Source organism: Lygodium microphyllum, chromosome 3 (genome assembly GCF_053477565.2).
Source record: "Lygodium microphyllum isolate KBCC chromosome 3, Lygodium_microphyllum_v1.1.10, whole genome shotgun sequence".
Lineage (NCBI taxonomy): Eukaryota > Viridiplantae > Streptophyta > Polypodiopsida > Schizaeales > Lygodiaceae > Lygodium > Lygodium microphyllum.
Genome location: NC_141137.1, coordinates 65214346 through 65286434, shown reverse-complemented (window position 1 = coordinate 65286434; position 72089 = coordinate 65214346). Strand labels below are relative to the sequence as shown.

At 40.7% G+C, this 72089-nt stretch overlaps 1 protein-coding gene and 1 long non-coding RNA gene across 2 annotated transcripts; one reads left to right on the top strand and one right to left on the bottom strand.

The window, feature by feature from the left end:
• The first annotated feature begins 26092 nt into the window (after positions 1-26092).
• LOC148038435 (protein LURP-one-related 10-like) lies at positions 26093-44848 on the top strand. Its single transcript, XM_087671998.1, has 3 exons — positions 26093-26671; positions 44032-44241; positions 44562-44848. The coding sequence occupies exons 1-3, from the start codon at positions 26438-26440 to the stop codon at positions 44679-44681; spliced, it is 564 nt and encodes a 187-aa protein (XP_087528124.1). The 5' UTR covers positions 26093-26437; the 3' UTR covers positions 44682-44848.
• On the bottom strand, positions 28405-32284 carry LOC148038436 (uncharacterized). The gene is made up of 3 exons (XR_015689564.1): positions 29526-32284; positions 29310-29389; positions 28405-29170 (listed from the first exon to the last, which is right to left on the bottom strand). It is a non-coding gene; the product is annotated as an uncharacterized LOC148038436 (long non-coding RNA).
• Positions 44849-72089: the final 27241 nt, after the last annotated feature.

Here is a 72089-nt window from a genome sequence, read left to right as displayed (position 1 = left end):
ACTCACCCCACCCTCTATCTCACGCTCTATTGATAAGATACAGAGGGCAGCCCATACTCACATTCCCATCCTGTTAGGATGAAAGCTCGCATCACTCAAGGGGTGGGTGATGAAGATCATGGCAGCTATTGTTGTCATCAGGATCTTGAGGAGGCGGCATACCCAGGGAGGCAGCCAACAAATCTCATACTTCAATGACTTGTAAGAACAGCCATCTGTTAAGAAGGGCAGACGGACTGATATTGCAGAGACAACACACCAAGGGAGGTGGCTTCGAATTTCTTTCGGCAAAGGTTCTGCTGGTGATGAGTCAGCTATCCTAAACTGCAGGGTGTTACCACCTTTTCCACAGTCAGCTTGCTGCCCAAGGGTGTTTCCACCTTTTCTTGGAACGAGGTCTGTTATGTTAGGGAATTTCTTCCTTTTCTCCCATAACAGTGTTCTTTGTTTTTTTCTTTTCTTTTTTTTTCCTTTTTTAAAAATTTTCCCTTTTTTTTGCATTAAGAAAGAAAATGGTAGAAATACCATGTGTCAGGACCAACCTCGCCACCATTGTTGGATTAGACGAGAAGAGAAGAAGAGTCAGGTTGAGAGGTAGCTGTGAGGGGTTAGCAGAATGAGAAAGCCTCATATCATAAGGGCTATCAGAAGCACGATGAGAAGGACAGTGCGCCACCCAAAAGGGAAAGGGTAGGTCGACTGTGATTGTTAAGATCCCCAGGGAGGGAAGTACTTTTTCAGACGATATCCATTGATTAGGAAAGGATCATTAGAGGCATCTACACCTGAACAGAGCCGTTAGGATTAACAATAAGTACCTTATACAGGCCCATCCACCATTGTTGAAGCTTGCCAGGAAACTTGCCAAATCTTGAATCATAGGCCAGAACAAGATCTCCTTCTTTGAACTCCTTGTGCTTGATAAAACTGTCATGATAGGCCTTGTGTCACGCTTGAGTGGTTTCCATGCACTGTAGAGCCATCCGTCGTATCTCATCCAAACATTCCAAGTACAGGAGATGGCATTGTAGTGACTCATCTCCTAAGTGTTCTTTAACTGCCACTCGCAAAGAGGGAAATTCCTGTTCAATAGGAAAGACGGCTTCTATACCATAAACTAGCTAGAAAGGGGTCTGTCCTGTAGCTGTCTTATGAGAGGTTCTGTATGCCCAGTTAGCCTCTATAAGTCGATCATCCCAGTCACAACAATGTGCGGCAATCGTTCTTGTCATAATTGAGCAAAGGATGCGATTGGTGACTTCAACTTGGCCGTTGGCTCTAGGGTAATAGGGAGTGGACTTGCGATGGCGAATCTTATACATATCTGTTAGCTCCTCCATGATTTTGTTAAGGAAATCAATATCTCTATCACTTACCAGCTCAAGAGGAATGCCAAAACGAGTGATAATATTCTCATACATGAACAGGGCTACGCTGTTACCATTATCCCATTTCAGGGCTTTAGCTTCACACCACTTTGTGACATAATTTGTACATACTAAGATGTATTTCTGCTTCCATCTGGTAGGTGGATCAATGGGACCCACGAAATCAATCCCCCACTTCTCAAACGGCTTTAGGGGAAGAATGGGTTGCAGTGGCATGGCACTTGTTTTGGTGGGCTTTCCCATTTGCTGACAAGCATCACATCTTTTGCAGTAGTCGTATGCATCCTTGTGGAGGGTCGGCCACTAGTATCCTGCTAACAGAGCCTTCCTAGCTGTCGCTTCCCCTATGAAGTGTCCACCACATGGTTCGTCATGGCATGCTTTCAATACTATGCCGATTTCATCCCTTGCAACACATCTTCGTAGCACTTCATCTTTGCCTCTCTTGTATAGTGTACCGCCTAGCAAAGTGTAGGAGGCTGATTCTAATAGAAGCTTCTTCTTCTCATGGATTGAGATTCTAGGAGGATACTGTTGAGTTGTTAGGAGATTGACTATGTCTGCATACTAGGGAGTAACTGTTTCAACTAGAAACAAGGAAGCATCAAGAAGGTTTGGGTCATTTTTTTCCTCTTCTTCTTCTTCTGTTTGAGGGATCCGTGATAGATGATCAACTAGGACATGGGAACAGCCAAGCTTAGTGACCACTTCAAAATCATTAGTCATTAGTCCAAAGGAAATCAACATCTTTCCTCAGGATCTTATGTAGAGGGGATGCCTTGGTTGCAAAATGTACAATAAATCTTCTGTAGTAGCCTACATGGCCAAGAAATCCTCTCAATTGCTTGAGGTTTGTTGGTACTGTCAAGGCGGTAATCTTTTCAATCTTCGCCAGGTCTGTTGCAATCCCTTGTGCCGAGACAATATGACCCAAAAGAACTCCCAAGGAGACACCAAAGACACATTTGTTGGGGTTGAGAGAAATCCCATACTCTCGACATCTGTCAAAACATTGCTCTAGGTGTCCCCAGTGCTCATGGATCAAACTATAGACACAAAAGTCATCAAGATACACCTCAATGAAATCATGCAAATGATTCTGGAAGGCAGCCATCATTACTCATTGGAAGGTGGCAGGAGCATTACAGAGCCCAAATGGCATCACTCTATAGGTATAGGTCCCCCATTCGATGGTGAAGGTTGTTTTGGATTGGTCCTCTTCTACAATTTGGACTTGGTTATATCCGTTGAATCCGTCCAAGAGGGAATACAGCTCATGGCCTACCACTGTGTCTAACAATTGGTCTGTAAAAGGGATAGGGAAATGATCCTTCTTCGTCTTCGAATTGAGATTTTAAAAATCCACACATATTCGAAGTTTCCCGTTCTTCTTGGGTACTACCACAATGGGCGAAACCCATTCACTGTTAGCCACAGGATAAATAAACTATGCTTCAAGAAGTTTCAATAATTCACCCTTCACCAGAGTAGAGTAATTAGGATTCATGCGCCTTTGTCTTTGCCTTATAGGTTTGGCATCAGGCTCTAAGTCAATGTGATGTTGGCCTACTGTGGGATCAATCCCCTTTAGGTCTTTGTATGACTAAGCAAACACATCTAAGTTCTCTTTGAGTAGGTCTTACAGGACCACTAATTCTTCTTTAGGAAGATTGAGACCCACTTTCAAGTGACGTTCAGTATCGTCAATATCCAGGAATGTTACTTACCTTTCACCTTCCATTTCATATATAGATGTCCCATGTATTGCTTCTAGATAGAGGTCCGACTCTTTCAAGAGAGTAGTATCCTCATTTGATGTTCCACTATAACCAATGTCCTCCTTCTGAATAGATGACTCATTTGTCTGTTGAGGTTGCTAGAAGGGTATCAGAACTTTGTTTGCTTCTGTATGAGTGGTGACCTCTTCAGGACTCAGGGATTCATCTTCAGAGGATGCATCCAATAATGTCACATAGCATTTTGGACCTTCTAGAAGCCGAGACTTTGATAGCTCTGGCTTCGTTGGCAGGGGGCATCATCATCATCTTTTCTTTGGGCTGAACGGTCAGGGCGATAGGAGCCACTAGTGAACTTAATGTTTATGCTTTTAATCCATTGCTTATACAGATTCTGCATACTTTGTGGTCCATTGGCCAACCCAAATGGAACCATGGTCATTTCATTCAGCACCCTGAGATCTTCGGCCTTTGAGGTCTTTGTAGGGACATCAGCAAGATTATCCACTATCAGAGGAAATTCTTCATCTACACGTTCATAACCTGCTTCATTTTCTTTCTCATCATTTTCATCCTCTTCCTCTAGAGGCTCTGTCTCTGCTTCTATAGAGGCTCTGTAAGAGAAGAACATATCTTCTGTCTCTGCATTTGCTTCTATTTCAGTCAAAGCTTCTGACTCTGCTTGTGCCTCTATCTCTGGCTCTGGCTCTGTGTTTGTTATTGTCTCTAGCTCTGTGTCTGTTATTGTCTTTGTATCCCCTCTGTCTTTGTTCTGCCTCTGCTCTGTCTCTGTATATGTTACTGTTTTGTATCTATTCTGCCTTTGCTCTGTCTCTATATATGTTACTGCTCTTTATCTATTCTGCCTTTGCTCCGTCTCTGCGATTGTCATATAACAGGGAGAACAGTACATCCATGCTTCTATTCCACTGTCAGAGGTGATTTCAGAAGTTAATTCTAGTTGAGGCAAGAGGTATTCTCCCATGGACAAGGATTTTACTTCCCTTGGCAGTTGGCTCACAGTGCCCACTATTAGGGACCGCGCCTCTGTTTTCTTGGGAAAGATATGCTTAACAACCTCTTTGTCTCCTGTTGTACCATTTGTTACCTCATTGGAGGAGTCAGTTATGACTTTGATGGATGTGGATCCATTATCTTTTTGCGATCCATACAGCTTTAACACCACTTTGTTGGGTCCTCTACCTAGGGTTAGGGTTCCTTTGAACCAGTCCATCATGTCTCTTGTTTCAAAAAGCCAAGGTCTTCCCAACAGTAGAGGATATGAGGTCCCATAAGAATTTAGTTTGACCACCAGGTATGTCAGCAAATACTCTCTTCCTACAAGGGTTGTTTTTATATATGGGAGGATGCCCAACGGTTTAATTATGCTTTGGTCTGCCAATTTGATAAGCCAATGTGTAGGTTGAATTCCTTGCAACCCTAAGTCCTTCATTGTCACATCCATCATTATGTTTATTGATGAGCCTCCATCAATCAATGCATCTGAAATAAAGCATCCTTCTATCCATACACTAATCTCTGGGGTTCCAGGATCTAGGAAGGCGTTAGCCACATCTACTTCCTTTACAGGCTCCAAGGCCTTATTGGTCTTAGTCGTTGTTGAAGGAGCGATCCTTAGTCCACGTCTTCTTGTCAAGATGCTTTTGAATTTTTTTCGGCAGTTGGGAGACAACATCAATAACTGTCGGAATGTTAAGTTTGGTTTAAAAGTATCTAGGTCTTTGACCAAGTCATAATCTTTGATAGGATCCACAGGCTTCTCCAACTGGCTAGGGAATGGGACTACATCCATTTTCATCTTTCATTTTTCTTCCAATAATTGTAACATCGGCACTTCTTCTGTTTCTGGAAGTGCTTCTGTATCATCTATCTCCTGGACCTCTGGTCCTATCTCTGGGACTATCTCTGTAACTCTCTGTGGCACTACAGTGCTCTGTACTACACTGTTTTGTCATGTACTGCTCTGTCCCTCTGTTGGCAGGTTGAACTTCACAGTCTTGGCTGGAGAGTTATTTTCATTCTGAACAATTAGTTCCTTCTTCTTGGTGCACGTGATAGCAACAACTTCCAACTCTACTAAATTGGAGGCATGCTCTTGTACCTTTTATTGGCTATTAGTGCCATTGGCCTTTACAGGGGTTGGACTTGGACAGTCCTTTGCAGTGTGGCCTTCTCCTTTGCACTAGCTGCATAAGGGCTTGTAATCCACATATCTTCTAAGGTTTGGACAATTCGGGGAGATATGTCCCTTTTCTCCACACCTATAACATTCCACCTCTGATCTCTGACCACCGCCAGACTGTTGTCCTGTTGAGTATTGAAATGACCTATTTTTTGGCTGATTTTTGATGTTTTTGAGAGCTGAATGGTTGATTTTATGAGATGATTGATTGGTTTGGAAGTGGTTTGAGAGTCTTTTGGATAGGTTGGAATGGTTTTATTAAGCTCATGATGTTTATTAGTAGAGATGTGAAGTTCTGATGATGTATTGATATGTTCTATTTGGTCCTGATAGCTTCTGTTGAGCTTCTGTTTTGTTCTGTTTTCTCTCTGAAAGGAGGGATGGGGTATTGATTGATAGGGTTTGATATTTTTTGAAAGCTTATTGAGTGATTTTGGATGGTTTGGAATGGTTTTGGTATGAGTTATGTGGTTCTGATGCTTTCTGTTGACCTTCTGTAACTCTCTGATGAGCTTCTGATGAGCCTCTATAGACCTTCTGTATGCTTCTATATGTGTTCTGTTGGATGAGAGTGTAGCTTGGGAAAGTTTTCTAACCTTGGAAAGATGTGAATACAAGTGCAAAAGAGCTAAAAGAAGTGAAAGAAGTAGCTACTGAAGACTCAAGTAAAGACTGGAGTGAAGTGACAGTGGTGAGCTATGAAAAGACATTGTAGTGGCTCTGGTGCCTCTTCATATCAGACACACCTCTTGGGAGGTGCATCCACGACCTAAGAAGGATTATTGAGAGTTATTATTGAGTGATTGTAGAGAGGATATGATGTACTATTGATGGAGAGAGAGAGTGTGAGTGAGTGAGAGATAGCCAATTCTATCAAAACAGAGTGATTGTATATGAGAGATTGAGAGAGAAGACATTGAAGACATTGAAGATGAATACTATGTGATGTATTTCCATTCAAAGATGGTGTATTCCTTTGATTTATTTGTTATATTGATGGATTTTGTGAAGATGTTGAAGAATATGGTTGATTCTATCAAATCCGTGGGAGATCTACACGATGCTGCATTAAGATTTGTTGTGCCTGGTGTTCTTTTCTTCATTGTGATCATATAAAACCTAATAAAAAAGCTTGTTGATGTTACAAGATAGATTTTCTTGCAAGAGAATTCCCTTTTCATTGGTGTTCCTCTTGGGGCTCCATGTTTTTGGTGCGCAGCCGGGGAAACTTGCCATCAACAAGCACCAGAAGAGGCTGAAAATGAAGGAAATGGCATTGCCAAGAAGAGAATAATTCAATGGATGCTTGTAAAGTTCCTTCTTCCACTGAAGAGTTGGAATTTCTCATAATCAAAGACACTTTCCACAAGAAGTTCATCCCAGAATGGCGGAAACACATCACCATCATGATGCATGCTCTATGTGGTGGACAGTTTTCTCTTCCTGTTGAAGCAGCAGAAACTTGCATCTTGGTGGCAAACTGTTTGGGAACAAACTGAAGAGCAGAAACAGAGAGAATGACCATACATGGAAGATTTGGCATTCATTGAGAAGTTTTTAGACATCATCAAGTGGGAGATTGTGAAGAAGCTTCAGGAGTCTTGGTCTGTAGAGGTTCACAAAGACAAGAAGGAAAAGAGTTGGAATTTGTTCGTAGATGCTCAACAGCAAGATACATGGGATGCTTGGTGCACTGATAATCTTCTGTTTGTTCAATTGGCAACCCACTGGAAGTTGGTAGACAGAGTGTTCTTAACAACATACACTGTTGAAACCATCAGAAGCTGGCATTACTATGATAATGGCACCACTACAATGCTTAGACGTATGCATTTTGACACCTTCAGAACCGAATACCTTCCTCTGTGTAGTGGCATGAAAGAAGAATTCAGAGACGTTGAAAAGGAAGAAGTAGAAGAAATGTTGGCAAGAGAGTCCTCCAGAGACTGAAGCCTTTGGTTAACCCTCTGTGGAGCACTAACAACATAGTGGAGCCAACCCCCTGATGAATGACGCAATAAAGAGGCAAGCGTTAGAACGAGTCCAGAGGTACTTGAGAAGAGAGAAAGCAAAAATTAGAGCCGAGAACGAGCTCACAGTAGAAGCCGCCTTTGACACCCTTACGGAACTCTTTACAGAAGTCCCAATGGCACATCAAGCCCTTCCTCCTCCTGCTGGAGGTCCACTTCCAAGCCAGATCCGTCCTGGAAATATTGATGATAGGCCAACGAATGTAGTCCCATTGCCAGTTTTTAAGGGAGAGTACAATGAAGACCCCGATCTTCATGTAGCAGAGTTTATGGTAGCATGTGTGGCTAACAATGCCAGAACCCCTGAGCATTGGTTAGCAATATTCCTCGCCACTTTCAAGGGCGTGGCGTTTCAGTGGTATGAGAGACAAGCAGCAGGAACTTTTGGCACATGGGACGACCTGAAGTTGACCTTCCTCACTAAATTCAGGCGTGAAGGTTTTGAAGAGCAGATGCGAGAGGAATTTATGAACCTAAGTCAGTCCTCTAGAGAAAGAGTAGAAGCTTATGTCTCACGAATGGAATCCATCTTGAAGAGATGGACTAACCATAATCTAGATGATGGCATTCAGAAGGGAGTGTTTCTCAGAGGATTATAACCAGAAGTCCATAAGTTTGTGGAGCTGCAAAGACTAGCCACCCTGCAAGCTGCAATAAAAGGTGCAAGACTATACGATGAAGTGGAAGCTAGAATGGCGATGAATCCAGGAAGAGGAGTCCTACCTCCTCTGATGCTAGGAATGATGTACCCACCAAATGCAGTCCCAGGGACAGTCCCTTACCCCTACCAACAGATGCCCCCAGTATCACAGTACAGTGCACCAAATCCACAGTGGCCACAATCAACGCCTCAAATGATGGTTCAACCACAACAACAATGGTCCCAACCAATTTCCCCAATGCCAAATCAGCAGCAACAGTGGAACCCTACCAACTGGAGCCAACAGCCAACAGTTCAAATAGGAGCTCTGAATCAAAATTAGAACAGAGACCCCTCTGCACCAACCCAACCTGTTTATGCAGTGATTACAGAGACTCCTCAAAACCCTACTACCAGTACCTCAGGAGGAGAAAGCTTGAAGGATTATTTATCCAACTTAGTTGCAAATATAAAAAAGGAGTTGATGGATGTGATTATAGAGCATCTACAGACACTGAAAGTGAATACCGCTAGCATATCCAATGTGGCAGGAGCAGGAAGAGATGTGATGCGGTCAAATACTTGGTGTGGTAAGTGTCATCAAGCAGGCCATTTAGCCACTGAATGTACACGAAAACCAACCATTCCTGGAGCTTTCTGTTTGGTCCTAATTTCGGTCCAAAGAGGTTTTCCTCTCAAAGTTACAGAGGAAGACAGTCTGGCGGACATCAGAAGTGAAGTGTTACAAATGCGGAGAAAAAGGACACATTTCACCAAATTGTCCAAATCCCAGAAGGTCAGTGGATTACAAGCCCTTATGCAGTCGATGCAAAGGAGAAGGCCACACTGCAAAAGACTGTCCAAGCCCAGCCCCAGTGAAAAATAATGCTACTGATAATCCGGTAAAGGCCCAAGAGCCTACCTCCAATTTAGTGGAATTGGAAGTTGCTGCCATCACGCGTGCAAATAAGAAGGAACCACCTATCCAGAAAGAAAATAATTCTCCTGCGAGAACAGTAAAGTTCAATCTTCCACCAGAAGAACAGAACATAACAGAGCCTGACAGTGCCGTACAGAGCACCACAGTGCCACAGAGAGTCACAGAGACAATTCTAGAGACAGGACTAGAGGTCCAGGAGATAGAAAAGGAGGAGGTGCCACAAGTGGCAGAAGAAGTTTCCATCATGCCCCTGTTGGAAGAAAAAAGGAAAATGAAAATGGGTGTTGCCCCATTCCCTAACCGGTTAGAGAAGCCAGTGGATTCTATTAAGGAATACGATCTGGTCAGAGATCTAGATACCTTTAAACCAAACCTCACATTCTGACAATTATTGATGTTGTCTCCTAGTTGCTGAAAAAGGTTCAAAAGTATACTAACAAGAAGACGTGGTTTAAGGATTGCTCCCTCAACAGCAACAAAGTCCAACAAAGCTCCAGAGCCTGTAAAAGAAGTGGATGTAGCTAACGCCTTCCTAGATCCGGGTACCCTAGAGATTGGCATGTGGATAGAAGGCTGCTTCATTGCAAATGCACTGATTGATGGTGGTTCATCAGTGAACATTATGACGGATATGACAATGAAGGATCTAGGCCTACAAGGTATGCAACCCACCCAATGGCTCATCAGACTAGCGGATCAGAGCAGAATCAAGCCTTTGGGCATTCTCCCATATGTGAAGACTACAGTGGTTGGAAAAGATTATTGGCTAACCTATCTGGTAGTGAAGCCAAACTCTTATGGTACATCCTACCCTCTATTACTGGGCAGACCATGACTTTTTGAAGCCAGAGCAAGGACGGATTGGTTCAAAGGAACCTTGACCTTGGGTAGAGGACCCAATAAAGTGGTGCTAAAGCTATATGGTGCTCAAAAAGGACATGGATCCACCTCCTTGGATTCCCCTAATGAGGCTACAGATGGAATATCAGCAGACGAAGATGCTGTCAAATAGATCCTTCCAAAGGAAATAGTGGCACGTTCCTTAACAGTGGGTACGGTAAGCTGACTCCCAAACGATGCAAAGCCCTTATCAATGGGTGAATACTTCCTACCTGAACCAGGAACGATTTTCGAAATCACTTCTGACAGTGAGATAGAAGCATGGATGTACTGCTCTCCTTGTTACATGACCATAGCAGAGCCAGAGACAGAGGGAGAAGATGAAACAGAGAACCTATTCTTCTCTTAAAAAGCTCCTACAGAGACAGAGACAGAGACTGAGACTGACACAGAGCCAGAGACAGAGATAGAGACAGAGACAGAAGAGGATGGAGATGATATTGAAGAAGATGGTTATGAAAGCAAGATGGAAGAGTCTATCCCACCCGAAGAGGTTATATATGAAGAAGTTCCAGAAGCATCAGAAGCAGACGAGCTCATGCTGTGGGACAGAATGGCAATGGTACCATTTGGTCTGGTAAATGGATCTTCTCATATGTAAAATCTTTATAAGAAATGGATTAAGAAGAACAAGCCATCTTTCAACAGTGGCTCTTGCCGTCCTCACCCATCCTTGCCAAAGAAAGATGATGATGATGCACCGTGCCAACAAGCACCAGTCTCACGATTCCAACAGGCATTAGAGGGTCCCTGTTATGTGATGTTCTTGGACGTGTCATTAGAAGATGAGTCTTGAAGCCAAGAGGTAATTAATCATGAAACCAAATCCGAAACTACTCTAATCCCATCTCAACATCTCAAGGAGCAACCTAAGTCTCCACCAAAAGAAGAAGTTGGGTCTAGTGGGACATCAAATGAGGACACCACTCCCTTGAAGGAGTTGGATCTCTATCCAGAAGCAGTCCGTGGGACCTTCATCCGTGAAGTAGAAGGTGAAAGGCAATTAACTTTTGTGGATGCAGATGGCAGTGAACGCCACTTGAAGGTGGGTAGCAGCCTACCGGAAGAGGAGTTGTCAACCTTGTACAACTTGTTGAAAGAGAATTTGGACGTGTTTGCGTGGTCCTACAAAGACCTAAAGGGGATTGATCCCACAATATGTCAGCATCATATTGATTTGGAGCCTGATGCCAAGCCAGTACGGCAACGACAGAGGCGAATGAACCCGAATTATTCCACATTGGTGAAAGCAGAGCTGTTGAAGCTTCTGGGAGCCGAGTTCATCTATCCAGTGGCAAATAGTGAATGGGTTTCACCCATCGTGGTGGTACCCAAGAAGAATGGTAAGCTTCGTATATGTGTGGATTTTTGCAAGTTCAATTCCAAGACGAAGAAGGATCATTTTCCTATCACTTTCACAGACCAACTGTTGGACACAGTGGCAAGACATGAGCTTTATTCCCTTCTGGATGGATTTAGTGGGTATAACCAAGTGCAAATAGCAGAAGAAGACCAATCCAAAACAACCTTCACCACAGAATGGGGGACCTACAATTACCGAGTGATACCGTTTGGGATCTGCAATGCCCCTGCTACTTTCCAGTGAGTCATGATGGCCGTATTCCAAAATCATATGCACGACTTTATTGAGGTATATTTGGATGACTTCTGTGTCTATAGTTTGATCCGGGAACACTGGGGACACCTGGGACAATACTTTGATCGATACCGGGAGTATGGGATTTCCCTCAACCCCGAAAAATGCATCTTTGGGGTCTCTTCTAGAGTTTTGTTGGGCCAAATTGTCTCTGCACAAGGGATATCAAGAGACCCTGCAAAGATAAAAAAGATTGTAGCTTTGACAGCACCCATCAACCTCAAACAGTTGAGGGGATTCCTAGGCCATGTGGGTTACTACAGAAGGTTCATAGCCCATTTTGCAACAAAGGAAACCTCCTTGCAGAAGCTTCTGAGGAAAAATGTAGAGTTTACTTGGATGGAAGAATGTGACAAAGCCTTCAACACTCTGAAGCAGTGTCTGATTGAGGCACCCATTCTGCAACCTCCTGATTGGACGAAGGAGTTCCATGTACACATACACTGATGTATCTATTGAAGGCTTAGGCGCAGTTCTCTGCGAGAAGGGTTCCTCAAAGCTGGATCAACCCATCTATTACGCAAGCTGAAAAGTCACTGATAGAGAACGGAACTACACAGTGACAGAGCTTGAGTGCTTGGCAATGGTGTTTGCCCTAGAAAAGTTTCGCCACTACCTACTGTATACCCACTTTAAATTTTATGTGGATCACGAGGTCCTGTCCTTCCTGATGAACAAAGAAGACGTGAAAGAAAGAATAATGAGATGGGTCATTTTATTCCAGGAGTTCGACTTTGAGGTAATTACCAAACCTAGTCGTTTCCATGTTCTGGCTGATCATCTGTCGCGTATCCCACAAATTGCAGATGAGGAACAGGATGATCCAGACCTCCCTGATGCTTCCCTATTCCTGGTAGAAACTGTAACCTCCTGGTATGCAGACATTGCCAATCTGCTGGCAACCCAACAGTACCCTCCTGGTATTTCTAGTCGGGAAAGGAAGAAGCTTATGTTAGAATCAACCCCCTATACCCTGTTAGGTGGTGCACTATACAAGAAAGGCAAAGATAAAGTGCTCCGAAGATGTGTTGCAGGAGATGAGATTGGGATTATTGTGAAGGCTTGCTATGACGAGCCATGTGGAGGCCACTTTGCAGGAGAAGCCACAGCCAAGAAGGCTCTACTAGCAGGATACTGGTGGCCGACCATTCACAAGGATGCCTATGATTACTGTAAAAGATGTGATGCTTGTCAGCGGATAGGGAAACCGGCCAAAACAAGTGTCATGCCACTGCAACATATCCTTCCTTTGAAGCCTTTCGAGAAGTGGGGCATTGACTTCGTAGGCCCAATCGATCCTCCTACCAGAAGGAAGCAGAACATATACATCCTCGTATGTACAGATTATGTCACAAAGTGGTGTGAAGCTAAAGCCCTAAAGCGGGACGATGGTAACGCGGCCTTGTTCATGTACGAGAATATCATCACCCATTGGGGTAATCCCTTAGAGCTAGTAAGTGACAGAGGCACTCATTTCATTAATAAAGTCATGGAAGAGTTCACAGAGTTGTATAAGATCCGCCATCGCAAGTCCACTCCTTATTACCCCAGAGCCAACGGCCAAGTCGAAGTCACCAATCACATCCTCTGCTTGATCTTGACAAGAACAATTGCCTCACATCGTCGTGACTGGGATGATCAACTTACAGAGGCCCTCTGGGCGTACAGAACCTCCCATAAAGCAACAACAGGACAGATACCCTTCCAGCTGGTGTATGGTACAGAAGCTGTTTTCCCTGTTGAACTGGAATTACCCTCTTTGAGAGTGGCTATCAAAGAGCGTTTGGGGGACGATGATTCACTGCAACGCCGTCTCTTCCACCTGGAATGTTTGGACGAAACTCATAGGATGGCTCTATAGTGCATGGAAGCCACACAAGCTTGACGCAAGGCTTACCATGACAGCTTCATCAAGCACAAGGAGTTCAAGGAAGGTGATTTGGTCCTAGCCTATGATTCACGATTTGGCAAGTTTCCTAGCAAGCTTCAACAACGGTGGATGGGCCCATATAAGGTACTTGCCGCCGTCAACCCTAATGGCTTTGTCCAAGTGCAGACCATTGATACCTTTGATGATCCCTTCCTGATCAATGGATATCGCCTGAAGAAGTACTTCCCTCCTTGGGGATCTTGACAATCATGGTCACCTGATCCTTTCCCTCGTTGGCATGGCACTATCACTCTTATGATGCTACTTCTGATAGCAGTTCTTCAGCCACTCCTGATGAGATGGACGCAACCTTCTGTCTCCTCAACCCCATCTTCCAACCCTGATCTCTTATCCTCTATTTTTCACCAGCGACAGTGGCGAGGTGGGTTCTGACAAATGGTATTTCCACCATTCCCTTGTTTAATTCAAAACGAAAGAAGAAAAAAAAAAGAAAAATATATATACATATCGGTCATGGGAGAAAAGGACTTCGGTCCCTGTCATGCCAACCTATTCTTCAAGAAAAGGTGGAGACACCCTCGGGAATAGGAGAAAAAAAGAGAAAAAAAACAACAAAAAAAAACCAAGAAAAACAAATCTGTTATGGGAGAAAAGGAAGAAATTCCTTGTCATAGCAGGCCTCGCTCCAAGAAAAGGTGGCAAACACCCTTGGGCGGGAAGCTGGCTATGGAAAAGGTGCCAATACCCAGCAGTCCAGAAAGTGGATTCATCAATTGATATCCCCAGGATCCAGTTCCGAAGCTGCCTCCCTTGGTACGCAGTGTCCTGGGTCTCTCTGCAGAGCGTCTAACTGTCCTCTAGCAAACGACATGTCCTATGTAACACAACGTTCGATCTTATGGCTACCTCCCTGGGTACGCCTCTTCAACAACCAACTGACGACGCGATCTTCATCGACAACTCCTTGAGTGATGTGAGCTTTCATCCTAACCGGATGGGGAAGTGAGTATGGTTGCCCTCTGTAACTATCAACAGAGTGTGAGACAAGAGGGTGGGGCGAGTGACCAGTCTTTCCTTTTAAATTAAATGAGAGGAGAGAAGTGTGAATGAAGTGTTGCACACACGGGATGGGCCTCTCAATGCACAAAGCACGATCTGTTTATGTGCACTGCACCATAAGGCTCCCTGGCCTTCCTTCTTGAATCATATGCCGACACATGGCGGGATGCAGAGTTGCACCATCAAATGCGCACAAGGCATAGAACCTTTGCATAAGTGACCGTGAGGATAACATCAATGGGTTCCAGGACATGGCTGCCCTCCTGTATCTATCAACAGAGCGTGAGACAGAGGGTGGACCGAGTGTGACTGGTGTTTCCTCAATCACTTATTGAGAGGCGAGATTTGAGGGACGTTACGACACTTGGAGTCAGGTATATTCATGTTTCCCTCTGCACCCACGGGGTGGGTCTCTATCATCAACACAAGGCACGTCACCCTGTTCTGTACACTACACTGTAAGACTCCCTTGCCTTCCTCCTTGCACTTATGCCAGACGGGTTGGACGCACTAATGCACTATCAACTGTGCACCCTGGCATACTCCCTCTGTACCATCCCCCCTATCGATTTCTAAACCAGGTATGAGATATGGGTTTCAATCATTATTCCTCGAGTGATATTAGTCATGGGGTGAGTGACTGTAATTTCATTCCATATGAGTGATTGTGAGTTGAGTGTAATATCCCTCGTCATCGACGAATTTCCTGCAATTCCTTCAACCAGCTACCTCCCTGGGTGCTGTCGTGTGGTCCCTGCCACGAAGGACGTGTGCTGGAGTGAACCTTGGTACCTCCTGCAGCTGACAACGACAGTGGAAGTGCCATCGACAATCAACCTTGATCCTCAACAATATGGGCCAAGTTTTTTTAACCCTATACCTTCTGTTTCTCAGTGATGGTCATGTTTTAAGTTTGGGGACGTTAGTGGATGGTCTATTGTGTGGTATTAGGTCCTTGTTGCTCGGTTAACCCTACCCGTTAAGGTCTTAAGTGTGGGGACACGTCCCTGTGCATCTACATTGCATACCCCTCTGGATATGCCTCAACCTGCTCATGCCTCTATGCCATGACTTGCTTTTACCCTGATGAGGTCCCTTCCCGCCCACCCGTCCATTTTCCACTCACCCTCGGGGCTGTTCTCTTGCAGTTTTCCTTCCTCCCCTGATTTTGTTGTCCTGCCATGTGCACGTACCTTACATTCACCAAAGTCCACATCCAACCTTATAGCCCTGTTTATCCCTTTGAACTGACCATTTTTCCTTTTTACCTACCACTGTTCTGGTGCACGGTTTTCGAGTTATTAAATTTTCAAGCATTTTGCACACATTAGCCAGTTTTCCATGTGAACGTGCTTTTCTTGCTTCGAAACCGTGATCTGACGTCATAGACCTGCCACCCACTTTCTCCCTGACATTTTTTCTTTTTCCTCCGTGTCCTTTCGATGCACGGTTTGTCCAATATTAATTTTTGCGGTTTCTCGAGACTTTTTTGTGCGTCTTTTTGACATTTTTCCATGTGAACATGCCCTGTTTGCATTGGAATTCAAGTTTGATTTGACAGCCATGTCCCTGCGCCTTTCCCCACCTTTTTCCTTTTTCCTTCACTCTCTTTTGACTTCTGGATTTTTAATTATTAATTTTTAAATGTGTTTTTTAGTGTATTTTTGGTGTTTTTCGCATGTGAACCCTTCCTACCTCAGTCGGAACTGTGTTTTACCATGCCAGCCTTGTGCCACCCCTTCCTGCGGACATTTTTCCTTTTTACTACCTATCATTCTAGCAAGCGGTTCGTCCAATATTAATTTTTGATTCTATTTTCGGGTCTGTTTTTTGGGTTTTTCCCACGTGAACATGTGCTATCTCAGTCGGAACCATGTTTTGATGTTATAGGATTATTGGGCACGTCTTTCTGCACATTTTTCCTTTTTCCTATACTTCGTTCCGATGCACGGATCTTCCGATATTAATTTTTATTTGTATTTTTGGACCCGTTTTTTACGTTTTTTGCATGCGAGTGCCCTATTTTCCCCCAAAAACCCCATTGCGTTTTTTCCTTGTCTTCCCCCTGCCATCCTGCCCATTTTTTATTTTTATGACATTTTTTTAAATGACCGGATTGGGAGATATTCATTTTTCTTTCTTTTTTCGTGTTTTCGCGCGACTCGTCCCGCGTGTGAACGCACCCGTTTTCAATTTCACGCGTCTCCACGCGCCCCGGTCGCGTCCCCATGCCCGTACCAACATCCCGCCGCTTTTTTGATACCGTCACGGTAAAATTTTTTACCCTGCCCCGCGCACGCGCGCGGGACGAGGGCGTGCCTTTCTTCTATGGTAGGCACCCCTTTTCCATGGGCACCCCGCCCATTCCCTCCCATGGGCACCCCATGGTCCTCCTACCCTTACCCATCCCCCATGGGCACCCCGCCCATTCCCTCCCATGGGCACCCCATGGTCCCCCTACCCCTACCTACCCCCCATGGGCACCCCGCCCATTCACACCCCTGGGCACCCCCTATGGGCACCCCGCCCATTCCCTCCCATGGGCACCCTTCCCTATCCCCCCACCCCCACCTTTCTCTCTCCCCGACCCCTTCCCCCCCCAACCACCTCCCTCCCTCTTCCATCTCCCTATGTTTCCGCTCCCTCTCTCCATCTCCCTCCCCCTGCATGCCATCTCCCTCTCCTTCACGCTCCTCCATCTCCATCTCCACCTCTCCCTTCCCTCCTCCTCCTCTCCTTTCCCTCCTTCTCCTCTTCAACTCCCTCGTCTCCTACCAGCGCCCCCGCCTTGGACAGACGCCGTGCCCCTCTCCCCGTGGCCTCTGACGACGCCCCGTCACCCCTCCTCATCGCGCCCCATGGGCGCTGACGCCGCCCCTCTGGCCTTGTCCGCTGCGACACCCCCTCCTCGTCCGCCTCCCTGCCCGCCGTCTGCACCTCTATCCGCCGCCATCCGCGCCGAGTGCCTCAGGCCCCCTACCCCGCCGCCGACGTCATGCTCTGTGCCCCCGCCAACCCTGTTCGCCGCCCCGTGGCCCTCTGACAGCCGCCATCCGCCTTCGTTGGGCCTCCTGCCCACCCCTGCCCCACCACATGCCCACCACTCCAACCCCCCTGCAAGCCCCCCTTCCCCCCCACAATCACACTATCCCCACCCACCCCCGTCTAAGCCCCCCTTCCCCCCCACAGTCACACTACCCCCCACCCTACCCCCCTGCAAGCCCCCCTTCCCCCCCACAGTCACACAACCCACACCCCACCCCCCTCCAAGCCCTTGTTCTCCCCCCAGACACCCGCGACAACCGCAAACACCCCTTTTTAAGCCCTGTTCCTCCCCGCAGAAACCCAACCGCAGAAAACCCCCCATAAGCCCCCAGTCCCACCCGCGGAAACCACCGGCCGACACCCAGCAGCACCCAACTAAACCACGCAGAAACCTGCAGCCACCATTCTTAGTCCACTATCACCTGCACAGGTGTGTGTATGCGCGTGGCTGTTCGTGTGATTGTTCATGTTCGTGTGCGGGAGACCGCTAGCGGCTGTTCATGCGCGGGGATGCGCGTTAGCTGGTCCGTGCGGTGGTGTGCAGTCGGTTGTTCACACGCAGCTGACACGCAGTCCATTCCTGGGTATATTTCCGGATTTTTAATTCCAAAATCCAAACACCTTAAAAATACATTGTAAAATTACCAAAAAAATCATTAAAAAACACTTAAAATTCACCAAAAAAATTACAAAAAAATCTTGAAAATTTTTCAATCTTTCTACAGTAGATTGCAATATTTTTTTGAACTGAAAATTTTAGGAAAACAAATTTCAAAAATATTTTAAAAATGAAAATTCTTTTAAAAATACCCAAAATATGAAAACAATTCATTAAAAATGGTAAAATTTCCAATTTAATTGCAAAAAACATTCCTAAAAATTCCATTAACTTTTTTTAACTTATTTTTGAAATATTTTCTAAGCTGAAAATGATGTGTCATTTTATTCCATGATTATTTTATGGTAAAAATACTTCATTCAATGTCTAAATTCATAAAAAAATTCTCTTTAATTCAAAACACAAACTGAAAATTCTAGAAAAATCCAAATACCGTGGTTCTTTTTGGATTGCTAACCTCCATTTGGGATTGAGAAGTGTGCATTCATTGCATACACATACATCCACTTCCAGGTATTTTTTCCTTATATATATATATATATATATATATTTCCGCTACCCCAAAATTCACTTTTAATTTTTAACATGAACCCTAAACACCACCATGGCACACGCGCTCACACCAAACACAATTTTTTCTAATTAAAATCAACCCGTCGTTCACTTAGCACGTGCTAAGTGCGCCTAAGAGGCACTTTAATATTTATAATAAAAATGAACCAGCCGTCACAAGAGCACGTGCTGGCAAAAAAGCGCTCCACATCACCTTACTTTTTAATCAATGAATTTGCATTTAGAGACCCATTCTGGATATCGAAGTCCGGGATTCGGATTAATGCACCGCTTTAACCTAATAATTTGCAATTAAAATTTTAAGAAGGAACCACCGTTTTCTTGTTAAGGTTTATCGCTTAATTAAAAATTCACCAATTTCTTAATAATTTACTAAAATAAACCTTTCATTAAATTAATTTTCCCTCACTGCACTTATTTCCCCTTTTTAATGAACTCGTTTTGTGGGATGGGTACACGAAGTCTTCGGAGTTGTCTCCATGGTCAAACCTGCTTATCAACGTTGTGGTCTTGATATGTGTGGGTTGTTGTTATATTTTGGTTCAGTTTCTTTGATACGGTTAAGGGTGCAATGTGTAGTTTTTTTCTTTTTTGCCTGATACGGGGATTTGGGTGTTTGCATGTTGCATAGCATGAAGCTTTCGGTCGCATCTGTGTAGAGGTCATGTCGAATTTTTTCTAGGTTGTGGTTTGCTTGGGGATAGTTGGTCGAGTCATGTTTTACCATCTTGGTTGATATCTTATCCTTGGTTTTTGTCTGTTGCTTTGTAGGCATTCTCTTGGTTTGTCTGTGTTTGTGGTGTGTGTGTGTAACCATCTGAATGGCGCCCTCTCGTACTCCTCCCCCGATTCAGTATATTCCTTTGGCTGTCCATGATTATTCTTTGTTACTAGATTCGAGCGTTGTTGCTAAAGCGGGCTTATCTAAGTTCGTGAGCCTGTCTTTCCCACTGGTTCCAGATGATCCTTCCATTTGTGACGAGTTTTTAACCTCTTACAGCAAGAGGTCTGGTCCAGTCCATGGCACTACTGTTCTTCTGACACCGAAAAGTCTAGGCAAGGCTCTTGGTCTGCCATATCGTGGGGAGTCTGTCCCTGCTGCCAGAAAGTTGTTTACCAATGACGATATTTTGAAGTTGTTGTAGAAGCAGACTCAAGATGTTCTTGATCCGAAGAAGGTCATTACCACATCAGGAGTGGGCGTTTCCATGATTTCCAATCCCTTATGGAAACAGATATGCCAATTCCTTCAGGACAGGTTCATGCCTGCAAAATCCCCATCTCATTATCTTTCCAAGGAGTTGTTTACAGCTTCACGAATGATTTTGAAAGGCATCACCATTGATTGGAGTACCTACCTCCTCTCCAAGATGGATTACCATTTTATCCGAGCTACTCGAGGAAATGTGACTAATGTTACATTTGGGTCCTTCCTCTATGTCTTCTTGCTACATGCTGCCCCTGCAAAGGAAGTTCCTTTACCTCAAGTTGATCCTCCAGAAGTTCCTCCTCTGCCTCATAACGAAGATGATGAAGTGATAATTGAGGATGATAATTCTCCTCCTCCCCTTATCATTCAGAGAAAACGCCTCAAGAGGGTGGCTGACTATTCCTCCAGTTCCAGTGACAATTACTGCCCAGTCTTGCAGTAGCTTGCCTGCTTTCCTTTAGACGCCAAATCTTTTTAGAGCCCATAGAGATGGGATGCTCGACCTTACTATTCCTTCTGTTCACCGCCTGGTAACAGGAGATGCTATTCCGTTCCTGTGCAAGGATATCCAGAGTTCTATTGAACTTTCAATGACTGCCTGTATCCAGTAATTATATTCTTCATTTTATGATGAAGTTTAGTAGTCTAAGGAGGAATTGAATAAGACCAATACTGAGTTAGTCTCTGCTCAGGAGAAATTCTCTTACCTTTGTATGCAAATGGAGCAGCAGACTAAGTTAGTGGATACTCAGAAAGCTGAAATTTCTAAGTTGAAAGCTGAGTTGGAAGAAGCTAGGTCTCAAGTGGTTGCTGTAACAGAGGAGAGGGATAAGTTACAGAAGGAGAGTCAAGAGATGACAGAGGTGATAGCTGCCCAAGCAGAGAAGTTTAAATCCACCACAGCTATCTTAGACCAGAGCAATGCTCAAATCCAGCAACTCAAAGATCAGTTGGCTCAGTCTCGGTCTAATACATAGAGTCATGTGCAACCAGTTTCTCTTTTCTCCCCTGCAGACTTGGCAGCCCTTCAAAGACAGGCTACCTTATATCCCTTATTTCAGGCCAAGGTGGAAAGATTGCAATCTCGCATGGATTTGTTATGGTCTTCTTTTGAGCAGTATCAAGAATATGTTCCACCAAATCATTCCTTTTTTGTCCATTATCAACAACAGAAGTTGGTCTTCTATATAAATCTTTCCACGATGGATTTACCTATTCTAGAGGATAGATAGAGTGGGGCCTGGTCATCAGATTTGTTGATAGAAGTCGTGAGGATGGTTTTTGAAGACTCTGTCACTCCAGATACGATGCTTTTGTCCTATATGTATTTGAGGGGTGATTTATTGATTCCAGATGATGAAGATCTGGCTTGGTATGTCGCAGATGTGGTATTGCAAGCTTCTTTGTATGTCCAACATTTGGAGTTGAGGATTGATGAGATGTTCCAGGGATATTCTTCAAAGGTGGCTGAGTGTCCTGAGTTTTCATGGCACACTATGGTTGATTTTGTCATTTTGAATCACCGTCAGGTCAAAGCTTCAGCTCATGCCCAGAACACTAACCAACTGAGGGTGGATCTTTTAGCCTGTCTTTCCAATCAACCCCCATTTGATACTTCTTTATTTGAAGCCTATCATCATAGATCAGCTTTAGGTCCATCCTTACCATGCCTAACTCATTATCAACAAATGGCTCATAGGTATGATGCTTATATTTCCCTTTTTCAATCTAACCCAAAAGTCATTTTATCCCTTCTTTTCCAACCTCAAGGATCTCCTCAAATTCCTATTTTTACGCATTGTTCTTTTATTGAAGATTGAGTTTTTCTACCTCCTGATCCTTGTCCTTCCCCATCCCCTGATATTCTCTCAACTTTTCCTGCTTATCTTTTAACACCTTTCTTAATAGAATCTCCTCAATTTTTAGAAAATCCATCTTTAATCCATTCTTCATTTTATGATTTTGCCTATCCATCACTTCATCCTCTTTCATTAGTCCCCCTTCCGTCTCCTAACACTTCTATTCCTAATCCTCCTCAGTTGGTTAGTGGGTATCCAGGTTTTGATCAGAAGATTCTTCGAAGAAGAGGCTGGAGTTCAAATGATTCCCTTACTGGACCTCAAATCAATTGGCCATTGATCCCAGGAGAATGGATAAGTGCTAGTCAGGCTTATCAGAATTATCTGCATTTTGCTCAGCAGTATTCTCAGTCTGCAGATCCTTCTGTGCACTTAACTGCTCATTTTACTTGGTACCTGGCGTATATGCATAAACATTCTCATAATGATTCAAAGCCTATTCCAAAGTTGTGCATGAATGTCAATGTGAGCATTGATTCCCAGCAACTGGATGTATTGTACTTTCATGCCCTCTGTTTGCCTAGCAGATACCTTGTCCTGTTGGAAAGGATGTGCTGCCTTCAATTTTTTCAGAATCCTCCCATGACATTTGTAGATGAATCTTTGTCCATGGATCGTTTTCGAAATCACCAATCTTTCAAGAGGGATCATCTTCATTGATACCTTTGCCATGTATGGTGGATGATTTTTAATGATAAATCTCTCTTTTTGGAGGAGTCATTCAGATGGTTGTGTTGTGTGTAGTGTTTGTGTTGTGGGATAATTTATGTAATAAGATCGTGGTGGTTGCCTATTCGATTTGCTTTCGTGCGAGCTACATTTTTGGAGAATTGTGGTGATGGTGTTGCTGGTTGGATAGTTGAAGATGATGCAACAGAAGAAGAAGAAACCTCTTATATCCTTTACAAGTTTGTTGTGATTTCCAGTTTGATAAGAAGTGTTAATGTATAAAGGGTTTTCCTTTCGTTGTATTCTTTATATCAGATACAGGTTATAAGTTGGGGTCGTGGTTGGATGGATTGTATTTGAAGATTTATTGAAGATCAAAGTTGAGCTTTTGAATGAACTTGTATTCCCTTTTTCCTGGGTCGCGATAATGCTTCCTTATTAAGTGTGGGGATATGTTGAGTGTTGAAATGACCTATTTTTTGGCTGATTTTTGTTGTTTTTGAGAGCTGAATGGTTGATTTTATGAGATGATTGATTGGTTTGGACGTGGTTTGAGAGTGTTTTGGATAGGTTGGAATGGTTTTATTAAGCTCACGATGTTTATTAGTAGAGATGTGAAGTTCTGATGATATTCTGATATGTTCTGTTTGGTCCTGATAGCTTCTGTTGAGCTTCTGTTTTGTTTTGTTTTCTCTCTGAAAGGAGGGATGGGGTATTGATTGATAGGGTTTGAGATTGTTTGAAAGCTTATTGAGTGATTTTTGATACTTTGGAATGGTTTTGGTATGAGTTATGTGGTTCTGATGCTTTCTGTTGACCTTTTATAACTCTCCGATAAGCTTCTGATGAGCCTTTGTAGACCTTCTGTATGCTTCTGTATGTGTTCTGTTGGATGAGAGTGTAGCTTGGGAAAGTTTTCTAACCTTGGAAAGAGGTGAATACAAGTGCAAAAGAGCTAAAAGAAGTGAAAGAAGTAGCTGCTGAAGACTCAAGTAAAGACTGGAGTGAAGTGACAGTGGTGAGCTATGAAAAGACACTGTAGTGGCTCTGGTGCCTCTTTATATCAGACACACCTCTTGGGAGGTGCATCCACGACCTAAGAAGGATTATTGAGAGTTATTATTGAGTGATTGTAGAGAGGATATGATGTTCTATTGATGGAGAGAGAGAGAGAGAGTGTGAGAGATAGCTAATTCTATCAAAACAGAGTGATTGTATATGAGAGATTGAGAGAGAAGACTATGAAGACATTGAAGATGAATACTATATGATGTATTTCCATTCAAAGATGGTGTATTCCTTTGCTTTCTTAGTTATATTGATGGATTTTGTGAAGATGTTGAAGAATATGGTTGATCCTATCAAATCCGTGGGAGATCTACATGATGCTGCATGAAGATTTGTTGTGCTTGGTGTTCTTTTCTTCATTGTGATCATATAAAACCTAATAAAAAATCTTGTTAATGTTACATGATAGATTTTCTTGCAAGAGAATTCCCTTTTCCTTGGTGTTCCTCTTGGGGCTCCACGTCCTTTGTAACTTTGAGAGGGAAACCTCCTTGTATCGAAATTAGGACCAAATTCCCTAGGCTTTGGTCCAATATCCTGTGTTGTCATTTTGGATTCCAACAAGTTGAATCTCACATTTTCATCCTTTTGTCTTCGTTCATGCATCTCTTTCAGAGAGAAATATCCTCTGTATGCTTCTTCCGCAAACAGTAAGAATAAAAGGCTCCAGGAATGGTTGGTTTTTGGGTACATTCAGTGGTGGCTAAATGTCCCGCTTGATGACACTTTTTGCACCATGTATTAGAGCACATCACATCTCTTCCGGCTCCCGTAGGAGTGGATATATTGGTGGTATTTACCTTCAACGTCTATAGCTACTCTATAATCACATCCAAAAGCTCTTTCTTGATACTTGCAATTGAGTTGGATAAGTAGTCCTTCAGATTTTCACCTCCTGAAGCGCTTGTAGTAGGGTTTTGGGAAGCTTCTGTAATTACTGCATACACTGGTTGGGTTGATCCGGAAGGTCCTGTATTCTGGCTTTGATTTAGAGCTCCTACTGAGACTTGGGGTTGTTGATTCCAGTTGGTAGGATTCCACTATTGTTGAGTCGCCATTGGAGAAACTATTTGAGGCCACTGTTGTTGTGGTTGAGCCATCATTACACCTAGCTACATGTTTTTTAATTTTAGGTATATTGCCTAGTTTATAATGCCAATTTGACAAATACATTGTATGATGTTCACACTTATATATAGACACACATACATGCACACATCAATGATTCTTATATATATTAGTTTGTTAATCATAACTATAAGAACAATCAATCTTATCTATAAAGTCAAAGTCAATCAGATTGCATCCTACCATAACTATCCATTGTTTTCTTAATTTTTTGTCTCAATCATGGCATGGAGTGCATGAGAGAGAGAGAGAGAGAGAGAGAGAGAGAGAGAGAGAGAGAGAGAGAGTCTATGTGTGTGAAGCTCTGTGTATATGTAGATTATGAGTTAGGATGCAACATTCGAACCAATAAAATGGCTTGAATCATCTACTATGTTTTTGGCTTTTTGTGACATTCATGGATTTATGCTAGCATCAAATTTTTGCATTTGTTTTAAACGAATTGATTTTTTAAATGTTAATACTCTTATTGATTTTGATTTTAAAGTTAGTCAACATGATGCATTCACCCAACCACTTCTTTAACTACCAAGTCTTTAAATATTTAGTTTGATTATCTCAAAGAGCTAGTTGCATACGCAATAACGAACTTGATCATTCTTGAATATGCAAGTGGGGTGTTAAAGTCAATAATCTCATTCGAGGGTATAGATATCTACAATTAGAGTTGTCATTGATGGAAGAGAAATGGAAGTAATATAAATGCTAAGCTACTAACACACCAAAAAGTCTTTGATGGAAGAGAAATAGGAGCATTACAAATGCTAAGCTACTAACACACCAAAAAGCCTTAAGCTTTGACCAACATTCACAAAAAATTGACCTTTAGTGTGTAATTGACTTGAAGAAAGACTCGCAAGATCTTAAAGTTATTTTAAAACCTAAAGTTATTTTAGTTATAATATAATGAAAAGACTTGCAAGATCTTTTTGAAGCTTTTAAGGGTGAGAAGGCCTTTGGATGGGCTCCAAAAGATGGTTTGTGTGAATACTAGTTTTGACAGACCAACGGGCTCTAAAGGGGGCCTCTTAAAGGGTTTTCAAAGAATGGTTTACACGAACACTAGTTTTGATAGATGCTGGTTACATACCAAATGACAATGCCCAGTTTGTAAGCTTTAACCAATCAAAACACTTATTTAGGGTTGGGCGTCCACATTCCTTTACACACTGGAGAGGACATGACCTGTTGTTTACCTACTAAACAAGTGAACTCCCCTCCCACTTTTGGACAGGGAGTCTCCCCTACTCACTTTGTAAAGTGGCAAAGAAAGGTGCACTTTTTGCATTTGCAATCAATCACAAAGTTTATAAGTTTATTATTTATTATTTTTTTACAAACTGTGTCCATTTAGTGTGTAAAGGTATGATGCCCATATCCCTACCCAGTTTCAAAAAGTGCATGCCCACACTCTTAGCGGAGGTTAGCTGTCCGTCACTTGGTGTGTAACCAGCTGGAGACTCGAATGCTTTATGCAAACACCGGTTTTGATAGAGAAACCTGACCCGGGCGGACCGAGTATGTCATGGTGTCGTGTGTTGACCAAAGAGCTCTGAAGGGAAGAATCAACATCAGGGCACTGGTAGGACGACGGGTCGAAGAGTGTCGTCCTCTCTCAATCTTGGGAATGCACACAGCGAATCTCTTCATAATCAGGACACGGGCTCTTGTGCAAATTGTGTTTATAGGGAGAGGCGTCTGAGACGGCGTGTTGAGTGCTCTCGCGACTCTGGCTTCCAAGCGAGGCGCAAAGGCAAAGGAGGAATTAGAAGAAGAAGAAGAAGAAGGTGGAGGGGAAGCCGGGGATTCATAAGAAGGGAGGATGGCAAGGCATGGTGCGGCGGTAGTCGGGCCTGAGTTCTGCAGCGGGGCGGAGGAGGTGCTGGAGGTTTTTAACGTGCTGGGGTCCTGGGGGAGTCCCGACATGTCGGTCCGCAGCGCCTCTACCAAGGATCTCCTCTTCACCAGCGAGACGCGCGTCGCCTTCCTGTCCCGCGGCCCCCGCCTCCTCCGAGACCACCAGGGCGCCGTGCTCCTCTCCGCCAAGCCCATTCAGGTATCTCAATTAACGGCCCTCTTATACCTACACCTCTTATGATTTTGCTTTGTTGTCTTTCCTCTCGAGGAGATCAGCCACAAGGAACTTTAAACACGTTTCCATATAGTAAAAAAAGAGAGAACTTTAAACACGTTTCCATATAGTAAAAAAAGAGAGATCTTTCCTCTCGAGGAGATCAAAGTATCTAGAAAAAGTCTCAACTAGTAAAAGTGGAACACTTTACAAGTTAGTGATCTAGTAAAATATTTCTATGTAGAAAATTTTTAAAATTCCTAGTTGATGATCTAGTGAAATACTTCTAGATAAGAAAACTAGTTCAAACCATAGATATAGTAAAATTTTCCTATACAAGAAAACTAGTTGGAACTATTAATACAACAAAATATTCTTATATAGTACTAATAGTTTCAACAAAATTATAATACATCTAATAAATGTGTCCCTTCCAGAAGTCGGGAGTTGGTGCACGTATTAGCTCTAGAATTACTACGGTTATCCGAGTAGCAAGGTACCATCAAAGAAACTATAACTGATTTAATGAGCCATTCGCAGTTTCACAGTACAAGAGAGTTTATACTTACATATGCATGGCTTAATCTTTGAGACAAGCATATGACTACTGGCAGGATCAACCAGGTAGCTATCTTTCGTCACACGAGCAGCACCGCTGCTGCGCGTTCTGACTCCACATCAAGTGTGGCTGCGGGACAAAAAGGCACGACCTCATCACCAATGTGTTGTTCTTAATGTAAAGAGAAAGAGGGGAGGAGCACGAAGGCTCGAGAGTTTACGGGGAGAAAAAGAAAACGACAAATGGGGATGGGACGAGGGCATGCTTTCGTTTCCCACCGTGGACAAAGCTGCACACGAGCACGTGCATCGGCCATCATCACCACCATGCACGAGGCGTGCTCCACATTGTCTTGTCGGCCACATTCCGAGCTCGTGTCGAGTCGAAAGACAATGGAGACGCTCATGCATTCCACCGTTTCGCATCAACAAGAGCCCATCATGAGGTGCACTCAACCCCACCGGGAACAAGCCCCACCGACGAGCACCTCGATCACATCGTTCCATCGGTTTCGATCCATCCGTATCGATACAAGCCGCACAATATTCACGACGAGAATCGCCGTTAGCATTGAGAACCATGGAGCTCGAACACGATCTTGCCACAAACGAGACACGTGTTCCAAGGCACCGCACTTCGCTCCTCACCGCCTAGTGGTCACATGTTGACCGCCACGACACGATGTCCTCGCAAGGATCACCACAAGTCGCTTGAGCCTAACCGTTCGGCGGGGGGTACATGGCATATCACTTTTAAAGTGTCATATGCAACCATCATTGGTCTAAAGATGAAAAAGTAATAGTTAAAATCCTCTTAGAGGGAATAGAGTTGTTATACACTAAATAAGGCCACATGCAACACTCATAGCAACACAATTTTCCATCGTTTAATACATAAGAAACTCTTGCTCATTTGGCTTGATGGCATATTGATTCAAACCAAGACTTGAGATGAGCATCTTCAGATGCTTCATGATGTTCTTCATCCTCTTCTAGGAAAAAAACTATGAATCCAATTCCATCTTCAGGTGCTCTCTTCCATGAGGAAGCATCCTTGAAGCTCTCTTCCATGAGCAAGCATCCTTGAAGTAGCTTTTATGATGTACTTATTAAACAATAGTGGAGACCCATAGCATCTTTGATTGAGTCCTACCATAACATGTCAAGTACAAGTAAGATACTTCTCTACAAATTCACTAATTTGACTGAGTCCTACAACTTCATGATAAGTGCAAGTAGGATGCTTCTCTACAACTTAGGGCCATCAACATGTACATTAGTATATGAATCCATTCTAATATAACCAAAAAGTGTCTATATATCCTTAAAAAGAAATTCAAACATTTCATACCTTTCATCATGGAGAATACCCAACTACTACACCATCTTGAAGTGTTGATATCATCATCTAGCTAGCAAACTCTACATTTTCTGCACACTCGACTATGTACCCAACATCATTAGACATTTGTGGATAGCTACTACTGATGTGTTTTAGGAGAGACATCTATTCAAATGACACCTCACCTTAAAACTATTGTACCCCACTACTATTCTAGAGGTGCAAGCATTGATTAAAGGCAAAGTTTGTCCAAGAAACCTATAGTATAATCACACAACATTGATTGATGGCGAAGCTTGACTTGTAATGTCAAAAGCATTTCTTTAGAACAAGCTCTTCACTTAGACCAATGGGGATAAAAAATATTTCTTCAATCATTATGCACCATTTTTTTTTTCAACCCCAGGGTCCAACCATATCTCTATGTTGTGTTGAAGGATGTTCCTCACCCTAACTAGGAAGTACCAGCTAGTATAATCATCACTGACTAACAATAGAAGAAACCCATAGCATCTTTGACTGAGTCCTACCAACATGTCAACAAGTAAGAAACTTGTTTACAACTTCACCAATTCGACTAAGTCCTACAACAACATGACAAGTGCAAGTAAGATGCCTCTCTACAACTTATGGCCATCAACGTGTACATTAGTATATGAATATATCGTGATATAACCAAGAAGTGTCTATGTATCCTTAAAAAGGAATTCAAACATGACGTACATCTCATCATGGAGAATTCCTAGCTACTACACCATTTTGGAGTGCTAATGCTATCATCTAGCCAACAAACTGTCCATTTTCTGCACATTGGGCCACATATCCAACATAATTACACATTTTTGGATTGCTACTGATGCTAACAAAATGAAATAATTAAACATTTTGTAGTTACATATACATTTTGTTAATGTGCTTGTAGAAGAAGACATCCCTTACTTGAGTATCTTCAATCTTCAATCCAAGGTTGATGAAATTATGAGCTTCACAATTAAAACTCCAAGACTGCAAAAAAAATCCGGTCCATAACATATTTTAGTTGCATAGACATATCATAGTCTATACTAGTTTAGCAATATTGCTACATTTAAAACCATATTCTGAAGTACTTTAGCAATAGAGCTACATACGTACTTTAGCAATAGTTATCTAAACCATACATAAACAAAATGTTAAAAAGCACGATTAAAGGTGGGCCCATGGGTGCGATTTCAATGGCATGGCTACATGTAGAGTCCACTGCATGCAGCTCTGACAGACTATCCTCCTCTCTGCAAGATGTTTGCGATCTTAGTTTTCATGCATGCTATGTCAAAGGAACAATACAGTTCAGAGAAGCACGATCTTACCTCAAACTTCAACATCTCTAGACATGAAGCCACAAGTCAGTTCATAGGTGCATAGAGACTCATCTGAGTAATCACTTTCGAATAATTTTTCCTCCATAAATGCTTTCTTTGTAGCCCTGTACTCTTCCACACCAATTGAGAGCAACCAATTCTAGGCTCATCAAGAACATATGACTCCAATACAACCACAAGACAGGCCACACTTTCAAATGAGCAAAGTAATGTACTTGTTAGTATCTGATTGTTGATTGGCAGAAATATGAGGGATCATCTATCACTCCCAGCATTAGAGTTGTGGGCCTTTGTTTTCATCAAAGAGCAGCATTACCCTGTAAATAGCATGGAGTAGACAACGGGCAGTCGCACCCACTCTTGATTGCAAGGAAGGGCTTATGGTCTTTATCAGTATTAAATGACTAAAACCATGGAATAGGAAGTTGCAACATCTTCTTCATTCCAAGGAAGGGCCTGTGGTCTTTATCATTATTAAATGACTAAAACTAGGGAACATGAGACATAGAATGCAGTGGGACAGTGTAGATGTTTTCATCTAACTGACTGAAAAAGTGCTCAAAGAGTTTGTGTAAATGATCAACTGACAAGAATCCAAAGAGGCAGAAGAGAAAACGGATATATGAAATCAAAGTTGATCTAATCATAGCTTGGTAATGAATGGAACAGGAAGAAGACCTGAAAGTACCATCCGAGGGGCAGTCTGCACATTCTAATTGTGGAACCAAGGTAATTTGTTTAATGCACCTGCATGGGGAGGGCAACATTAAACACCCTGGATGGGATGCCGACGGGTTGCCTTCTTATCTCAGACAAGTATGAAATGTGACTGAAGAGATGACCGGATGCCGTAGAACGGAATAACAAAACCTACGAGGCCATCAACAGATCCAATCCAGATCAGAGAGGAGACGATTGGCACCATGGAAGCATCATTAAACGGCTAATGGGCTGATCACACCCAAATGAGAGCAAGTCACCTCTAACGCTCTCTTCTGTAAATGCTATAAGCAAGGGGGTCTTGCAGCTCAGTCATCTCTCTGCTTTGCATGTTCCTCATGCACTCTGTCAATGACACAGAACCTGAAAAGGGGGATACACAGACATTAATGCGCTTCTTCTAGGGTGTGATGCCATCCCTCTCCACAAGGGCAGTCATTGCAGCTCTCACTTCTCTCATGATTCTGATCTACTAGGGAGAGGGGATTGGAGTTGCCTATGGGAGATTCAGGAACTATTGATCCAAATATTACTTGTGTCAATCGATCATGCTCAGCACACAGGAGCTCCGAATAATACTTGATCTGGTCAAGAAGTGTGCCCACTAACCTCTCAATACACAGTTATTGAAATTACCTGTAGTACATGGATCCAAGCACAAGTCCTAGCCCCTAATCCCCGAGGGGTGAGGATCTGCAATTCCTTTGAGGATATGCTATTGATTTGCATGTATCTGGGAAGGGGCATCTTCAGATCCACCATCTTTGACTAGAAGGCAGGTTGCAAAAAGAGCTTGATAGCTCTGCTCAGCTACAATACTGCAGTAGTTTTTATTTGCCTTCCATGGAGAGGACTGTCACCAATACCCTCAACCCCTTCTACACCACAAGAGAAATATCCAAGCAGGCCTCACCCTCTCGAGAGGCTCATCATCACCAAATCCGCCTACATTGAAGTGTTCATATGTGTTGCTACATGCGATTCTTATAATTCATTTAGCTTTGATGATCATTGGTGGACTAATACAAACATGCAGTCAATTCACATTAGCATACTAACAAATGATAAAGCTCATCTAGCTAATGATAATTTATCATGTGTATGATTTACCTTGCCAAATTTAGCTCCAAATCAACCAGTTTCTCCTTGTTCATCCTCGTATTGGCGAGTGTTGGTCTTCATGATTTTCAAGGAGAGCAAGACCTCGACAATTGGGAATGTTGTCGAAGGCATGGTTGCTCAATTTCTGGAGGCACATTCCTTGGTGGGGGGTATTGGTTGTGATCGGGAAGCCTTCAAGACAAAGACAATGCTGCTACAAAGGCCCCCCCAGACAGACAACAGACGACTGCCCTTCAAGACAGACGATGGGCAGAAGACGACAAAGAACTACCCTTCAAAAGGCCCCCCAGATAGACAACAGACGACTGCGTTTCAAGATAGACAATGGATAGAAGACGAGGACAACTACCCTTCAAAAGGGTGTTACCATTAGCAAATTTGTTTTTAGGGACGATGCTGCTACAAAGGCCTCCCCAGATCGACAACAGATGACTACCCTACGACAGACGATGGGCAGACAACGAACAGCTACCCTTCAAACGGGTGTTACTATTAGCAAATTTGTTTTAAGGGTTTTGCAAGATATTTTGGCCCATGTAATTTCATTTGTTTCTAATGTTTGATCATCCTATGGGAATCCTTTGGAAATGAGCCCATGATGGGCTTCCTTCGCCATGCTCATGATCACAGCATTTGCCATGGCACGGATGTTGAGCATGATGCATGAGCATATTTTTCCTAACTTTCAATGTAGATTAAAAAATTTGATAGATAAATATTGTAGAGATCTCTATCAAAAATGCAATTTGAAGAAATTTCAACTAAAGTATTTAAGATTTCTAATCTTGAATTTCTACTTTTAAGTATAGAGAACATCTTTTTTTCTAACCCCTCCAAGGATTATAATACAATTTGATTTGAATTTTTGAGAATAGTGATTTATGCCAAGTGCAACTATTTTGAACTTATCACATAAAATTTCTCTTGACCATTTTGGAAAAAATCATTTGATATGATGATATAGATATTTGATATAATCTAATCCTCATTTACTACTCTTGTAAACATGGCCATCCTAAACCCATGCTTCAATGATAGAAGGATTAGAATTTTTAAGAAAATAGTATTAAAGTTCAATTATGCATAGGGCCATCTTCACTTGGCACAAGCATAAAGACTAATCTTGGCAAGCTATAAGATATGGAGCTTAAACTGAGGATAGTTGTGCCATGAGCCCCTTCATGTGAGAAATGAACTTACCTAGGTCTTCTCCTTGCTTATACTCTAGACTACAAATTTTGATCTCAAGGAAATTTTTAGAGTTCTTTCCTATAGCACCATAAAGCTTGAAAATATTTATGGTGCTACATAGGGTTCATATGCCTATGTCTCAACATTTAGTTCCACAGCTCCTTGGATATTATATATAAAGATAGACATCGTAGATATTGTCTATCATAGATATAACGGGCTATTATGTCCCTAGTCAAACATGAGTGACTTAAGGTAATGTCCTTGGTCACATGATTGGTTGCTACTTGCAAAATATTGCAAGTAAAATGCGTGTGCTATAGAATATGAAGGACAACTAGATAGGCTATGGGTATAGGTACCAATGCATTTTATATAACCAGTTTTCAATCTATTTCCCATTTTTATTTCTTTCTAAGACACACTTCCATGTGCAATCTTACCATGTCATTGGCACTTTATGTTCATTCCAAACTACTTGGGAGTGGGGGCAATCCCAGAGCAGGTGCTTGGTACATTCCTTGTTATTCCTATGTGATACACGCCACAAGGGTACCTTAACAATCTTGGAGATCCTAGCTCTAATAGGTAGCCTATGTTGATTGTCACATGCCACTATATCAGTGCATTTGATTTGTTTGACTTCATAGCCCACCGTGCCTTTTGAGCTCTCTTTCTCCATGTTGATGGTCTAGTGTGCAAGAATTCCTTCCTCCATTCTACCTAGGTCTTCATAGCCAATTTGGTGGGTGGGGGCCTTTAATATCCCTTTCTTTCTTGCACATCCAAAGTGGGTTGCCTATGGGGGATGTTATAAGCTTAATTAGGTGCACCAGATTGGGGGCTGGTGAAGTTGGCCATTGGGTTTTGTGTTCAGATGTGACCTTATGGAGCCAATGACTTTCTCTCTCTCTCTAAGGCCAATTGATGAGCCATTGATCACGTGTAGTTCTTTCTGGGTTCCTCCATCCCTAAGATTTATTGTTTCTACCTACTCCACAATGTTGTGTTGATTGGAAGGAGAGCCCATATATATTGTGTTCGATGTAAGGATTGACTAACACTAATCTTGGATGCCGATAGAGTTGCAAACTCCTTATAGATAGCTAGTAAATCAATCCATGACTAACACTAATGTTGGATGCTGATAGAGTTGCAAACTCCTTATAGATAGCCAATAAATCAATCCATGATTTCTTAACTTGCAATATGCTAGCATTGTCATTAGTGAAAAATTGCACCATGAATTGCTATTTGTTAGACATGGGTAGGCCCTAGATAGCAGCATCAACCATTGCCTTATCATTTCTTTTAAGTGAAGGGTCAATGATGAGGGCAAATAGTAGAGGGGCCAATGGGCATCCTTGTCATATCAACCTCTTGAGGGGGGGGGGGGGGGGGGGGGGGGCAAACCATTAACCATCATATAGGCCAAGGCATTGGAGAACAATGATGAGACCATCTTAATGAACATTGGTCTAAATCCAAAGGCATCAAGCATAGCAATGATAAATCTCTAGTTGACTCTATCATAAGCTTTATTGAGGTCCGTATTGACCAAGACAAAGTTGATTTGGTAAATCAGAGCCTCATCTATAGCAAGCACAAGGTTCATAACCACATTCTGTACAGAGCACCCATGGATGAAACCATATTTTCTCTGATAGACCACTTTGGACAACAATATCCTAATTCTCATAGCCAAAGTTTTGGCTAGAACCTTGTATGCAAAGGGGAGCATTCTTAACAGGCCTCCAATGAGTTGGCTTGCTTCTCTCAAAGGACTTGGGCACTAAATTAATGAGCCCTCTATTTAAAATCTCAAAGAGATATATTGAGACACTGACCCAATTAAGTTCAAGGGGGAGGCCATCATGGCATTGTTCTCTGAAGAAGGGGGAGTCAACTAGAGATTTATCACTATTACGCTTGATGCCTTTGGAGTCAACTAGAGACTTTGAAGAAGGCCTCAATCCTAGCTTCATAGTCATGTGTCTTTGGGGGATCAGTTTGAGCAATCGAGGAGAGGTGGCAGCTAAACACCCAAGCAATCCCTTGATCATCAAAAATCATATTACCCATCTCATCTTCTACACAAACAATGGTTTCTATCTTGTGTTTAGATCTAATTGTGCCGAGAGACCAAGAAGTGGGAGCATCACCCATGATGTCCCACATACCTTTGAGTTGGACCTTAGCAATAGAGACCTTCCTTTCTTCTTCCTTTCAAAAAAATCCTCAAACCAACTGCATTACATGATCTCCAAGAGTAAGTAGCAACTTCTCATGCCTTAGCAACAAGGGGGCAATTCCTTTTTCTACAAGAAACCATCTTGGTGCAATGTCTCTTTGAGGCCTTAATAATGCTCTCTGAGCATTTGATCCATCTGAACACAAGAGATCGCATGTTGTCCTTGAATCCTTCCCATATGCGACATAGGGATTGAACAAATTGTTTCTCGTCAAAAAAAGAAGTGTTGAGTCTAAATGGGGAGGGACCATTAGATTTCTTACCTAAGAGGATCACCCTAAGGGAGATCAACAAGGGGATATGGTTGGACACCATCTCTGAGAGGATGGAAAGGACCCGAAGACCATTGGAGATCCACCATGCATGCTTATTAGCATAGCACCTATACAAGCGGGTAGTGCACCATGTGGTTCCCTGGTGTCTATTATGCCAAGTAAACACATCTTCCACCTTCTTGTGTTGCACTAGGGTTGAACGTAAGGTTTAAGGTGGTCCCAACTATCCTTGTGACACAATATATGTCATGTGTATGTGTGACTTCAATAAATAAGTGTATATGCAAATGCATGATTATCTAGACATTAGATATATAAACCATGCATGAGAATATGAATAAATATCTGGGATATGAAAAATTTACATTGGCAAGTTTACACCTTGATAAATTTGCAAGTTTCCTATGTTACCATAATAGAATCTTCACAATACTACATCACATTAAAAGTTCTACACATCATGCAATTAGTACATTAAACTATGTTTGGTGTAAACAACAACTATATGAAATGGTTTTTCTATCACTGCCTACACATGAATAGTGTTTTTGAAATGCAAAGCATGCAAGAGGAGATTGAGATGCAAGTTACATTAATAGTTGTCCAAGACTTAGTAACATAGGTTCTCCAACACATTAGCATAATATTGTTTTAAGAAGTGTTACTTAGCTTATTATGATAATGACTATTTTCTATGACTTATAAGTTATAAGATTTATTTGCTAAGTAAACACGTATTTTACTAGTTATAGATGCCTTTATATTTATCAAATAAAACTAATATCCTAGTTTAAATCTAAAACTCCCTACATGGTAACTAGAAAACTACATGCATTTGCTAGATACTAGTCTATTTGCTAGTTCTAACTTCATTTTTATATAGTAAAACTAAAAACCTAGTTGAGATCTAAAATTTCCTACTTGCTAACTAGAAAATTTTATACATTTACTAAATGTGAGTCGTTTTACTATCTAGTTTAGTGTCTAAAGTTCCTTGTGAGCCTTATTCATAGCTCTCCAATCATAGATAGCACTGAGGGTCAGATCGGGCTGGTTTCATGCAGACCCGCTCGTGTTCCTGTTTATGTGCGAACGCCCTCTTAGTGGGTAGGAAATTCCAAAGATATGCTCACCTTTCTCTCCAAGCATAAAGATAAGGACCTTAAGACGTCTAGCCTTGTATATCTTTGTTGTAGATGATTTTTGGCTTGCCTCTAGGCTAGATCCTCGAGGCAAGGCCTTAGTAGTATGTCGGTTCTACAAGGGCTTTGATTTTGCTAACCTTCTAAGATACCTTTTTTTCAGTTGTATCTAGCTAATGTCGGTAAGTCACACAGACATAAAGAGAAACAGGGTGGAGGTTGATTTCTAACACTCACCCTCAAGCTCAAACATCTGTAATACTCCAAGCCGCTGCCTAAAATAGATGAACTTTTCTTTACCAAGTGATTCGGTAAAGATATCCGCTATCTGGTCTTCAGTCCTCACATGTATCGAGTCAATCTTCTCTACTAGTACTATTTCTCTAATGAAATGGTAATGTACTTCAATATGTTTAGATCTTGCATGGTAGACGGGATTGCTTGCAAGCATCCGAGGCTTCTGCATGAATTGACTTAGTAGCCCCACGACATAGCTCAAGTCAGGTAAGGTAAATCAAGATGCCCACTATCTGTCTATACATGGTAACATTCTCTATCTCAGTCCCAACATCAATCTGTAGCTTGACATTTTGGTCTAGGGGTGTATCCATAGCCTACATTCTTCCATACCATACTTCTATAACATGTCATGAGCATACTGCTTCTACAATAACCATATGCCTTGAGGCGTAGACACTACCTCAATTCCCATAAAATATTTCAACTCACTAAGATCTTTGACTTTGAATTCAGCCTATAACAATGACTTTATTTCAGCAATCCCACTCTCATAATCTCTAGTAATGATTAAATCATCGATATAAACAACCAGAAACACATAGCCATAATCCATCTTCTTCACAAATAAACTATGATCTCATCACCTAATCTAAATCCATGCTGCTGTAAATAACTACTAATTCAAGAATTCCAAGCTCTGGGTGATTGTTTCAGCCCATACAATATCTTTTTCATACATGTATCAGAAAATCCGGATGCACATAGCCTTCAGGCTGCTCCATATATAATTCTTCCTATAAGTCACCATTTAGAAAGGCATTTTTAACATCCATTTGCCATAACTTCTAGCCTTTAGCTGCTACCAATGCAATGATTGTTTTGACTATCGCCATTTTAGCTACAAGGCTGAAAGTCTCCTCATAGTCAAGACCATATTGTTGTGCATACCCTTTTGCGACCAGCCTGGCCTTATAGCATTCCAATGACCCATCCGACTTGCATTTAACCTTGTACAACCATTTGCAACCAATGGGGATTTTCCCTTTAGGCAAATGAACCAAATCCCATGTTCCATTTTCAACCAAATTTGAATACTCTTTGTCCATGGAAACATACCAGTTCTCATCTACAACTGCCTCATCATACTTAGTGGGTTCTTTGAAACTTGTCACCTTAGTCATATAGATGTAATGATGAGCTAAATATCCAGTGTATGTGTACCTATCAATTGGTGTTCTAACCCTCTAAGATCTCCTCAACTTTGGGTCACTCTAACCTTGTCTCTCATGAGGCAATACATACCAATTCTGCCTTGCACTAGCAGTCATAACAGAAGGAATCCCCAACTCATTGTCCAAGCTATCATTGCTAGACGACTCATAACTTGTAGTAAGTGACCTATTACATCCTCAAACATCTTTTCTTTTCCCTTATCCAATCTCCCCCTCATTGACATGTCCGTGTCAGTGGACATAGGAGTATGATTCCGTAATCGTCCAACCAAGAACTCACTATAGATGACACATCACCTATCGAGGACAACTCATAGATGTACTAACTATAAGGGTATTTTTAGCATTACTTATGCTGGCTGATCCATCAATAGGCACTGCACCTAGATTCCCATACCAAGAAGCTAGCTCCTCAAAGACAACATCTCTGCTAATCAATGTCTCATGAGTAGATGGCACATACCATTTATAAGCTCTCTTGTCATGTGCATAATCCAAAAACACGCTCCTGATAGCTTTCAAATCCAATTTCTTCATCTTTTCATCAGGAATATGCATGTACACAATGCAACCAAAGACCATTAAGTGCCTAATGTCACGCTTATGACCATACAACCTCTCATAAGGTGTTACATCATGAATCCCTACTGTAGGGGTTCTATTCAGTGCATATACAACAGTCACTACTACTTCAACCCAGTAAGTATTAAGCAAACACTTTTCATTCAACATAGCTCTAACTAACTCCATCAATACCCTATTTTTTCTCTTTGCTACACAGTTTTGTTGCAGTGTATAGCTGCAAGTAAGCTTTCTTCTGAACCCATACTTTATCAAACTCCCGTGAGACATATTCTTCGCCTCCATCTAACCTAAGACAAGAAATATAGCAGGCCAACTCATTTTCAGCATGCTTCTTGAAATCTCTGAATGCATCAAACACTTCATCTTTATGTTTCAATATGTATAGCCATGTGTACTTGCTAAAATCATCAATGAAGGATACATAGTAATGAGCACCACCAAATGAAGCATTATGTGATGGACCCCAAACATAAGAGTGCACTAACTACAAAGGTCTTGAACTATTCTTGATATGCTTCATAAAGGGAATTTTTACCTGCTTTCCAAATTGACATGCAGGACATACATGGCCAAAGTCATTATACTTGAATTTGTTGAATCCACGTACCACTTCCTTCTGCTGCATAGATTTCAGCTTTTGAACATTAACATGGCCAATCCTCTTATGCCAAATCTCAACATCCCATATAGCACCCTTATCATGTGCAAACATGGATGTCTTAAGCTCTAGAATGGATGAGTCCAAGGTAAACATCATGCCATCCCTTCTGCCTCTGGCAATTAATTTACAGCCATTATCATATTCTTCATATAAAGCATATATCTTTATTGAATTTAACTTGCAGATTTTGTTCTGCTATCTGTCCCACTAACAAGAGATTCTTAGTTATTGACGGTACATGCAATACATCATACAAGCTCTTTTTCTTGCCATCATGTATAATCAACGAAACAACTCCTATGTGCTAAATGTCATGCTGGGTGTCATCCCCAATACAAACATAACCATGTGAACCTGCAACCAACTCATCAAACCACTCTTCATGGGGTGTCATAAGGTTAGAAGCCCCAGAGTCAATGTACCATCTCTCATCTCTATTCTGCTTAGGTGCATTCCTGGGCATATGCTACATGGCAAACAATCTATCACCCTGATCATCATGAGCACTGCTAGATGATGCATAATTCCCATGTTGGCTTCCGTTAGCTTACATGTATGCCTGTTTCTTATGACAATCCTTGGAAATGTGCTCATATTTGCTGTAGTAATGATAGTCTTTATCCCTATTGGATTGATCATTTGACTACCATGATCCACCACCTCTACCACCATGGGGTGATCTCCCCCTACCTCTAAAGCCGCCAAATCCACACTAGCCTTGTGTATTTGTGCCATGCTAATTACTCTTCTGATGTTGTCCATATGTGTTTTGAGTATCTCCTCAGCCTTGAAACGAGCCACAGCCTCTGCCATGCTGGCTACAATAAAGGAGAGTGTCTTTGCTTTGAGACGTTCTAGAACCTATGCTCAATCCAAGGTTTACTTCCTCATGCAACAACAAAGCAAGAAACTCATCCCAATCAGGGGGTTCGGATCTACTAGAAATAGATGTATCAAATGCTTTACATTCCTTGCTAAGTTCATTTAGAGTGACATCAATCATATCATCCTAAGATACATGTGATCCAACAGTGGAAAGCTCATCCGCTATGGTCTTAATCTTTGTTGTGCAGGCCTGGATGCTTCTACCATTCCTAGACATGTTGTTGAATTGTTATTTCAGCTGAATCTTTCGTGCATGTGTTACATTTCCATAGTTCTTCATGAATATGTGCCAAGCATCCTTTGGGGAATCACATCCAGTGATCTGTATTGCCATAGCATCATATATACATGAGAAAAACCAATGTAGCACTTTGCATGCTCTCTCTATCCACTGTTTATGAGCTCTTCTCTGATCATGTGTTGGTTGTTTAGGCAATTCAGATTTAGCTTCATCACCAGTGCATAGATCCCAATATCCTCTGCCCAACCAAAAAGTTCTTCATTCTGAATTTCCACAAGGAAAAATTCTTGTTATCCAACTTCTCACCAACAATTTGGGTAATATTATCAGTGCCCTGTGCATTTGCCATGTTGTTATAAACAATGTCTACACTACCTGCAAGCCAACAAGTCTCACTAACCAACTGTAGTCTATGGCATTTTTCTGCAACAAATTCACTATTAAAATCAAGGTATTTTAGCCTATCAACATTCAAAACCATCCACAAAAATGTGGCATAACCCCTAGTAGGTACATCCATCAATACATAGACCATGTAGTTTACGTATACTTTGTATCATGCAACCTTATTGTCAGAGTACATACATGCAGTCTGAAATCTATAAATTGTTAGTGATGACCAGCAACTGATTCAAAGCTAAAATTGAGATGTATACATGTCATACATGCTCCAAAACCTCCGGAATATTTGCTAGTACATGTATGGTTCCATACATGATCATTCGGGCACATATGTGCATATACATCAAATATAAGTGTCAAATATCTTGCATGCAGGTTGCAGTCAACACATACTCAGCAGAAAAAAGTTAATCTAGCTCCAAAATGTCTTCAAATCACTTCATACATTTGCTTCAGTGTGTCGGGGTCAATACATGACCATACATACAATCATAGACACTCTGTCTTCAAGAAGCCAAGTCATAGATTGCATTTATAGTTTGTACCCATCCAAGACAATGTAAGTGCATTAATTTCTAGCTCCACACTTCAATTTTTAGTAGTATTAAATTCTTATCTTAGTCCTCCACACATTTAGTAGACATATCCCAAGTCATACATTTGACATGAACCGAGCAATGTCATGTAATGCTTCAAGTGTAAACGATGCTTGCTGCCCATAGATTCATGATAGTTTTCCAGCCAAGTAAATGCTTCCAAATCTAAGTGTTTTTGTCAACAAACTTCAGCCCATAAGCATGACAACCAATGTACATGTCTCCCTAAGCATACTATGCTCTAATGAAGTCTTCCAGACATGTCCAAGAGCTCCAAACCCTTTCCAATGTAAAGCATATGCCGTATATACCCTGTATACAACAGTTCAAGAATGTTTCTAGGTCTTCAATTCACTGTTATAGCTCAGTGGAGAGCTCAATAGGCAAGCATTTGTGTTTAGATCCCACGAATGACCTTCTAAGATGGTGTTTCAAGAATAAGAGAGCTTCAATAGGCCTTCATTGTGTTTTCCCTAGTCACAACAGCTTGCATTGAAAGTAGGCACAAACACGCAAGTAGGGGCTGCTACAACAACAATAGATCTTGGTCGTTCTAATGCTTGATGTGCACTTTGTTGCACCCAAATCAAACCTCCAAATGCTCCAGACAACCCATAAACAACCATTTGACCAATGGGAACCACAATGAACCAATGCATACCTTTCCAATGAACAACGGCGGCCTGCTTGTCTTCAAAGAACCTTTGAGCTTCACTTTCTTTAGGTCTTCGTCACTGTCTCCTACTCTAGAGAGCCCACCTAGCATGGCTCTGATACCAAATTGGAAGAGAGTGAGAGACAGAGAGTGGAGCATAACCCATGAGCATCAGCTCATGTTCATCTTCTTCATTATTCCATTACTCGACTACAAACTAAAAGTGAGACTTACACTAGGCTTTGCTAGCCATCATCTAACTATGGTTAGATCAAGTCTACACTGACTTATTCAATGACACACACATGTAGAGCTGTATTCAACTAATGTCGATAAGTCACATAGACATAAAGAGAGACAGGGTGGAGCTTGATTTCTAACAATTGGAAGTCCCTAAACAAACCCAGAACTATTGACAAAAAATAATATCCAAGGGAATTGAAAGAATTCATTATTATTTAGACTTGGGACCCTAAATCTTCCAAATGAACCGATATGTGCTTATTTTAAGAGACTTTTTTTGACACCCAAAGAAAAAGTCCTTAATTTGATACATCCCCTTCCCATCTCAATTAATGGATTTAGTACAAGGATAACCTAATTAAAATCCAAACATAAGATGCAATTAATTCAACCCAAATCTATCTCGTTATCAAACAAGTTCTTAGGAGCAGCAATAAGGGAAACCTTGTTGAATGTAGATAGAGAAACCATAACTCTAGAAACATAACCTAAAGGAATTACACTAGGATTCACTAGATCTTTTAGGGATTAAATAACTCATAGGGCTCATAAGCACATTTAAAATAGTATAATTGTATAATCAAACAAGGAAAGGAACCAAGTAATCATCCAACAAGATTTAATTACTAGAAGGGCAATTATAAGGTATTACCTAGGGGTTTTCAAAGTTATTTAGCATAAGGTGACCTTACTAGAAATGTATCTTAATATGTGAGGATGAATCCCTAGTTTAGCATAAGGCGACCTTACTAGAAATGTATCTTAATATGTGAGGATGAATCGCTAGTTTAGCATAAGGCAACCTTACTAGAAATGTATTTGAATATGTGAGGATGAATCGCAAGGCCAAGATATCTTAAATCCATAAAAAATAATGCATGGTTATTAGTCCACTTACAAAGGATAATTGCCAAATTTGTAAGTGGGATAATTCAATGATAATATAGGAGCTTGTTGCATTGTTGTGATTAGGGAAACTTATATATTGGGGAAGCTTAAGACCATATACTTATTATGTTAAAATGGTGACTCTAAAAAATGAGAAATTCTTTCAAAGATGGAACCTTAGTAGTAGCAAAATCTAGAATGATTCTTGATTAGGAAATCAAAAGGGAAAAAGTTTGGCCTTTGAAATATGACTCCTTTAGATTGATGGTTATCATGTATAATCTAGACCACCACCATTGCAAAGGTAGTTTTGGTATATCAACATATGCTTCTTCTTGACCCTAGTATGGGATGTGCCAATTACAGTTACTATTTTGTAGTAGTTGTTGCAAAGATGCCACTTATTATCCTAGAATTCGATTGGCCATGACAAAAAAACTAATTCATGAAACCATGTAATTATCCCCCAAAAAAAATGTATTGTTACTTGTGCTACTAAGCAAGCTACTATAATGTTTTCATTGTAAAACCATTGAAATGAAAATTATTAGCACATGAATTGTCAAAGGGGCATCTCAATCACCTTGGCAATTTGTTGATGTACTGTTTTTGGAATGTATATAATTATTTAGACATGTAATGAAGATATTTTTGTTTCCCCATTGATTTCAAATCTTGTGCTTTCTTATTCTCTCTCTTCTGTTACTCTAAATGAAAAGTTAGTAATGTGGACCTTTTCTCTTCATTTTTAATAGGCTTTTCTAAGCCAAGACAAATATAATGTTTATCGTGGGGAAAGTGGAGAGCTTTTGTTCCATGTGAGGCAAGGTGAATGGAGTAGCAACAAACTCAATGTATACTTGGCAAACAAAAACCCTAAACAAGACATTCCAGACTATGAGCTCAAAACCAACGGCCTTACTAGATCAATGATAATCTATAAGGAAGGAGGAGTTGTTGCCAAGGTAATGATGAAATCCTTTTTTACCATGTGTTTTAATGTGCATCTTTGTATATATGTAGGCATGTGCGCTTATGTGTGGGCATGCCCATACATGTAGGTGTTTTGCATACACAAAGATACACTTATGTTTGCACTCATGTTCACTTGCATATTGTTATTTTTCCTATTTGACAATCTCTTTAGGTGAAGTTCATGATTGTTTTAAGGGATAAACCATATCTTTGTTAGAATGTATAAGATAGGATGGAAGAGAAATGTTTTAATAACTAATGAAATGATACAATATCATGCTTGGATAATTAATTTCCATTTTATGCATAGGTACAATTCCATTTCATACTTGCTTGCTGCGTTTCCAAACCTCAGTACACCATTATCATTCAACCAGGGGTGGATCAAGCATTCATTGTAATGCTTGTTTCTATAACATTGGATAACTAGAAGAAGCCACTATATTGGAGTTTGATCTTCCAAAAAATTTAGGATAATTTTGTTTGAAAATGTACACTTACTATCTTTCTACCCCATTATGTTTTACTAATTCATTAGAGTGATAGAAGTTTTTATACTTTGATATTAAAATGAATCTCATCATCATGTTTTACTAATTCATTAGAGTGATAGAAATGTTTATACTTTGATATTCAAACGAATTTCCTCTATTTTTGTAACAATGTACATGTTCTATTCTTTTTGTTCCATGATATACCAACTAGCTATTAGACTAATGGTATTATTTTGTTTTTTATATGGACATTGAGCTTATAGAAATTTTCATTGTTTCACTTTGTGTGTGTGTGTGTGTGTGTGTGTGTGTGTGTGTGTGTGTGTGCGCACGCGTGCAAATCAATGAGATTTAAATGAATAGAGAGAAAGGTGGGTCTCACATAAGACAAATATTTTCAACTATCACAGTAGCATTATGAGAACTACAAACTTATGTAGGGACTTTTGAATCTAAAGAGAGAATGGATTTATGTGAAAGCAATAGTTCCATAATGTATAGATTTTCTAAAGTTAAAAGAGTAATGTCAAATATGAAAATCCCATAGAATAAGTTTTCAAATATTAAAAGTAAAACTTTCCCTACCTTGATGGAACAATATCTAGAAAGTAATGATGATCTAAATGTGATAGTTTGCATATAGTCTCCATGAGACTTTGCTATGACAATGATAGTCTCCATGTAGAGGTTTGATTAGCAAAATGTCAAATGAGTCTAACAAAGTCCAAACTACTAAAAGAAAGGGAATCTTGAGGATTTTCAAGAAAGGGAAAGAAGGAAAAAGATTTTGATGCCAAAAAATTGCAAGAGTAATTTTTGGCACTTTTTGAGATGATACTAAAGTAGTAGAATCCTTTAGGTAGGACTTCTTAGTGAATCTTGAAGCTTTAATATTTTTGTAAAACTAAGAGTGGGGTTCATTTCCATTCACATTGCATTTACCTCCTAGTAATTTATCTAAAATCATGTGTGTACAAAAAGTTTTCACAAAAGAATGTTGAACTGCAAGCAAGTCCATAAGTTTTTATAGAAGCCCATGCCAAGTAGTACTCTATTGTGGGTAACCATAAAAGCTCCATAGGCATTGTAATGAGGCTATGTGAGTAGGCTAGAGGGAGAAAAAGGGTTGAGGCTATCCATTGATATAACCTTGCGTGTTTGCAGTTAAAAATGAATGGAATCTCTCAATTTGTATGTGCATCTTTGTGACCCTTGCTTCTCTATCTTTTTATCAACCTTCTTACTTCCGCTATAGTTTGAGATAGGAAAAGAGTGAGTGATTGAGTGTGAGAGATTTATTGAGGTTTTCCTTCCCATTATTTTGATTCTATTCTCCTAATCTTCATCTATTCTCACTTTTGGAAAGATATTGAAACCTTAGCCATTACTTGAGTGGAGAGCGAGAGAAGTGAAGAGGGAGAGTGAGAGCATGGGTGAGCTCCAATGAAGATTTTGTTCTCCTCTTCTTACCACTATTCTTCTCATTCTCTTTTCTCTTTGTTTATGGTGGAAAAAGTGAATGGATCAAATAATGAAAGTTTATGGTACATGTAGAGATGCAACACTTCTCCTTAGTAAGTTAGACTATGATTGTAGAGAGGTATGTTTTGGTAAGTCTACTATACTCTTTAGTATTGTGACTAATTTTCTCATACCTTTGGAATAAAGTAGAGGGAGTAGAGTTGATTTGAAGTTAAAGTATGAGCCCACAATGTAAGAGGTAGCTTAAGGCACGAGAGACTAGAAGCTCTTGCAAGAATAAGGATTCTATAAAATCTTGACATTGTCTTGAGCTATCATGAGACCTAAAATTTTGGTTTTGTTGTTCAAACCAAGGAGAAATCTACTTTCTTTTGGTTGCTTACTATCTTACTATGGTGTAGAAATAGAATACCATGATTTTTTGAGGAGGATGATGAGATCTATCACTCTTCTATTAAGAAATCACAACTAATGTAAAACACATACATTTAGATTAGGAAGGCCAAACTGAAAGAAATTTGGTCTGATGGAAGTAGTTGAGTGGAGATTAGAGTAGATTAGGTTAACTTTACTTGTCAAAAAACCCCAAAAAAACATTAAAAGAAATAAGACACACTCCATAGTCTAGTGTAGAGCAATAGGATTCATTCATTCTTTTTGTTTCCTACACAAATTGATAAAGTATACTGATATATTTTCTTGAAGAGCATTGATAGAATTGCAAGCTCTTAGACTAAACAAGATAGCATAAGGGTATGGTCTACTAGCATATAAATCTTAAGGTCATGTAAGGTATAAGACTATGAGTACTAATTAAAGTGATGAGATTAACATTTTCAAAAATTCTATTCTACTTAAGCAAAATGAAAACATCTTTCTAGGTTGGTCCCCTTCCAACCCCTCTTCCTAGCATGGGATGTGCAAGGTTTTTGCATCAAGCTTGTTAGTACGAGAAAGCCCATCTTGCTCAAGATCGATAGATTTTGCTCACTGTATGTGGTCAAAGAGTTCATCAAGTAGGATTTAATCAAGTCCCAACAACAGAACCAAAATGTAGGTCGTTATTGAGGACTTGTTGAATCTAGACAAAAGTATGCATATTAGGTCATGCACCCTATTGATCAATTACTTACCGTTTCTCACACTACAAGGTCTCCTTCCATGGATTCTTGCCTACTCATATCATCATAGATGAAATCCACTTCTTCCTAGGTAAATAAAAATATGCAAAATGATAGATAAAGCAAGGAGAATATTGTCTTGTGTATGCCTTTTGAAGATGGGGTTGCTCTTGGTGCTACTCCGTCAACAATGCTACCTCAAGGTGTTGAGGCCTCTAGCTCTCTCAATACACATGTTGTTAATAATATGTTAAAGAACATAGAGTAACATGTGTTTCAAGGAGAGGAATGAAATAGTAATAAGGATGTAATCAAGACCTTTTTATAAAATTGGAGGGACTTACATCATACACCAAATTGTGTTAGAGCCTCGTTAGAGCCCTTGAGGCAAGCCTCACACTTGAGGGCAAGGCCTACAAGTGGTGGATGAGTCGACTTGGTCTAAATGCATGCTATGATCAATGGATGACAAGTCCGCATTCTCATGGATGATGGGTTGACTCACAACTTCATTAACTATACATTGGTTAAGAAGTTATGCTTGCTCTCAGTATCTAGCACTCATAATTATTTCATCTCTCTCATGAATGGGGATAACAGAAATGTGTGTGATACAAAAGTCCATGATGTTGCATTAGAAGTGCAAGGGCATACTATGAAAATAAAATTTTACAACTATAAACATGACTAGGGCTATAGAGATTACACAACACAATGGACACAATGTGAGCAAGTAGTAGAGAACACATAACAAATATCAGAAGAATAGAGATTGCTTTAATTTCAAATGAATTGATACAAAGATGGATTTTTCCACCCGTGCACTTCCACTGTGAAGCTTAAATGGCAATCCAAAGATAGATGATAGGTGAAGAGTTTAAGGGTAGCTAGAAGAACTCTGACTATGTGAAAGATAGATTGACAATGGATTTAGAGGGGTATTCCTTTTATAGCCCGAAAAGGTAGTTTGGTCAACATGTCCAACCATATTATGAAATTTCCCTAGTCAGCCAAGAAATATTCCCTTTACCATCGGGGCCAAGGGCGCTAGCCCGAGAGCCTTGTTAGGGGGGCCGTTGGCCCCCTTGCTAAGGGCCACTTCCACAGGCTTCATACCCCAAAATAGGGGCTCCTGATAACTCCCACACTCTGCAACTCGATGCATTGTGCCTCGATTTGCTACCAGTATGACTACTTTATCTAACCCAAAGGCTAGATCCACAAAGGTCACCTTTTTGCCATCTAGTCACATAGGCCTCATTTGACATACAAGTCAAGACCCACCCAATGTTCATGCTCACACATGGCTTCTTCTCATAATGGGGTTTTACAACTTAGAGCACCATGAATCATTAGTGGCACCTGACAAGGGTGGGGCATTGAGCATATCTAACAAGGGAAAATGTGGTGTTGGGCCGAGAATGCTTGTATAGTTTTGGCAACTCATAAAAATCTAGTAATCAACAAGACATTGTTGCATTTATGATAATGGTGTGCATGTTTTGTTATAGGGTGAGGATAATATTTTTCCATCCCCTCTTATATGTACAATTGTTGAACTTCATTATTTGGCTAAACATAATGAGATAGAATATGTTTGTTTTTGTTATTTATTGTCTTCCTTTGTTTTTATGTACAAGTGTTTGTCTTCTATTAATGATGTTATGGATATTTCTTTACTAGAATCCAATGATAAATTAAGTACATGATCTCTCTCTTCTCTCTCTTTTAAAAAAATTCATCACTACAACATTCTCTTACAAACTCTTCTTTTCAATTTTCACAATATGTACGTAATAAGATGTCCCAAGTGCTTAACGAATAACGTGACATATTTCCTCTTGATTTTCCTCTAGGTTTACCCCCTGAACATAATGCATAGTATTGATGTTTTACCAAGAAGTAAACCCATTAGTTGACTACCTTATCAACTTAGTGTTAGTAAAGCTAGCAAAGTGAAGAAGTAACTAATTGATTATCTCTAATGAGGATTTATTCGACCTAGCTCTTCTCCATGGGCTTCTCCAATATCACTAGTGAAGAAAAAGAATGGGTGCATGTGTATGCACATAGATTACCGTGGTCTAAATGTGATCACAATAAAAAATAAGTATACATTTCCTCATATCAATGATTTGTTTGATTAAGTTAAAGGAGCACAATACTTTACGAAGATTGACTTGAAGAGTCAGTGTACCATCAAGTGTAAATATGCACAAATGATGTGTCTAAAATTATCTTTTAAATGTGTTTTGGCCATTATGAGTTTTTGATTATGCCCTTTGGCCTAACTAATGCTCCTACCACATTCATGATACATTTGAGGTAGTATTTGATTAAGAGATTATTTGCATGGTGCTACATTTGAGGTAGTATTTGATTAAGAGAGTATCAAATGGTTTACTACCCAAAAAATTTTGAAAGGAAGAAAGGCTCGATGGGCTGAATTTCTTCAAGAGTTTGACTACATGCTATGCTATCACAAGTGTTGATATAATGTTGTAGCTTATGCTCTAAGTAGAATGCTCGAGATTGATACTCTCTCATTTACAATATTGAAGAGTAATCTATTAGAATCTCTACAAGGAAAATGCGAGCATGATTGATCATATGAAAAGGTGTGCAATGTGGTTAAAATAAGGGATCCCTCACCAACTCATGCATAAGATGTGAATTCCACATGGGGCTCGTCTCTTACAAGTGATGAGATCAAGCGACAGAACAACTTTACCATTGATGATGGGTACTAACTTCACAAAGGTTAAATAAGTGTACCCTAGACTTAGACACACAACACCAAATTCTTTTAAGTGTCATGATAGTCCTAGTGCCGGTCATCCACAAATAAGAAATATATATGCACATGTACATAGACAAATTTATGGGTTTGAAATGCATAAGGATATAGAGAAATATGTTATTCAATGCCAAAAGTGAAAAGTGAACAAAGCTAAGTGCCTAAAGATAGGTGGGCTTTTACATCCTTTAGAGATTCCTAATGGCAAGTAGAAAAATTCTCTCTATGGATTTTATTGTTGGACTTCCTACTGCCAATCATTGTCATGATGCCATTTGGATAGTGGTAGATGACTCATTAAGATGTGTAGATTTATTCCAACAAAGACAATGGTGAAAACTCCTGAATTGATCTGAACATTTGTGGAGAATAGGCTCTATGAATTTCCATCCAATATCATAAGTGATCATGATCAAAATGTTAATAGCCGTTTTTGGAGAGCTATACTCAAATGGTTAAAAACAATGCTTGACCACCTAAGTATTGCATATCACCTTCAAATGGATGGAAAATTGAGCAGATAAACCAAGTTCTGGAAGATATGCTATGAGCATATATAAGAAAAAAAAATATAATTGGAAAGATTATTTACCCATATTAAAGTTTGCTTATAGTAGTGTTAAGCATGTGACTACTTGGTTTAGTCTATTCATGCTTATGTATGGATTTCAACCTTGATCACTAGTTACGGTGGGATTAGCCAATGACAAATCCAACATGTCAAGGACTTTCTTCAAGATTATTAAATTGATATGCTAAAAGTAGAATGCTTACAATGTTAAGCAAGCTCAAGACCATGACAAGAAATATGTAGATGAACATAAACGTATTTGAAAAAAGAAGGTTAAGGGGTCAAGAGATAGTCTACGTTAGGGCACAAGGGTATATGGACCAAAGGGTCAAAGGATAGGCAATCTATGTGAATAGACTTACTAGAAGTTGATCTAAAAATAATTGATAAATTAGATACTAGTGTGATGCTAAAATAAGCTATCATCTTGAGTGGTTGGGAGGTTAACTGAGCTTTTCCTAACTTTTTTCTTTGCCAAAGGCCAGGCAGGCACCTATGTGTGCATGACAAAAGGATAGTCTTTTCTTATTATCTTAACATTTAAAGCTTTTGAAAAAACTAGGCATGAGCTCCATGTCACACACATACCACTTTGCAATGTCAATATCAAGATAAAATTAGAATTTATTTTTTCATCCATCCATCAAAATTTTGAAAAACTATAAAAAATTGTATCACACCTTACCAAACTTGTCATCTATCATATGATTTAGATGAATGATGCCTTTAATCATGATGTCAATTCTTTGTGAGTTGTTGGTATTTATTTGAATCGTGAGATATATTAGCTTTAGCCATAGGTTCCACAACATAAGGGTTTGTTTCCCTCATGGGCACCCAAATCTTTTTGTTGTACCGATTGCTTTAATAGCTTGAAGATATGTGCATTATTTTCATTGAGAGCAACATAATTTTTCTATAGTTCTACCATGCGAGTCACTAAAACAAGAAATTCTCCCTTATCCATTAATTGAAATGCATCCAGATTATCTAAATTATTCATGAGTTTTTTCTCATGCATGTTTAAAAGCTCATCATGTCGTGAATGTGAAGATGAGGATATGGTGTGATGCTTTAAATTGAGAGAGAAGAAATACGCTTACCCTTAATAATTTTAGAGTGAAAAAATTCACAAAACTACAAGAGCAATGTGGTAGAATTCGAGAGGTATTGTATGCCAAGAGGTAGTTGAAAGGTCCTTGAAAAGCTCTTTATCTCTTCCCAAGTAGGCTTTTAAAAACTTTCTTTGTTATTTGGACCAGCTCCAAGGCTTAACTTGATGGTAAGTTGCCTTGCAATTAAGTGTGCTTAGATGTAGACAATAATGGGATGGGTGACCTCCCAAAAAGTTTTGTCTTCAAGTGAACACTTCCACCCCGTGCCAAAGATGCCAACAAAAAGCTTTCATAGTGTTAAGATGGAAAGATCAACACATGTGAATATTAATGATGGACCTCCTAGCGGCTAGATGGGTCTGCACATCTACACTTGGCACATCTGTGATCATTATCATCCTCACATGGCCACTAACTTATCACTTATAGATATAGCGCCAACCGATTAGTATAGTCAATTATGCATTGTTTGACTTAGTAGGCCAATTTTCTTTATGTTATATCTTATATATAATTTGTGTACATTGTATTGTGTGTGGAAAAAGAAAAAGAAACCAACAAGAAAACATTTTGGTCTCCATCTCTCTTCTTTTGTTCTTAAGTGAGCTTCCTCTTGTGTGTACGGTGTGTGTTTAGCATAGTAACTCAAGTAATTCCCCCCGCCATGTGATTCTTGACATGGTATCAGAGCGGCACCACTAAGAAAGGCTAGTTTTGAAGGTTGAAGTGAAGGAGAAGAAGCAAGGTTCCATCAAGCAAGCAATCAATAAGAATCTCTCCCACTCTTCCACTCTTTCTCTTGGATAGTGCATGTAGAGACACCGAAAGTAGAGGGCAGAGTGAAAATCTTATACTACTACGAGATTTGGAATGTGAGTAGGGCATTGTATATTTTGCATACAAGCTCTTTGGGCTTACCCACTTCCTTTTTGGGCATCTAAGACCATTTCATGCCCCGTTTTAGAGTGGAAAGGTTGTGGACAATAGCTTCAAGGCATACTACGATTTTGGATGTATCGATTGAAAGTGGGTGCACATGTTGTAAATTTAGAATTTGTAATTTTTGAGGCGTTTTCCAAGAAGAAAACATAAGTTTTATCTACAAACAGGTTGTAGATACATGTATTATTGAGCAATCAGTGAAAAAGGTTGCTTGGTATATTGTTGCGCACTTGTTGTGAAAGATTGTAAAATACTTGCTTATTATTTTATATCATTTTTGTGATAATAGTAGAGAACAATAGAAATCCCATCATTGAGAAGCTGAATAAGAACAACTTCTCTTCATGAAAGTTCTGTGTGACAAACTTTCTCATTGGAAAGGGCCTTTATGAGTTTATTTTAGGTGAAGAAAATGAGCCAGAGCTGAGTATTCCTTCGATTATTATAGATGAATTAAAGGCATGGAAAGAATGGAATGCAAAAGACAAAGATGTGATATATTGGCTATCTACAGTAATTGATAATACTATGCTGGGACGTATCAGAAATGTACAAAATTCATATGTGGCTTGGATAATTTTTGAGAACATGTTTTCAGTAAATACAAAGGCACAAAAGATTCAACTCAAGTAAGAGTTGAACATTTTGAAGAAAGGAACATGTCCTTCAATGAGTATATTTTGAAGGTGAGAAGCATTGCAGATGCTTTAGTAGCAATTGATACAAAGCCTTATGATGATGATTTGGTTTCATCCACTTTGGGTGGCCTTAATAATGAGAAGGCTTGGAAATCATTTGTCACTTTTGTATATGTACGGAAGCCATTTTCATATTTTGATGACCTAGTCTCTCTCATGATTATTGAAGAGGTCAATATGCAGGGTGGCACATCTAATAGAAATGGTGAATAAGTCCAAGCATTTTACTCAAGTTCAAGAAGGGGACATGGTAGATCCTCTTCGAGTGGCTATGGTATGGGACATGCTAGTGATAACTAGCAAAACAAGTTAAATCAGCAATTTAGTGAAATGCAAGTTTCAAGAGGCCATGAAAACTTTAGAGGCAGGGGGAGCTCTAAAGAAGAGGTGGATGGTAAAATACAAATTCTGAAATTCTACTATTATTTTTCATTATTGTGATAAGATAGGTCATATTGCAACCCATTGTTATGCTAAGAAGGATGATATCCGTAGTGGTAAATTGTAGCAAGAAAACTATGCATCGACTTCACGATAGAATGAAGAAAACAATGAGAATTTGTTTATTATGCAGCATATGATGAATGTTGTTACATGAAAGGGGACACATGATGATGTATGGTATGTCAATTCAGGTGCATCTAATCATATGATCAGTCATATTGAATGGTTTGCAAATATGCATGACTTACAAAATTCGAGTTATGTGCAAACGGGTGATGATTTATGCCACCTAATTTTACACATTAGAAAGGTTTTTTTGTCCTTGCATGACGGACAGATAAAAAAGTGTAACATAACAAAGAATTTAGTATCTATTGGCCAAATGGTAGAGAAAGGGTTGCAGGTCCGATTTAATGCACAAAGGTTGTTTTGTAGAAGACTTTAATGATAAATGCATGTTGGTTACAAAAGGAAGTAGAGTTGGCTGCATGTTCACTTTAGATGTTGGAATTCTTGTAATGAATGTTCTATACATACTGAAGGAAAAGGAGTTGTTACAGACATTGAAATTATGGCATAGACGTATTGGACATACAAATGTGCAAAGGCTGAAGTTAATGCAATCCAAAGGATTGGTTATAAGGTTGTTTGCATCTAGAGTTTCAGAATTTCATGGTGTGTGAAGCATGCCAATTTGGTAAGTAGGTAAGACAACCCTTTTCACATGACAAAGATGTGAGCATAAATATACTTAATGTTGTGCATATAGATGTTTGGGGACCTACACAAAATGTATCTCTTGGCGGTAGCAAATACTTTGTCAGTTTATTGATGATTGTTCAAGGAAGCTATGGATATACTTTATGAAGGAAAAGAGTGATGTATTTGAGCACTTCAAATCTTTCATGGAGGCTATTGAAAGAGAAACAAGCTTGAAAGTTAAGTACTTGAGATCAAATGGAGGGGGAGAATACCTCTCTAATGAGTCTAGTGGCTTCTTGAGGTCTCCTAGGAGAAATAGACAATTTACTTGCAAGTATATCCCACAACAAAATGGGGTTGCATAAAGAAAAAATAGGCATATTGTAGAAGTTATGCAAGTATTGATTGGCTAAAAAGAATATTCCAAAACATTTTTTATCTAAAGCTGTTGATAGTGCTATCTATATTATGAACAAAACTCCCACGGTTTCTAGTTCATAGGATGACCCTCGAAGAATGCTTTACAAGCAAGAAGCCCGATGTGTCACACTTGAAAGTATTTAGTTGTATCGGATATGTTCATGTACAAGATGAGCTCTGAAAGAAGCTTGATCAAAAGGCTCAAAAATGTATTTTTATTGGATTCTCCTTAGAGCAAAAAGGGTATCATTATTATAACCCTATCATAGGTGAGTTTAGAGTGAGTAGGGATGTTATTTTATATGAGATAAGCAGTTGGTATGATATCTACAGATGATGTATTAGATGATAATAATGATCATGATAGCTATGTGTAGAAAGAAAAGCAAGAATCATGGAGCCTTAGTGGACCATAAACATCATTTGGTACTACACCTATAGTTAGCTCTTGGTTGGGAGACTAAGAAGTAGCACAACTTCAGGTGGATCTAAAAGTATTGCAAGTAAAGATAAAGGAAAGAATAAAGTGTTGGATAGTAATGATACATCCACTAGTCATTTGGGATTTGATGGAGATTCTAGTGGTTCAAAGAGTTTGGATGATGAGCTTGGCATTCCTTCAGTCAAGACACTAGGTGTACAAAGAGCACATAGTAATGTAAAGGCTCCGCTCACTGAGCTAGTGGTATGCACATCTAGCAAGGTTAGATACCTGGTTCAAAGATTTGGTTTTGAAGGTTATGCAACTCACCATTATGCTTATATGGTGAAGGTAGTTGAGGATGTTGATCCCACTTGTTTTAAGGATGTTGTTGGTCATGCTCATTGGGATGCGGCAATGGATGAGAAGATGGTTGCACTAGAAGCCAATGAGACTTTAGATTTGGTACCCTTTTCTAAGGGCAAGAAAGCTATTGGCTATAAAAATAGTTTTACAAAATCAAGCATAATGCAGATGGTTTAGTTAGTAGGTATAAGGCTAGACTAGTTGTAAAAGGCTATGCTCAAACATATGGCCTAGATTATGAAGAGACACTCACTCCATTTGCTAGGATGGCAACTATTAAATACGTGATTGCTTTGCTAGTAGCGAAAGGTTGGATTTTGTAAGAATGATCTTAAGAATTCCTTCTTGCATGGTGAATCACAAGAAGAGGTGTATACGGAGTAGCTAGCAGGTTATGAGGATTTAGAGCATCCCACATATGTGTGTAGGTTATTAAAGAAGACACTCTATGGGATAATGCAAGCAACTAGAGCATGATGTGACAAGATCAAAGAGTATCTTGTCAATATTGGAATTTATATTTTTGATGTTGATCACTCACTTTATGTGAGAAAGGGAGATATAGGTTTGGTCATCATATTCCTTTATGAGGATGACTTGATTATTACAAGTGACAGTGACAATGGGATTTTTGAAGTTAAGGAATTTTTGAAGAAGAAGTTTGAGATTAAGGATTTGGGTGAGCTAAGATACTTTCTTGGTATTGAGGTGATCATATGTGATGATGGTATATGGCTATCCCAAAGGCAGTATGGCTTGGATATGTTATCCAAGTATGGTATGACAAAATGTGAGACTTTTTCAGTACCGTTGGAGAAAAATGTGAAGTTGAGTGTGCTAATGTTGGGGACGAGATAGAAAACCCTACTATGTTTAGGAGGATAGTAGGGAGTCTAATTTACATGACTATCACAAATCCAATGCTATTGGTCTTGTCAGTCAGTTTATGCAGATGCCTAGAAAGCCTCATTTGGATGTAGTTAGATGCATATTGAGGTATGTGAGGTCCACTTTACATTATGAAATTTTTTATGAGGCAGGTAAGGATGTACACGTGTTTGGATACATAGATGCAGATTGGGCTGGTAGCATGTTAGACAAAAAATATACTAGTGGATTCATGTTTTCCGTTGATAGTGTAGCAATTACATGGAGCAGCAAAAAGCAACCTATAGTTGCTTTATTGAGTAGAGAGGCTGAGTATAGAGATGTTGCTATGGAAATATGTGAGGTGATATGGCTACAAAAGTTATTGAGTGATTTGGATGTATAGGGATATGGTCCAATTGTCATTCACTCTGACAACATGACCAGCATATAGCTAGCTAGGAACCCTAGTATGGAATACTAGGAAAAAACACATTGAGGTGCACTACCACTTTGTGAGAGAGAAGGTACTTGCAAGAGAGACTGACTTGGTATACATCAGCACATAGGATCAGATAGCTAACATTTTCACAAAGGCATTGGGTGCAGAGAATCTTTGAAAGTTTCGAAGCTTACTTGGAGTTGCAAAGATATAGTTGAGCTTGAGGGGGAGTTTCAAGATGGCAAGCTCAACACGCGCAGACATTGATGATGGATCACCTGGCTAGATGGGTCCACACATCTACACTTAGTATGTCAGTGATCATTATGATCCTCACATGGCCACTAACTTATCACTTATGATATTTAGTTTATTACACCTACCTAGAGCTAGCATAAATATAGTGCCAGTTGATTCGGATGGTCAGTTATGCACTATTTGACTGAGTAAGGCACTTTCTTTTATGTTGTATCTTATCTAAACTGTGTAAACATTGCATTTTGTATGGAAGAAGAAGAAGAAACCAACAAGGAAACTTGTTGGCCTCTATCTCTCTTCTTGTATTATTGAATGAGCTTTCTCTTGTGTGTATAATGTGTGTTTGGCACAATAGCTCAAGGAAGTCCCCCCACCATGCAATTATTGACACATATTCTTGTTGTCAAGTATGCCAAGGTCTATGCCTTGGTCATTTTCTTGATCATAAGCTATAAACACCATATTGGGGAATATGGGAATTTCCCATAAGTTTAGGACACGTGGTCAAAACTTTGGATTTGTCATAACTTGAACACTAACTCCAAATCAAGTGCTCTATAGCTTAATAGATTCCATTTTTCAAGTGCTTTCCAATGATAGGTACATCATATGGTTTTGAGAAACTAATGGGCATGTTATCAGTGTGCCACCTTTTTAGTATTCAAAAAATGGGAGTAATGTGTTTATAGGAGTATGTGGTGTGACAACCGTGTGGTTACGGAGCTACTGTGACATGCTATCGAATGGTATCACACACTCTTTGATCTTTTGTTATTACCTAACTTTGATAATTCTAGTGTCAAGCATGCATAAGTGCATTGCCTTTAGTAAACATAGAAGTTAGGAAAAGATCAGTTAACCTCCCAACCACTCAAGATGATAGCCTCTTTTAGCACCATTCTAGTATCTTTAGACAAATCCATAGACTATTTTTAGATCAACATTTAGTAAGCCCATTCACATTGATTACCTATCATTTGACCCTTTGGTTCATATAACCTTGTTCCCTAATGAAAAGTATCTCTTGACTCCTTAAGCTTGTCAACACCTTAGCCTACATTATCCATTACTTGCTATTAGCATTACAATTGAGCTATCCTATGGATCGTGTCCACTCAGAACCCTTGTCATGATACTTTTCAAGATAACATATTATGTATCTTTTTCATGATGATACCACTATCATTGATGATGTTGTTTTTGGGGATGGCACCATGTAACATTCCGCCCCCTCTCTGCATAAAACCCTCCCATTAAAACTAATTGATTTTTTAAAAATTCTGCCCCCCCACCCTCGAACAGGTGGTGGGGGAAGCAGGGAGAAGATGGTGTGGACGAGGAGGCAATGTCGGAGAGGATAAAGATGATGGCGAAAGCAATGATGATGAGGAAAAAGGAGATGACACCAATGAGGTAGGGGGAGTGGAGATGATGATGACGGGGGAAGGTGACGATGACAAGAGAAGAGAAGAAGATGGAAATTACAATAACAAGGGGAGGGAGGTCACGTGTGCCACCTCACTCCCCCCCCCCCCCCCCCCCCATTGTAAGGTAAGGAAGGGGGATGCCTCCAAGCTGTCGACTGCTAAGAGAGGGAGAGAAAGGGTAAGAGAAAGAAAGGGAAGCGGTACCACCTCTTGCCCCCCCCCCCCCCCCCCCCCCTTGCTACCGAGGGAGAGAGAGAAAGAAGAAGAAGAAGAAGAAGAAGAAGAAGAAGAAGAAGAAGAGAGAGAGAGAGAGAGAGAGAGAGAGAGAGAGAGAGAGAGAGAGAGAGAGAGAGAGAGAGAGAGAGAGAGAGAGAGAGAGAGATTAAGAAAAGAAGAAGAAGAAGAAGAAGAAGAAGAAGAAGAAAAGGAAGAGAGAGAGAGAGAAAGAAGAGAGGTAAGAAGAAGAAGAAGAAGAGGGAGGGAGAGAGAGAGAGAGGGAGAGAGAGGGAGTGACAAAGAGAAAGAGAGAGACCCCCCAAGAAGGTTCTCCTCCATTTTCCCTCCAAAGAGGGTGGCCACACACATCTTTTTTCCTTGTTGTGGCACTATCTTGTGAGATTATACACCACTTGCAATCTCAATTCCCTCCCCAATCGGCCCCACTAATCGGGCATAAGGTGCGAAAGTCTTCTGCAACTTGCAAAGATCGAGGATGGCCCCCACAACAAATAACAAAGCCTCGGGCAAGGACATCACTGCCTATCCAACCGTAGTAGTAGTCGTAAGTAACGTATCTCCAAATTTATGAATGATTGCTTTGATTCTTGCATGAGGTATGTTAGGCCCCATACTATGCTACACTAGAATAGGTCTTCAAAAAGGATAAATTTCATTTCACATATTCGAAAGGTGGAGTTTACAAAGTGCATCTAGATCCTATGCAACAAATCCATATGTAGCATGAATGACATACAAGGTTCCAAGATGTTGTCGACTCTCTTTTTCTGGAAAATAATAGTTAAGTATTTTACCACACTAAAAGCACATTGAGCTTGCACGCTTGATAGATCACATGGTAAGTAATCTATCCTAGAGGTAATTCAACCTCGAAACTCTAATGCATAGTTAACACAAACAACAATCAAAAGGAATTAAATTAAGATGCCTTGAGATCCATCCAATAGAGACTATGGTTATCAGTCCTATTTGGGGTTGGGCTAAATGCAACAACAATTCCAGGGCTAATGAAGAGCTCAAGGAATTAGGAAACCCTAAGTCAAAGGATGCTTTAGTACTTGTGCTGGTGGAATACTGACCAACGCAAGTGACTACTAGAACTTATGTCTTGTACAATGTTTGAAATCTTAACATATGCCTTAGCCGAAAGAAGGGTGTGTTAAGTAAATCTTATGTAGAACCGCTCTTGATTCCCAAGGGGCAGAGCTAATATGCGATGGAAGGGTATCACGACTATTCATGCACTGTTGGAAAATGATATCATTGTTTTGTTGATTGATTTAACATAATCTTAAATGCTTTTTGCATTAAATTGATGGAAAATTCATGGTAGGGGTCTGTGATGACAAGTTTCCATGGGAATAAAGGAATGTTTTCTTGAGCAATGATGTTAGGGTTGAATGCCTCGTTCGTGCTTGTTTCCTAAATGGATTAATTAAGGAAGGATATTTTGCACAAGTGGATCATTTCCAAGATCTCACCGCGGATTACCCCAAGAGGGCACTGCTTGATTCACGAGCCAAAGGTCGAGTGGTGAAAAGGTCAACCACGAAAGTTGTGTCTCACTTCTAGGTTACGTAGGGTCAGTGGAGCTCTAGACAACCCTTGCCTAGTCCGGAACGAAGTTGTAGACTGCGTGAGCCCAACGACTAGGGTGTTGGAAGATCCTATTCTAGATAATGGATGAAAATTATGGTGCCATGTGATTTGGACTGGGTACTTCTGTTGGACAGAAGGGAATATATAATTTCTCCTATATGGAGACAAATATTAACATGAAGATAAGTTAAGGAATTTGTTTGAGCTTGTTTGTAAAAGGATTGCTTGCTTTGTATTTGTGTTCATGCCATAAATTATGCGAATGAACCCTATTCCCTAAAAGGCATAATTAAGGAAGTTGAATTTGAATGTCACACATAAATGTGATAGGACCTAATTGGACAACTAAAGTTATCAAGGGAAGCAGATGGATAGAACTCCTAATAGGTCTATCCTACGGCACGGTTGTCCCAGAGAACTGGGAGGCTTCTCACAAGGTTCTACAGTCGTATGATCTTTAGATATTATTAAGTTAGAACCCTGCTCATGCCGTTTTAGGGGACTGAAATGGGACTATGACCTACGAGCAAAGAGGTTGAGCAGTGCATCTCTCTCATTTCTCATTCTCTTTGAACCAAGTGTAGTATGGATCGGCTTCAAATTGGGTATCTATGGGAAAAGTAGAATGTCCAAAATCTGACGCTAGAATACTGTCACGAGACCTTGACCCCTAGGAACCCATATTTTAGATTGATTCTAGTGGGTTCGACCGCAGACGTTCCGTTGTGAGGTGGACTCGAAAAACCCTAGGTGACAAACCCCTGAACATTCCATGGGAGTGCTAGCAGCAACGCTTAGATTCGTTTCTCGATAGACCGCTAAAACATACTGGGACAGCCGATAGGCGCGCACATTACACACCACGATTTGAGATAAGCACTTGAGCACTTTTATTGAGATTTTTATTTTTCAATGTGTTTATAGGAGCCTATAAATGCAATAGGCTTGGCCTTCATGAGGAAGTTGCAATATAGGAGAAATCCATCATGCTATTGGTATATGTAGAGTAAATGGTGCTTGAGTTGGTGTTGGACATGGAATTTGTGATGGATTCACTACCATTTGACTACTAGTTGTTGCTACTAAGAGGTTTCCTTGGAAGTGATGATGTTAATCATGGAGGACAAGGAGTTGTGCGAGCCTGGTTTGGTCTATATACTTGCCCTAATGTAGTATCTCTTGACCCCCTCACCTATTCAATGCCTTAGCATAGTGGTCAATTACCTGATATTAGCATTATGGTCAAGCTACCCTATCAAACATGTCCACTCATGACCCTTTTCCTTACACTTTTTAAGATAAAAAGTTATGTAACTTTTTCATCATGATGCCACCATCATTGATTTTGGTGTTTATGGCTATGACACCATGATTTGAGGTAGGAAATGGGCCACTTTTATTGAAATGTTGCTCTTTTAATTTGTTTATAGGAGCCTAAAAAGGCAATAGGTTTGGCCTCCATGAGGAAGGTGCAATATAGGAGAAGATTTCATGCAATTGCTATGCCTGGACTACATGGTGCTTGTGCTAGCATTGGGAATGGAGTTTGTGGTCAAGTTGCTACCATTTGACTATTGGTTGCTGCCAAGAAGGCCACTTGGAAGTGATGATGCTAAACAAAGGTGGCATGCATGATGAGAGAGAAAAACAGAAGTTGAAGATACTAGAGATGATGTGGATAATTAGAATGTAGAGAACAAATCTGATGATAGTGGGAACCGTACTAGAGCTGACCATCCAAATGCTAAGCAGGGTGGAGCTATTGTAGATGATGCTATGGATACTACACAACCTGTGGATGCTAAGATTGTTGAGGTTACTAGGGATGTTGAGATTGTTGGGGATACAAGGGTCAAAGATACTTTCCAATCCCATGGCTCATGAAAATTTAAGAGTGAGAAAGGTTGCAAAGTGCCCTTTCATGCTAGTATATAGAAGAAGGTTTTGTCAAAATAAGCTTGCTAGATAATATAATCATGTATATTCTTCAAAGTCTAGATTGTCAATGCTAAGTTGGCTTGCTCGCATTCATTTTGGTTCTTATTATGTTAATTAAATTCTTTTTGTTCTATAAATCCTAACAACTAGCACTAGGCTAATCAATGTGGGACTCAATATTGACTTAGAACCCTTCTTAAGAAAAATCTTGCAAGATGCTCAAAATTGAATTTGAACACTCCAACTTTAGCTCTTTTGAACTTCGCTTGGACACTTTAGCTATGTAGAGCTAAAAAATTAAGGCCTCTATAAACCTCGTGCATGCATGTGAGGCTCAAGCCTCACATCCATATTGTGTTGTTAGCACTAGCAAGTGAGACTTGAACTTATTATAGTTCTCCATTGAAACTTAAGTTCAAGTTAGATATTCATTATAGTTCTCCATCAATGAGTAGATACAACATATAGATTAATGCAAATATACATATTAATTGAATAATCATAAGAGAGATCACAATGTAATGTATAATTTCTCCAAGTAATATAGCTTATAGACTTTTATTTTGTTTCATAAAAAAAGACAACAAAAAGGGGAGAGAGGTAATACCCCTCAAATAGAATAACAAGTGCCGCCTAGTGGAGAAACTAAGTGCCATGATAGTGATGCTAGAATTAATGAAGAAGAGATGGGGGAGGTGGAACACAATGGTGAACTTTTTGCAAAAGTATCTCCAAAACCTTCAATTAAGTAGAGAGATTGAGAACATGTCTCTAAAGAGAGTTGGCGCAAAGGGTATTGAGAACAAGGATAAAGGCAATGAAGAGCTTCAATAACAGACTTATCCAACCAACAAGATACAAAAAGAAATTGGTAAAGGGATAAAAAAAGCTACATATGAGACAAAAAAGAAATAAAAATAGCTCAAGCAAGGCTCCAAGGAAAATAAAAGTATATCTTTTTCCAATATAATCCATTTTCTCAATATATCATCCCTCTTTTATATGATGGTGTTTGCCAAATACAAAAATACTAAGAAAGATTTGTGTGTGCATGTGTAGCTCCTATTGGAATGAGGAGTCAAGTGTGCAAAGATTAAAGCAACGTGTTGAAGAGTTATGTTCAGACACATGAAAAAGTAGGCCTCTAGGAAGCTCATATTCTTTTGAGAGAGATGGAGATAGACTTTAGTGTTTGAATCATCGCCACTTAATAGAGAAATGCAATCAAATTTAGGAAACATTATTATAGATCAATATTGGATCATGAGAAGAAAATAACTTGTGATAATTTTGGTAATACAAATCACTATTAATATGTGAAAAAAATGGAATATTTACAAGCAGGCCTAAAGCCACAAACCCTTAAACCTTTCCAAGTAGCATATTAAAAGCATGCACATAAACAATATGTAACGTGTCCACCTGCTCACTTGTTGCAGGAAGAGTCTTAGCAGCCCATTGGGAAGAGAATCTAGAAAGCGCCACCCGACACTCCCATGGAATGTCACGGGGTTTGCGATCTAGGTCTTCCTAAGTCTACCTCGTTGTTGAGTGTTGAAATGACTTGTTTTTTGGTTGATTTTTGTTGTTTTTGAGAGCTGAATGGTTGATTTTATGAGATGATTGATTGGTTTGGAAGTGGTTTGAGACTGTTTTGGATGATATTGATTGTGTTTTGGAAGTTCATGATGTTTATTAGTGGTTCTGTGATGTTCTGATAGGTTTTGATTGGTTCTGTATACCTTCTGTATAGCTTCTGTTTTGTTCTGTTTTGTTCTGATTGTCTTCTGTAAGGAGGGATGGAGTATTGATTGATGAAGATTGAGATATTATGAAAGCTTATTGAATAGTTTTTGAGAGTTTGGAATGGTTTGAGTATGAGTTATGTGGTTTTAATGACCTTCTGTAACCTTCTGTAGGTCTTCTGTAGAGCTTCTGTCTCTGTTCTGTTCTGTACTGTAGCTGTTTTGGTACTGTTCTGTGACTGTTCTGTATGCTTATGTATGTGTTCTGATGGATGAGAGTGTAGCTTGGGAAAGTTTTCTAGCCTTGTAAAGAGGTGAATACAAGTGCAAAAGAGCTGAAAGAATAGAAAGAAGTAGCTGCTGAAGACTCAAGTGAAGACTGAAGTGAAGTGACAGTAGTGAGCTATGAAAGGACACTGTAGTGGCTCTGATGACTCTTCATATCAGAAATACCTCTTGGGAGGGGTATCCACGACCTAAGAAGGATTATTGAGAGTGATTATGAGAGATTTTAGTGAGGATATTATGTATTATTGATGGAGAGAGAGAGAGAGAGTCAGAGATAGCCAATTCTACTAAAACAGAGTGATTGTATGTGAGAGATTGAGAGAGAAGACTATGAAGACATTGAAGATGAATACTACGTGATGTATTTCCATTCAAAGATGGTGTATTCCTTTGATTTCTTTGTTATATTGATGGATTTTGTGAAGATATTGAAGAATATGGTTGATTCTATCAAATCCGTGGGAGATCTACATGATGCTGCATGAAGATTTGTTGTGCTTGGTGTTCTTTTCTTCATTGTAATCATATGAAACCTAATAAACAAGCTTGTTGATGTTACAAGATAGATTTTATTGCAAGAGAATTCCCTTTTCCTTGGTGTTCCTCTTGGGGCTCCATGTTTTTGGTGCGCAGCCGGGGAAGCTTGCCATCAACAAGCACCAGAAGAGGCTGAAAATGAAGGAATTGGCATTGCCAAGAAGAGAAGAATTCAATGGATGTTTGTAAAGTTCCTTCTTCCACTGAAGAGTTTGATTTTCTCATAATCAGAGCCACTTTCCATAAGAAGTTTATCCCACAATGGCGGAAACACATCACCATCATGATGCATGCTCTATGTGGTGGATAGTTTCCTCTTCATGTTGAAGTAGCAGAAACTTGCATCTTGGTGGCAAACTATTTGGGGACAAACTAAAGAGAAGAAATAGAGAGAATGACCATCCATGGAAGATTTGGCATTCATTGAGAAGTTTCCAGATATCATCAAGTGGGAGAGTGTGAAGAAGCTTCAAGAGTCTTGGTCTGTGGAGGTTCACAAAGACAAGAAGGAAAAGAGTTGGAATTTGTTCGTGGATGCTCAACAGCAAGATACATGGGATGCTTGGTGCACTGATGATCTTCTGTTTGTTCAATTAGCAACCCACTGGAAGTTGGTAGACAGAGTTTTCTTTACAACATACACTGTTGAAAACATCAGAAGCTGGTATTACTATGATGATGGCACCACCACAATGCTTAGACGGATGCATTTTGACACCTTCAGAACCGAATACCTTCCTCTGTGCAGTGCCATGAAAGCAGAATTTAGAGACGTTGAAAATGAAGAAGTAGAAGAAATGTTGGCAAGAGAGTCCTCCAGAGACTGAAGCCTTTGGTTAACCCTCTGTGGAGCACTAACAACATAGTGGAGCCAACCCCCTGATGAATGACACAATAAAGAGGCAAGCGTTAGAACGAGTCCAGAGGTACTTGAGAAGAGAGAAAGCAAAAATTAGAGCCGAGAACGAGCTCACAGTAGAAGCCGCCTTTGACACCCTTGCGGAACTCTTTACAGAAGTCCCAATGGCACATCAAGCCCTTCCTCCTCCTGTTGGAGGTCCACTTCCAAGCCAGATCCGTCCTGGAAATATTGATGATAGGCCAACGAATGTAGTCCCATTGCCAGTTTTTAAGGGAGAGTACAATGAAGACCCCGATCTTCATGTAGCAGAGTTTATGGTAGCATGTGTGGCTAACAATGCCAGAACCCCTGAGCATTAGCTAGCAATATTTCCCGCCACTTTCAAGGGCGCGGCATTTCAGTGGTATGAGAGACAAGCAGCAGGAACTTTTGGCACATGGGATGACCTGAAGTTGGCCTTCCTCACTAAATTCAGGCGTGAAGGTTTTGAAGAGCGGATGCGAGAGGAATTTATGAATTTAAGTCAGTCTTCTGGAGAAAGAGTAGAAGCTTATGTCTCACGAATGGAATCCATCCTGAAGAGATGGACTAACCATAATCTAGATGATGGCATTCAGAAGGGGGTGTTTCTCAGAGGATTACAACCAAGAGTCCGTAAGTTTGTGGAGCTGCAAAGACCAGCCACACTGCAAGCTGCAATAGAAGGTGCAAGACTGTACGACGAAGTGGAAGCTAGATTGGCTTTGAATCCGGGAAGAGGAGTCCTACCTCCTCTGATGCCAGGAATGATGTACCCACCAAATGCAGTCCCAGTGACTGTCCCCTACCCCTACCAACAGATGCCCCCAGTATCACAGTACAGTGCACCAAATCCACAGTGGCCACAATCAATGCCTCACATGATGGTTCAACGACAACAACAATGGTCCCAACCAATTTTCCCAATGCCAAATCAGCAGCAATAGTGGAACCCTACTAACTAGAGCCAACAACCAACAGTTCAAACAGGAGCTCTGAATCAGAACCAGAACAGAGACCCCTTTGCACCAGCCCAACCTATTTATGCAATGATTACAGAGACTCCTCAAAACCGTACTCCTAGTACCTCAGCAGGAGAAAGCTTGAAGGATTACTTATCCAACTCAGTTGCAAATATAAAAATGGAGTTGATGGATGTGATTACAGAGCAGCTACAGATGCTGAAAGTGAATACCGCTAGCCTATCCAACGTTGTAGGAGCAGGAAGAGATGTGATGCGGTCAAATACTTGGTGTGGTAAGTGTCATCAAGCAGGTCATTTAGCCACTGAATGTACACGAAAACCAACCATTCCTGGAGCCTTTTGTTCCTACTGTTTGCGGAAGAACCATACAGAGGACATTTTCTCTCTGAAGGAGATGCATGATAGGAGAAGGAAGGAAGAAGACGCACGATTCAACTTGCTGGAATCCAAAATGACACCACAGGATATTGGACCCAATCCTAGAGAGTTTGGTCCTAATTTCGGACCTAGAAGATTTCCATCCCAAAGTTACAGAGGAAGATAGCCTGGTGGTGGTCAGAGATCAGAAGTGGAGTGTTACAGATGCGGAGAAAAGGGACACATCTCACCAAATTGTCAAAATCCCAAAAGGTCAATGGATTACAAGCCCTTATGCAGTCGATGCAAAGGAGAAGGCCACACTGCAAAAGACTGTCCAAGCCCAGCCCAAGTGAAAAATAGTGCTACTAAGCCTACCTCCAATTTAGTGGAATTGGAAGTTGTTGCCATCACGCATGCAAAGAAGAAGGAACCACCTATCCAGAAAGAAATAATCCTCCTGCCAGAACAGTGATGTTCGATCTTCCACCAGAAGAACAGAACAGAATAGAGCCTGACAGTGCCGTACAGAGCACTACAGTGCCATAGAGAGTTACAGAGACAGTTCCAGAGACAGGACCAGAGGTCTAGGAGATAGAAGAGGAGGAAGTGCCACAAGTGACAAAAGAAGTTCCCATGATGTCTCTGTTGGAAGAAAGAGGGAAAATGAAAATGGGTGTTGCCCCATTCCTTAACCGGTTAGAGAAGCCAGTGGATCCTATTAAGGAATACGATCTGGTTAGAGATCTAGATACCTTTAAACCAAACTCACATTCTGACAATTATTGATGTTGTCTCCCAGTTGCCGAAAAAGGTTCAAAAGTATACTGACAAGAAGACGTGGATTAAGGATTGCTCCCTCAACAGCAACAAAGTCCAACAAAGCTCCAAATCCTATCAAAGAAGTGGACGTGGCTAATGCCTTCCTAGATTCGGGTATTCCAGAGACTGGCGTGTGGATAGAAGGCTGCTTCATTGCAAATGCATTGATTGATGGTGGTTCATCAGTGAACATTATGACAGATGTGACAATGAAGGATCTAGGCCTGCAAGGTGTGCAACCCACCCAATGGCTCATCAGACTGGCGGATAAGAGCAGAATCAAGCCTTTGGGCATTCTCCCATATGTGAAGACTACAGTGGCTGGAAAAGATTATTGGCTACCCTATCTGATGGTGAAGCCAAACTCTTATGGTACATCCTACCCTCTGTTACTGGGCAGACCATGGCTTTTTAAAGCCCAAGCAAGGACGGATTAGTTCAAAGGAACCTTGACCTTGGGACGAGGACCCAACAAAGTGGTGCTGAAGCTATATGGTTCTCAAAAAGGACATGGATTCACCTCCTTGGAATTATCTTCTGACTCCCCTAACGAGACTACATATGGAACATCAGCAGACGAAGATGCTGTTAAACAGATCCTTCCCAAGAAAATAGTGGCATGTTCCTTAACAATGGATACTGTAAGCCGACTTTCAACAGATGCAAAGCCATTATCAATGGGTGAATACTTCCTGTCGGAACCAGGAACGATTTTCGAAATCACTTCAGATAGTGAGATAGAAGTATGGATGTACTGCTCTCCCTGTTACATGGCCATAGCAGACCCAGAGACAGAGGGAGAAGATGAAACAGAGAACCTGTTCTTCTCTTACATAGCTCCCACAGAAGCAGAGACAGAGACAGAGACAGAGACAGAAGAGGATGAATATGATATTGAAGAAGAAGGTTATGAAAGCGAGACGAAAGAGTCTATCCCACCCGAAGAGGATATATATGAAGAAGAAGTTTCAGAAGCATCAGAAGCAGACGACTCATGCTATGGGACAGAATGACGATGGTACCATTTGGTCTGGTAAATGGATCTTCTTATATGCAAAATCTTTATAAGAAATGGATTAAGAATACTAAGCCGTCTTTCAGCAGTGGCTCTTGCCGTCCTCACCCATCCTTGCCAAAGAAAGATGATGATGATGCATCGTGCCAACAAGCACCAGTCCTACAAATCCAACAGGCATCAAAGGGTCCCTGTTATGTGACGTTCTTGGATGTGTCATCAGAAGATGAGTCTTCAAGCCAAGAGGTAACTAATCTTGAAACCAAATCCGAAACGGCTCTAATCCCATTCCAACATCTCAAGGAGCAACCTAAGTCTCCACCAAAAGAAGAAGTTGGGTCTAGTGGGACATCCGAAGAGGACATCACTTTCTTGAAGGAGTCGGATCTATACCCAGAAACAGTCCGCGGGACCTTCATCCGTGAAGTAGAAGGTGAAAGGCAGTTAAATTTTGTGGATGCAGATGGCACTGAATGCCATTTGAAGGTGGGTAGCAGCCTCCCAGAAGAGGAGTTGTCAACTTTGTTTAACTTGTTGAAAGAGAATTTGGACGTGTTTGCATGGTCCTACAAAGACCTAAAGGGGATTGATCCCACAATATGTCAACATCATATTGACTTGGAGCCCGATGCCAAGCCAGTACGGCAACGACAGAGGCGAATGAACTCGAATTATTCCACATTGGTGAAAGCAGAGCTGCTGAAGCTTCTGGAAGCTGAGTTCATCTATCCAGTGGCAAATAGTGAATGGGTTTCACCCATCGTGGTGGTACCCAAGAAGAATGGCAAGCTTCGAATGTGTGTGGATTTTCGCAAGTTGAATTCCAAGATGAAGAAGGATCATTTTCTGATTCCTTTCACACACCAACTGTTGGACATAGTGGCAGGACATGAGCTTTATTTCCTTCTGGATGGATTCAGTGGATACAACCAAGTCCAAATCGCAGAAGAAGACCAATCCAAAACAACCTTCACCACAGAATGGGGGACCTACGCTTACCGAGTGATGCCATTTGGGCTCTGCAATGCCCCTGCTACTTTCCAGCGAGTCATGATGGCCGCATTCCAAAATCATTTGCACGACTTTATTGAGGTATTTTTGGATGATTTCTGTGTCTACAGTTTGATCCGTGAACACTGGGGACACCTGGAACAATGCTTTGACCGATGCCGGGAGTATGGGATTTCCCTCAACCATGACAAATGCATTTTTGGGGTCTCTTCTGGAGTTCTGTTGGGCCACATTGTCTCTGAACAAGGGATATCAACAGACCTTGCAAAGATCGAAAAGATCTCAGCTCTAACAGCACCCACCAACCTCAAACAGTTGAGGGGATTCCTAGGCCATGTGGGTTACTACAGAAGGTTCATAGCTCATTTCGCAACAAAGGCAACCTCCTTGCACAAGCTTCTGAGGAAAGATGCAGAGTTTACTTGGACAGAAGAATGTGACAAAGCCTTCAACACTCTGAAGTAGTGTCTGATTGAGGCACCCATTCTACAACCTCCTGATTGGACGAAAGAGTTCCACGTACACACTGATGCATCTATTGAAGGCTTAGGCGCAGTTCTTTGCCAGAAGGGCTCCTCGAAGCTGGATCAGCCGATCTATTATGCAAGCGGGAAAGTCACTGATAGGGAATGGAACTATACAGTGACAGAGCTTGAGTGCTTGGCAATGGTGTTTGCCCTAGAGAAGTTCCGCCACTACCTTCTATCTACCCACTTTAAATTTTATGTGGATCATGAGGCCCTGTCCTTCTTGATGAACAAAGCAGACGTGAAAGGACGAATGATGAGATGGCCCCTTCTATTCCAGGAGTTCGACTTTGAGGTAATTACCAAACCTGGTCGTTCCCATGTTTTGGCTAATCATCTGTCGCGTATCCCACAGACTACAGACGAGGAGCAAGATGATCCAGACCTCCCTGATGCTTCCCTATTCCTGGTAGAAACTGTAACCCCTTGGTATGCAGACATTGCCAATCTGCTGGCAACCCAACAGTATCCTCCTAGCATTTCTAGTCGGGAAAGGAAGAAGCTTATGTTAGAATCAACCCCCTACACCCTGCTAGGTGGTGCATTGTACAAGAAAGGCAAAGATGAAGTGCTCAGAAGATGTGTTGCAGGAGATGAGATTGGGATTGTTTTGAAGGCTTGCCATGGCGAGCCATGTGGAGGCCACTTTGCAAGAGAAGCTACAACCAGGAAGGCTCTACTAGTAGGATACTGGTGGCCTACAATTCATAAGGATTCCTATGATTACTGTAAAAGATGTGATGCTTGTCAGAGAATGGGGAAACCCACGAAGACAAGTGCCATGCCACTGCAACCTATCCTTCCCCTGAATCCTTTTGAGAAGTGGGGCATCGACTTCGTAGGCCCGATCGATCCTCCTACCAGAAGGAAACAGAACCGATACATCCTTGTATGTACAGATTATGTTACAAAGTGGTGTGAAGCTAAAGCCCTAAAGCGGGACGATGGTAACAGCGTGGCCCTGTTCATGTACGAGAATATCATCACCCGTTTTGGCAATCCCTTAGAGCTGGTAAATGACAGAGGCACTCATTTCATTAATAAAGTTATGGAAGAGTTGACAGAGTTGTATAAGATTCGCCATCGCAAGTCCACTCCTTATTACCCCAGAGCCAATGGCCAAGTCGAAGTCACGAATCGCATCCTCTGCTCGATTCTGACAATAACAATTGCCGTACATCATCGTGATTGGGATGATCGACTTACAAAGGCCCTCTGGGCGTACAGAACCTCCCACAAAGCAGCAACAGGATAGACACCCTTCCAGCTGGTGTATGGTACAGAAGCTGTTTTCCCTGTTGAACGGGAATTACCCTCTTTGAGAGTGGCT

Coding starts and splice junctions, on each gene's coding strand:
- LOC148038435 (XM_087671998.1), top strand. CDS start 26,438: ATGGCAAGGCATGGTGCGGCGGTAGTCGGGCCTGAGTTCTGCAGCGGG. Junction 26,672..44,031: donor TCTCCGCCAAGCCCATTCAG/GTATCTCAATTA, acceptor CATTTTTAATAG/GCTTTTCTAAGCCAAGACAA. Junction 44,242..44,561: donor AAGGAGGAGTTGTTGCCAAG/GTAATGATGAAA, acceptor TTTTATGCATAG/GTACAATTCCATTTCATACT.